The 72,089-nt window shown below is 36.9% G+C and overlaps 1 long non-coding RNA gene across 1 annotated transcript; it reads left to right on the top strand.

Moving 5' to 3' along the window:
* The first annotated feature begins 23,032 nt into the window (after positions 1-23,032).
* On the top strand, positions 23,033-69,662 carry LOC133092453 (uncharacterized). Its single transcript, XR_009701056.1, has 3 exons — positions 23,033-23,070; positions 68,606-68,659; positions 69,566-69,662. It is a non-coding gene; the product is annotated as an uncharacterized LOC133092453 (long non-coding RNA).
* The last annotated feature ends 2,427 nt before the right edge of the window (positions 69,663-72,089 follow it).

Raw genomic sequence — 72,089 nt, 5'->3', positions numbered from 1 at the left:
AAGTTTGCTTGTCCCTGGCTCTGTCTTCCCTCACAGAGTACAGCTTTAGTGGCTGGGGCATGAACAAGCGCACTGCCCCTCATCCCCAAACCCTTGTCCACACATGACAGGTATACGTTGCGTAAGTTGTATAAGGTGCTAACGTCCTAGCCTCTCTTCACCTCAAGGGACAGAAGCAGCACCTCGTGGCCAAATACATTCATATTTTGGCAGTGAAGCAAGTGAATGTTCACAAGTGTGGTAAAGAAACACCGGACACCGTCTCACATCAGTTCAGGTTAGTACCCCCAGCCAAATCAGTTCACGTCAGGCCAGAATTCGCAGCCCAATGAGTTGAAGAAGTTCTGGTTTTCAGATGGCTTAGATATCAGAACTGTAGATAAGAGAGTGTATAAATCTAAGGCAGGAAATACCCGAGGCTCCCTTGTCACACACAGCCCTAAATCCAGCAGAACTGCAAACCTTTCAAGGTGAAAACCATCAGATCAACTCTCAGTATCTGTTTCTACTTCTCAAGGCTGTGTTTGACGTTACATTTTCAAAGGTTAGTCATGGATTTCTTAAATATGTTTATGTTTAATTTGGAAAGGACCTTAAAGGTCACTCAGTAATTACTTTTATTTTCCTAATAATAAACTGAGGTTCAGAGAACTGAGGTCAAGATATGTGTATGGAGGATCAGGATAGGAACTTTGGAGTCAATCAGATCGACCTGTCTTCCAATCCTGCCTCTGCTTGTTTCTTTTTTTTTTCTTCATTTTATTGAAATATAGTTGATTTACAATGCTGTGTTAATTTCTGCTATACAGCAAAGTGATTCACTTATACATATATACTATTTTTCATATTCTTTTCCATGATGGTTTATCATGGGATATTGAATATAGTTCCCTGTGTTGTACGGTAGGACCTTGTTGTTTATCCATTCTTTATAGAATAGCTTGCATCTGCTTATCCCAAACTCCCAATCCATCCATCCCCCACCCCACTCCCCTCCTTGGCAACCACAAGTCTGTTCTTTATGTCTGTGAGTCTGTTTCTGTTTTGTAGATAAGTTCGTTTGTGTCATATTTTAGATTCCACCTGTAAGTGATATCATATAGTATTTGTCTTTGTCTGATTTACTTCACTCTGTATGATAAATCTCCAGGTCCATCCATGTTGCTGCAAATGGCATTATTTCATTCTTTTTATGGCTGAGTAATATTCCATTGTATATATACATCACATCTTTATCCATTCATCTGTTGATGGACACTTAGGTTGTTTCCATGTCTTGGTCATTGTGAATAGTGCTGCAGTGAACATTGGGGTGCATGTATCTTTGAATTATAGTTTTCTCTGGATATACGCCCAGGAGTGGAATTGCCGGATCATACGGCAATGCTATTTTTAGTTTTTTGAGGAACCTCCCTACTGTTTGCCATAGTCTGCCTCTGCTTCTTGCTGGTGATATAAAACTGGGCAAGTTACTCCATTTTCTCAACCCAGTGCTTTCATCTGTAGACTAGGATGATAATCTCTCCTTCACACAATTGCATGCTCATTACTGCGTGTTTATTCAGTACCTACCTCATGACAGGCACTGTTCTGGGCACTGAGGACACACCAAGATGGTTTTGGGGATTAAATATAACAGTGTATTTAAAGAACTTAACACAGTGGCTAGCACCTTATAGATATTTATTTAATACTGTTATCAGCTATCATTTTTCTAGTAGTAGAATCACACACACAAAAAAATCTCAGCCTTCTGGGTTCACAATCCACTTATTCTTTTTTTTTTTTTTAATCCACTTATTCTTAAAGAAAAATGGGAAGAGGTGAAATAGAAGCACAGGATGTGATTTGTTCAAGCTAATACACCCCCAAGGAGTAAAATTGGATTTGCAATATTACAAAGTTAGTATTTCAATATTAGTGATTCTCCGGTTCATATTAGGGAGTTGCCTAGCCTTATCCTGTCACTAAAATATCCCAATCTTGGGAAATGTCCTACCTAAAGAGGTGGATCTCAGAGACGGCCTAAGTCACAGGCTGCCCTGGTCATTGGCTTGTCAGGATCACTTGTCTGATGCACTTAGTCATTTATCTCTTAGCTACTTGAACTAAAATTTTATAGCTAAATGGGAGCATAGCTATTTCTAATGATAACCAGTGCCCCCCTCTTTTCATTACTGCCATGATGCAATAGCATTTTCTCAGAGAGAAACATAATGCAAATATTTTGAACTAATGGAAAAAGATTTAATTGTTAGAATACCATTGCCAACATCAATAAATTGTCAGCAACTTGCATGTTTCATTGGGTTAGGTACTGTATGAAATGAATCAGCAGGATATTATTTCTGTTCTACATGAAATTGAATGACTCTCCCTTTTTTGCCTTTTAGTAAATTTTTAAATTTTTATTTTCTGTGCAAGACAGTGTTATTTTAATTTTAAGTTTAAGAAAGAAAGTGTCAGTGACCAAGAGTATTTCCTACCCCTTAGAGTGGAGTCACTTTTCTTTTTCACTGGAACTTTCCTGTAATTGAATGTTAGCTGTGGAATTTTTGAAGCATGTGGGAGCAGACTGGCACTCATCTTAGCAGAAATGTTCTTGCTTTGACTCAGTCATAGAAACAAATAGATAAACTAGAAGCGTTTCATTCCAATATAGACTAAGGATACATTTAACATTCTGGATAGAGAGAATAAAATACCTGTGAGTCATAGGATCCTGGCTCCTTAAAATGAAACAACATTCAATTGATTGATTGATAGGAACATTTTTTCAGTGGAAAATGACATAAACTATTTAATTAATATTTTTAAAAATTACTCAAATTCATACTGAGAAAGTACATTATAATCTGACTAATATATAATCTCCATTCAGTTTTCAAGATCTTACTTTTAAGGAGGCTCCAATCTTAACATATTTTTAAAATTTTAACATTTTTGAGGCATTTTGTAGGATGGAAGAGCTGCAGATAGTCAAGGGGTGTGAATCGCTTTTATTTTCAAGTTCCTCTAACAAGTGACTTGTTTTGAGATGAGTTTTGTTTCAGGATTGAGCAAGTGACATATTTCTCAGGGAACGTTTCGGAGATTTCTGAAGATTGTAGAAACTATCACCCCAGGTTTTGCAAATTTTGACAGCACAGGGACTGCATGTTTTGAAAGATGGAAAGTTATAAAAATAGTTTGCAAAGGGGATCTCAATTCAGAAGGGCAAGCAGGAAAAAAAAAAGAAAGAAAGTGAAAGTAAAAATATTGTTCCCGGGGCTTGACTTTGGAAAACAACATTCTGTATCGACCATGACAAAACATTAGGGTCCAGAAGTCCTAGAGGCAAAAGAGATAGCAGCAGACTCTACAACACCCACCCCTCTGGCCTGCTATGTGACGATGCGTCCAGAATAAATTTTAATTACAGCTACCAGTTCCATGTGGCTTAACATAAAGGGAGCCTATACAGGAAATGGTAGCCTAAGTCAAACGTACCAAGTGGTAACCTCAGAAACCCAGTGAGATGATTATTTATCAAGAAACATGTATCATTTCTAAAAAATAAGTATTGATAAGTATTAATATCAGAGGAAGTCTGCAAGTCTCTCTCACTTGAAACTTCCCCATTTGAAAATGTGCCTCACCTTTTATGATATAAAAAATGTCATAAAGTATTTTAAGTGTAATAACATCCTTTTTTCTGATTTGGTTATGGTGGTGGTAAGAGAACGTAGCTGGGCGATATAAACCTAGCTTTTTCATACTATACATGTTATTAATGACAGATAAAATTACCCAAGTGAAATTTTTTGTTATTTATCTTCCAAATCTATAGGTTTTCTTCTTTATGACAAAGTGTACTTTGAGTATGAAAGTTGAACTCAGTATTGTTCACTACTTTAGGTATTATTATATTTAATACAGTTGCATAAAGCTGTATAAATAACTTTTTAGTTACTCTTGGAAATCGAGGTGGTTTGAACTAGGAATAGAGTCAACAATATTACACTTACCTATCACCACCTCTGAGAATACTGGTCATGGTTGCATGAACTTCTGCCTCAGTGTACAATTTCATCTGGTCAAACAGACCCACAAACTTTTACATTAATGTATATTTATTTCTCTTTTTCAGTACTGTAAACTCAAACCAGCCACTCTGAGAAAACTGCATAACAGGAGAAATTGCTTTCCTCTTTTTAAAGGAATAATTTGTGATGTTAACAGGATACAGTGAGAAAGCAGGGTGAACCACACCCATTAATAACACAGACATCCCCAGGCGTATAACTACCAGCAGTACCAGATAACAAATGACAAAAACAAAAATATTATTTTCTAAGATGTGAAAGGAAAGTAGGTCCGAGAGAAGGAGGACAAAGTCATCCTTCATGTCTACTTGGTGATAGTTAACAGGCCAGAGAAAATAAAACGATCTGTCTCGAAGGAACAGAACCCTCCACAAAGACCTAATTAGAATCTAGGTGACAGTGCTGAAGGCAAGTAACGGATTAAGAAACAGAAACATAACAGCCATTTTTACTGCAGTATTTTATTTTCCCTTGAGAAGTCACACCAATGGATTGAAAAGTACAATGCTCCACTTTCCATATAGTCTAATAGACTGGTCCTGAGGTTGGGAAGTTATTCTAAGCATCACTTGCAAATAAATTATTCATGCCACAGAAGATGCAGGTACAATCAAAAGTCCTGAAATTTTTTAAAATATCACTTTTACCTGAATATGGAATGTGTTAATACACTACACTTAAAAAGATAAAAATGACTTTCTAAGTGCTCAGTACAAATAAAAAGAAGGCAAACCTGAAGCACTGATCCAGAGGAGGCTTAGAAATCCACAGTAACTCCTTTCTGTGAACTCTGATATTGAGCCCTCCCATATGTTGGTCAACTGAGTTTATGACCCCATCATTCCCTGATGGGTTAAGAAGAGCTCCACTCTCTTAAATTGCCCAAGTTTGAGATGTAGTCAAATGTCTTCCTAAGGATGTTTCCCCCACATGAAGAGTAGAAATAAGTAAGGTCTGAAATGTCAACAGAAGACATAGTTGAATGTGGTAATTATTATAATAAAAGTGATAGGCATGTCACTACAGTAAAGGAAATTGTAGAATCAAGACTAATATGATCTGAAAGTATTGTTATTGTACCTTCATTCTTGAAAGATATATTTGTTAGAAGTAGAATTCTGAATTGACAGGTTTTTGTTTCAGTATTTTAAAGTTATTTTCCACTACCTTCTGGCTTTCATTATTTCTGATGCAGTCAATGGTATTTCAAATAATTGTTCCCCTGAGTGTAATATATGATTTTCTATGGTTATTATCACCATTGTCCCTTTATCTTTCATTTTCAATAATTTAAATGTGACGTGGTTTTCTTTATTACCATACTTGCAGTTTGCTGAATGTCTTGAATATAAATATTTATGTCCTTCATCAAATTAGGAAACTTTTCAGCCATCATTTTTTTAAAAATATTTTTTCTCACTTTCCTTTTTCTGGAATCCTAATTACACAAATGTTGAAGCTTATGGCTTGTCCCACCAGTTCCTTAGGCTCTTTTTTTTATCTCTTTAACTTCTTTTTCCTTTTTAAAAATTTTTCTATTCACCTATCTTCAATTTTACTAAGTCTTTCTTTTTGCATTTCCAAATTGTTGATAAACTCAGCCAGTGTGTCTGTGTGTGTCTGTGTGTGTATGTACACATATATTCAGATATTATACTTTCAGTTCTAAATGTTCATTTTGTTCTTTTTAGAAGAGCCTGTTTATTTGTTGAGCATTCATATCTTTTCATTTATTATGATCATATTTACTTTATGTCCTGGAGTATAGTTAGTTATAACAGTTACTTTATTATTCTTGTCTGCTACTTCCAACATCTCAGTCAATCTCCACTGATCACCTTTCCCCTTGATGTTGGATCAGATTTTTCAGTTTCTTCCTATGTTTAGTGATTTTTTGTTATTCTAGCTAAGACCTATGAATAATATGCTTTAGAGATTCTGGTTTCCTTTTTGTTCTTCTCAAGAGTATAGATTTTTGGTATTAGCAAGTAGTTAATTTAGTCATTTTCAAACCCCAGAGTATGAAATTTTAGTTCAATACTTTTTCTCCCAGACGAGCTTCTTATAAAATGCTCTGTACATGTAGAGTTTCAGGATCAATCACAGGTTTGGGTAGCTTTCAAGCACAGAATCTGGTGATCTCTCTTTTAGCTCTCTCATGAGATATTCCTCTTCGCTCTCCACCTGTGAAAGCTGCCTTTCCCACTTTTCTCTGGTTGTCTTATCTGGGTTCTAGTCACTCCCCATGGCACTGACAGCTGTCTAGTCTCAAGACAAAAACCCTAAAAAAGTCTAGAAAATTCACAACACGCTACTCCTTTATCCCAAGTTTTGGCCTCCCACCCTCCAGTATCTGCTTGCTGTTGGCTGCTCTCCAGTGCTTTATGCAATTATCCTTTTTATATATTTTCTCAGCTTAAAGATATTGTCTGGGGGAGAGTTGCTCCAATGGACATTACTTAGCGGTAACCATAAGCCAGAACCTCTATCTCTATATGTGCTCATTTTTAAATGTAGGTAAGTATGTGCCCGCTTTTCTGTACAAGCAACCACAAGCATATCGGTGGCATACAGCAATAGTCACTCATTCCTTATTCACAGGCTTCATGTTATTTGGGACAGCTCTGCTTTCAGATCCAAGTCAGGTTCAGGTCTGTTCCCTGTGTCTCATTCTGGGCGTAGGCTGGAGGAGTAGCAGCAGCCATCTAAGGCATGTTCTTCTCCCAAGGCAAGGGTTGGAAACATTCAAGTGAGTAAGCAGAAAAGTGCAACTCTTCTTAAGGCTTACACTTAAACTGGACCACAGTACCATCACTTCCTCTGCATCCCATTGATCAAGGCAAATCATCTGATCAACCCCAATTTCAGTGGGCAGGAAAGTATACCCTTTACATGGAGGAAGAAGAATTTATATTTGCCAAACTATAATCTATTCTACCAAATTAGTAGCAAGGAATTCAACTAAGCTATCAGAGGATTAAGAGAATTCTACTCCTGAGGTCAGTTAAATCTAGTGAGAAAGACACGTAAAAGCTTTGTGCAATGTGGTAATTTTCAGATAATATATTGCACAATCTTGGATTCTTTCTATTTCTAGAAATATTTCTTCTCTCCTTCTCTGTCTGATAAAAAAATAAAACCAATGTGATATTACAAGAAAATAAAACTGTGGGCCAATATCCTTCTTGAGCATACACACAAAATTCCTTTAAAACTTCTCACAAATAGATTCTAGTCATATATAAAAAGGGTAAAGTATAGTGACAATGCCAGGTTTACCCCAGATATGCTAGGTTGGTTTAACATATTCAGAAAAATCAATCCATGCCATTCAGTCTAACAACAAAATAAAGTGGGGGAACACATGATCATCTAAATAAATTTTTTAAAAATTGTTTTGCAGAAGTTATTACTCATGATAAAACCCAGAGCAAACTAGACAAAGAAGCACTTCCCTCAATGTGATTAATGATATCAACAGAAAAATTACAGCTAACATCGTACTTCATGATGGAAGACTGAACTCTTTCCCCCAAAGATTGGAAACAAGGCTAAGATGTCGTCACACGTGCCACTGATCATCATGATCATACAAAAGGTCCTGGCCAGTGCAATAAGACAGGCAAAAAGACATTAAAATAAAAACAAAAATTGGAAGGAAGGAGTAAAATGGTCTTTTTCATAAACGCATGATTTTATCATGTAGAAAATCTTAAGATACCCATGAAAGAAGTACTAAAATAATAAATATACATTTATCAAGGCCATAAGGTATAAGATCAATATACAGAAATTGCTATATGAGAGCAAAAAAAAATCTAAATAAAATTCAAAAATCCAATTCAATTAAAAATAACATCCAGGGCTTCCCTGGTGGTGCAGTGGTTGAGAATCTGCCTGCTAATGCAGGGGACACGGGTTCGAGCCCTGGTCTGGGAAGATCCCACATGCCGCAGAGCAACTAGGCCCGTGAGCCACAACTACTGAGCCTGCGCGTCTGGAGCCTGTGCTCCGCAACAAAGAGAGGCCACGATAGTGAGAGGCCCGCGCACCGCGATGAAGAGTGGCCCCCGCTTGCCACAACTAGAGAAAGCCCTGGCACAGAAACGAAGACCCAACACAGCCAAAAATAAATTAATTAATTAATTAAAGTTAATGGGTTATTAAAAATAAAAAAAAAAAACATCCAAAAACATGAAATGCTTAGGAGTATTTTAACAAAGTAAGTACAAATCTACAAAACTTTGCTGAAGTAAATAAAAGAGCATCTAAGTAAATGGAGAGATAAACCATAATCATGAGTAATAAACTCAGTATTGTTAAAATGTCAGTTTACCCTAAGTTGATCTATAAATGCAACACAAATGCAATGAACATTCAAGCAAATATTCCTGTAAATTTTGCAATTATAAAACTCACATGGAAATGCAAATGACCTAGAATAGCCAAAGCAATCTTGATAAGTAAAGACAAAGGTGGAAAAATTACATTATCTATTTCAAGACTTATAGTAATGCTATAATAATCAAGATTGTATAAATTTGACAAAGAGACACATAGATCTACAGAACTGAAAGTTCATTAATAAACATGTAAATATGACCAGTTGAATTCTGACAAGTGGGTCAAGGTAATTCAAAGGGAAAGGGAGATCGTTTCAAGAAATGAGGCTTCAACAACAAGATATCTCTACTGAAAATATAAACCTAATGTTCATTCATATCATGCCTGAAAATTTTCTTGAAATAAGCCATAGAACTAAGTGTAAAAGTTAAACTTATAAAATCTCTAGAAAAAAACAAACAAAAAAATTAAGCAATAGGTAACTAAAGATTTCTTAGATGGGATACAAGAAGTATGAACCAAAAAAGGAGAAAATAAATAAATAAACTGAACTTTATAAAAAAAAAACCTTCTAAAGACATGATTAATGAAATAAAAATGCAAACCACAAAATAGAATATATATATGTATATATATATATTTATATATGTACATATGAGAAAGCACTTGTATCTAGAATATAAAAAGAATTTTTACAATTCAATAATAATGAGTAATGCAATTTTAAAAATTAGTAAAATTTTAAGGACACATCTTAAGTTACATGACATGTCAATAATCATAGAAAATTTAACATCCTTAGTTGGAAAAGTAAGATAAACCTTCAATGAAATACAACTGTACACTTACACAGATGGCTACAATTAAAAATTGAGAGAATGAATGTTGACAATTATACAGAACACCTACATTGCTGGTGGGGAAATATGATACAGCCACTTTACAAAACAGTTGGGCAGTTTCTCATAGATGTAAACATACATTTGTGTATGACACAGAAATTTCACTCCTAGGTATTTACCCAAGAGAAAGGAAAACTTGTGGCCACACAAAGACTTATATAAAAATGTTCATAGCAACTTTATTTATAATAGCTAAAAACTGAAAGAAACTCAAATGTTGATCAACAGGGAAGTGGGTAAGCATAATATAAATGTGATGCAATGGAATACTACTCAGCTCTAAAAAGGGACAAACTAATGAAACACCAGCAACATTCTGCTGGCTGAAAAAAGTCAGAAATATGATGCTGAGTAAAAGGAGCTGGATACAAGAGAATATATACTTTCCATTTTCATATATATGAAATTCTAAACTTTCAAAATAATCTCTGCTAAGAGGCATAACTCATTGAATGGTCCACTGTAAATGGATATTGATTATTCCAAAGTTGACAAAAAAGACTAAAAATCTGCAGCTTCATTTGTTACAATTTCGTATCTTCGTATTAATATTTGGTAATAATCAACAAACTTGTGTGCCAGGCATGGTAAAAAACACTTCACAAGTATGAATATTTAATAAAGTTGATATAGAATTTTATTACTGAGTTGATACCAGGTGCTTTCCAAGGTATGCTTACAGGTTATTGTAATCCTCATTACATCACTGAAATATCGGCTAGGCAGTTTTTATCCCCATTTTAAAAGTAAAGAAACTGAAATGCAGTGAGGTTAAATAACTTATTAAGCAAAAAGTCACATAGCTTCTAAGGATTAGGTTTGGAAATCTAAATTGATCATTTTGTCTGCTAATCCTTCTAAATAATACACCTGGAAATTTGTTGAATTGGATAAATGTATATTTTTGAGTGCTTTTCAAATTTGGAAACTGATGTTATTCTAATTGTCCTGCGCTTTTAGAGAAAGAGGCTTCCATACTTGACTCATCACTACTTAACTTTGTTCTCATGCAAATGCAGCCGTTGTAAATGGCCAGTCCATTTGCAACCCACATATGGAGGAAACGCTACCTCCCATGGACGGTTTTTACCTTAGGTAGTTAATGATCCTAAACGCAACATCTACCAAGGTTATAGCTCAAGGAAACTTTCCAAAGCACCGGTTAATGAGAGATTTTTTTTCTCCCCTCTCAGGAGCCAGTTCCATGTGAATTCCTGCCTTATGAGTCATCTGCCAAGTCCAGCTCATCGAACTTTGCCCCAAAGGCAGTGGATGAAAGAGCCAACCCATCAAATTCCTGCCACAAATTTAGCTTCAACCATGAGATTATTTCTCCTGGGAAGGAGGTTTCACACCCCTCAAGCAATCCCTTGGGCATTTTAAATAGTTTTTCTTCTTGTTTGAGTGCTTTCTATTTAAGACCAAGTGAAATATATTTCTGAACTAGATTTTTTCTTTATCATTGTGCATCTGATGGCAATAATAAGTAGAGAAGATTTAGCTGTGTGTGCATGCATGTGTGAAGGAGAGAAGGGATTGGAAAAGAGAGGAAAAAAAGGGCTGGAAAGGGAGAGGGAAAGAGGGAAAGAAGACACTAAGAGACTATTAAAAATATGTATCTATGATCTAGACATTCTGTGGAGTGATTTCTGTGCCAGCTAAGAAGGTTTTTTCCTCCTGAGACATTCTGGGGAGTCTAAAAGTAACTGACTTCAGAAACTAACACATATCTTGGCTATTGAATACACAGTTTTATGGAGAGCTACGTTTCCAGTACAGAGAGTTTTTATGGAATGCAAAACTGTAAGAACATTTTCCTATAATGTGGTCACCAGGAAGTGTCTACCCCTTCAAGATGGCCATGTCCTAATCCCTAGACCCTAGGATTGTTACCTTCCATGGCAAAAAGGACTCTGCAGATGTGATTCAATGAAGGATCTGAAAATGGAAAGATAATTCTGGATTATCCACGTGGGCCCCATGAAGTCAGAGAAGCAGAAGGTCAGAGTCAGAGGGGAGTCCGAAGATGCTCTGTCCTACTGGCTTTTAAATGGAGAAGAACCCATGAGCCAAGAGTGCAGGCAGCTTCCAGAAGCTGAAGAGCGTGAGGTATCCATTCTCCCCTAACGCCTCCAGAAAGAACACAGTGCTGCCAACAACTGTGTTTTCACTTAGTGAAACCCATTTCAGACTTTGGCTCTCCAAAACTGTATGATAATACATTTTTTTTTTTTTAAGCCAGTAATTTTGAGGTAGCTTGTTACAGCAGCTTATGTCTGAAACCAGTACACATAAGAATAGATGCAGAAAGTACTTTGGCATTTTTATTTCACATCCTATTCTGATCCATTGGTGACTCTGTGTTTTAATCTTCATGGCTTGGAATTCTAATTTGTGGAGGATAGAGTTGACTGCACCAGTGTTTAAGATAACAAGACCGAGATATTTCGGGAGAACAGCAGCCCTACCAAAGGGACATTAGAGAAGAGTACCCCTCCTGAGATGTCTGAAATTTGGGACTATTTTCCAGGTGTGTCCTTCTGTAGGATCTGAACTCACAGGGTCAACCTGGGTTTCAAGTCTAGAGTATGCGCTTAGTAAATACTTGTTGAATGAATGGTTAGGGAAAAAGGTTGGCTATGAATACTTTGTATTAAAGAGCATGGATGATGAATAAAACCACCTTCTCTGCCAGCTGGTTGGTGTCTCAGTGTCACATCGTATTCCTGTTATGATAGAGCACACTTTGGTAGAAATGCAAGTGTAATAAGGACCAATTTACATGTTATGCCCCTACGTTGTAGAGGCAAAAAATATAACAACCAAGGGAGGTAAGGAAAAGGCACAGGGTGTTGTGACCAAGTGAAACAGGATGGAAGAGGGCAGGGCACAACCTTTAAAAGAATGACATAGTTTTTGAGGATAAGACATAAACTGGCTACAACCTCCTAGGTCCAAGATGGTGGAAGATTGAACTTCCAGTGGACCTTAAGCCTCACTATACGCTCACTGTGATACATTAGCTAAATGACACATCCACATGTGCCAGGACAGTTCCGACCATAAAAGGACAAAAAGAGGGCGGTGGCCCGATTCCTGGAAATCTCCGCCCCTTCTCCAAAATAGTTAGAATAATCCTCCCACTCACTAGCCTATGAAAATACCCAGCCCATAAAAACTAACCGCCCCATATTTCTGGGCCTCTCACTTTCTGAGATGGCCCACACTCTGTCTGTGGAGTGTTTCTCCCAGGGCTGCTCTTGCCTTTTGTGACAGACCACATTCTGTCTATGGAATGTGTGTCTCTCTAAATACACCCACTTCTTACCTCTAAATACACCCACTTCTTACCTATCACTTTGCCTCTTGCTGAATTCCTTCTGCGATGAGACATCAAGAACCTGAGCTTCATTTAGTCCTGAGACCGGGTGTGGGATCTCAATTAAAAAACAGTGGGCTTGAGTCCCAATCTGAGCTGTGCGGTTTCACAGGGGGGCAGGCTCTGGGACCACAGTGCATTGACTCTAAAGCTGAGTCTTTTCTTTATAAACTGTCTGGTTTCAGAGAAGTCAATTAGCATCTGTATCTCAGCCCCTCTGACATTAAATGAAGAAATGATTTAGTGCAAGCAACGTGAGTAAAAACACAGCAAACAAGAGGTGGACACAGAAGGAGACTCAGGGAGCTTCAGGGAGAGTCAGTCCCATGTGGTGAAACGCAGTGTTTCAGAAAACAGTGAAAGTGATGAGATTTCTATTAAGAAAAATAATAAGAAGTATTCATGGGATGCCAAAGATAAACTCCTTCATTAAAACTTTTGCCTAGAGCTAGTCTTGGGCATTACAGCAATCTAGTGTTAACACTTTACTAGTTTAGGGATATTTTTCTCTTTTACCATCTCTCCACACACATATCAGCTTTGATGAATTTTCACCTTTTTAAACTCATAGATTCACATTACTGACCTCATTAGCCAGAGGCGGAAAAAAAAGCAGCATGCTCACTGGATAATGAAAATTACTGCTCACCTCTAATGATCAATTAATTGAAATAATATCTGAAAAGTGTATAAAACAAAACAAGCACACAAAAAAAGAAATATTGGTTGTTGTTAAGTGGTTACTTGTGTGTTAGTTCAAGTTAAGGTAACGCTGCTGCAGTGATTCGTATGTAGGTTGCTATGGCCACTGAACATAGCTACAGTTTGCAGACAGTCCAACTCTGAGGGGCACATCCACATTATTTATGAAAGATAAAATTCCATGATCCCTTTGTACATCCTTCTAACTATTTTTAATAGTTATTGATGTACAGGTAGGTAAAATGAAATGTACAGACTTCAAGTGTCATTTTGATGGGTTTTGACAATTATGTGCGCAATGTAACCACCATCCAAAACAAGATATAACTCCCGCTCATTACGAGTCAGTAGAAACCTGACTATCACCACCTCAAGATCAGAGTTAACCACGTTCTGATTTCTATTACCCTAAAGTAATTCTGTTTGTTCTTGGGCTTCATACCCATGGAATCATAGAAATGTATTCTTTTGTGTCTGGCTTCTTTCATGCAAGATAATGGTTATGAGATTCATCCCAGTTGTGAGTAGTTTATTGTTCTTTATTGCCTGGTAGAATTGTATCGTGTGAATCTAATATGATTTGTCTATCCATTTCTTTTCATAGTAATTTGGTTTCCATTGTAGGGTCATTATGAATAAGGTTGCTATGCATATTCTTGTTAAAAGGGTTATGTTGACATATGGTTTCTTATTTCTTCAGTAAATACCTGATCCAGGTTGGACTGTAGGCCTAAATGCAAAAGCTAAAACTAAAAAATGTCAAAAAGATGTCATGAGAGAGTATATTTAAGCCATTAGGGGAAGCAAAGATTTCTTAGGTAGACACAAAAAACACCAAAGAACCAGAAAAGAGAACCCTCTTACACTGTTGGTGGGAATGTATTGAGTTGGCCAAAATGTCTGTTCAAGTTTTTCCATAAGATGTTATGGAAAAACCCGAACGAACTTTTTGGCCAATATGTAAATTGGTGCAGCCACTATGGAGAACAGTGTGGAGGGTCCTTAAAAAACTAAAAATAGAACTACCATTTGACCCAGCAATCCCACTACTGGGCATATATCTGGAGAAAATTATAATTCAAAAAGATACATGCACCCCAATGTTCATTGCGGCACTATTTACAATAGCCAGGACACGGAAGCAACCTAAATGCCCATCGACAGAGGAATGGATAAAGAAGATGTGGTACATATATACAATGGAATATTACTCAGCCATAAAAAGAACAAAATAATGCCATTTGCAGCAACATGGATGGACCTAGAGATTTTGATACTAAGTGAAGTAAGCCAGACAAAGACAAATATCATATGACATCGCTTATATGTGGAATCTAAAAAAAAAAAAAAATGATATAAATGAACTTATTTACAAAACAGAAACAAACTCACAGTGTTAGAGAATGAACTTATGGTTACCAGGGGCAAGGGGTGGGGGGAGGGATAGTTAGGGAGTTTGGGATTGACAGGTACACACTGCTGTATTTTAAATGGATAACCAAAAAGGACAGACAGTAAAAAATGTTTTAAAAAATAAAAAAAACAAAAGAACCAGAAAAGAACAAAATTGATAAACTGGACTTTCTCAAAGGTAAATATTCTCCTTCTCTGAAGGTGTCATTTAAAAAATGAATAGGCAGGTCAAGGGTAAGAATGAAATATTTGCAATGTGTGTAACAAAATATTGTTTTCCAGAATATGTATACAAATCAACAGTAAAAAGACAAAGGACCAGTCAAAACATTTGACCAGACAAATGACAAGATAAATATCTGTTAGAGGACTTGCATTACCTCATTTCAGTACTTATTTTACCCTATAGTCTTCTGATAGTGTGATATTGGCCAAAGGGTACAAAAATAAAAGTATGAAACAGCATAGATGGTCCAGGAATAACCTGAGACATAGATGTAACTAATTCTCCTTTTAACACATTCCCCTACTTCGTGTTGCCCCACTAGCTCTTCAGTGCCCCAGTCTCACCTGTATTCTTCTGCTTCCGCCATCTCCTCTCACAGTACGGTATCTTGGCTCCAAAAGCTCCACTTGCTTCTAATACTCTTCCTTCTCACTAGAGTACACGTTATCAGCCTTCTACTAAGAAATAATGTTTTCTCGACAAAATAAGCCATAACATGCCATCTTTGACTAGTAACTTATTTAATCCTATTTGGAGATCAACAACTTATTTATTAATCCAAGTACATTTCTCTCGGTTGGTTAAGGAAATGGTATTGGGGACTTCCCTGGTGGTCCAGTGGTTAAGACTTGGCCTTCCAATGCTGGGGATGTGACTTTGATCCCTGGTAGGGGAGCTAGGATGCCACATGCCTGGCGGTCAGAAAACCAAAACAGAAAACAGAAGTAGTATTGTAACAAATTCAATAAAGACTTAAAAAAAAAAAAGGAAATGGGATCAAGGAAATGTAAACAACACAAGAAAAGGGTCAGGCATAGTTTCTCATCCCTCCTTTGGTCACACTGGCTCCACCTGTATACAAAAAGTTTGCTCTTTCTAGACAATTCAAGCCTCAGACATCTCACCAGAAATGATAGCAGATAGGAGACACACTACTTTATCTCCCACCAGAACCCATACCGGCCAGTCTTTATCAGTGTTAGGTTTATCGAAATGGCCTCAGTTTCTGGTCTCCTCGGTAACTTGGTGTGGTCAGCTATTAATAGTATTTTTAATGACGTGATCTAAACTTAAGGATTAAGAATGGGAGTAAGCCACAGCGATCAGTAGTAATTCCAATAACTGGGAAAGAATGATAATCCAAGACTACAGGGTTTTCTAGTCGAATGCTTTGGAATCACTTCTCAGAATATTATGAATCTTGATTTGGAGAAATATTTTCAGTTCTGCAGATTGCTTCCAATAATATGAATCAAAGAGGAAGAAGATCCATATGGGGAGGTTTCAGATGATTTTTTTTTTTTAAACATCTTTATTGAAGTATAATTGCTTTACAATGGTGTGTTACTTTCTGCTTTATAACAAAGTGAATCAGTTATACATATACATATGTTCCCATATCTCTTCCCTCTTGCATCTCCCTCCCTCCCACCCTCCCTATCCCACCCCTCTAGATGGTCACAAAGCACCGAGCTGATCTCCCTGTGCTATGCGGCTGCTTCCCACTAGCTATCTATTTCACATTTGGTAGTGTATATATGTCCATGACACTCTCTCACCCTGTCACATCTCACCCCTCCCCCTCCCCATATCCTCAAGTCCATTCTCTAGTAGATCTGTGTCTTTATTCCCGTCTTGCCACTAGGTTCTTCATGACCTTTTTTTTTTTTTTTCCTTAGATTCCATATATATGTGTTAGCATACTGTATTTCTTTTTCTCTTTCTGACTTACTTCACTCTGTATGACAGACTCTAACTCCATCAACCTCATTACAAATACCTCCATTTCATTTCTTTTTATGGCTGAGTAATATTCCATTGTATATATGTGTCACATCTTCTTTATCCATTCATCCGATGATGGACACCTAGGTTGCTTCCATGTCCTGGCTATTGTAAACAGAGCTGCAATGAATATTTTGGTACATGACTCTTTCTGAATTATGGTTTTCTCAGGGTATATGCCCAGTAGTGGGATTGCTGGGTCGTATGGTAGTTCTATTTTTAGTTTTTTAAGGAACCTCCATACTGTTCTCCATAGTGGCTGTATCAATTTACATTCCCACCAACAGTGCAAGAGTGTTCCCTTTTCTCCACACCCTCTCCAGCATTTATTGTTTCTAGATTTTTTGATGATGGCCATTCTGACCGGTGTGAGATGATATCTCATTATAGTTTTGATTTGCATTTCTCTAATGATTAATGATGTTGAGCATTCTTTCATGTGTCTGTTGGCAATCTGTATCTCTTCTTTGGAGAAATGTCTATTTAGGTCTTCTGCCCATTTTTGGATTGGGTTGTTTGTTTTTTTGTTATTGAGCTGCATGAGCTGCTTGTAAATCTTGGAGATTAATCCTTTGTCAGTTGCTTCATTTGCAAATATTTACTCCCATTCTGAGGGTTGTCTTTTGGTCTTGTTTATGGTTTCCTTTGCTGTGCAAAAGCTTTTAAGTTTCATTAGGTCCCATTTGTTTATTTGTGTTTTTATTTCCATTTCTCTAGGAGCTGGGTCAAAAAGGATCTTGCTGTGATTTATGTCATAGAGTGTTCTGCCTATGTTTTCCTCTAAGAGTTTGATAGTGTCTGGCCTTACACTTAGGTCTTTAATCCATTTTGAGTTTATTTTTGTGTATGGTGTCAGGGAGTGTTCTAATTTCATACTTTTACATGTACCTGTCCAGTTTTCCCAGCACCACTTATTGAAGAGGCTGTCTTTTCTCCACTGTATATGCTTGCCTCCTTTATCAAAGATAAGGTGACCATATGTGCGTGGGCTTATCTCTGGGCTTTCTATCCTGTTCCATTGATCTATATTTCTGTTTTGGTGCCAGTACCAAACTGTCTTGATTACTGTAGCTTTGTAATATAGTCTGAAGTCAGGGAGCCTGATTCCTCCAGCTCCATTTTTCGTTCTCAAGATTGCTTTGGCTATTCGGGGTCTTTTGTGTTTCCATACAAATTGTGAAATTTTTTGTTCTAGTTCTGTGAAAAATGCCAGTGGTAGTTTGATAGGGATTGCATGGAATCTGTAGATTGCTTTGGGTAGCAGAGTCATCTTCACAATGTTGATTCTTCCAATCCAAGAACATGGTATATCTCTCCATCTATTTGTATCATCTTTAATTTCTTTCATCAGTGTCCTATAATTTTCTGCATACAGGTCTTTTGTCTCCTTAGGTAGGTTTATTCCTAGATATGTTATTCTTTTTGTTGCAATGGTAAACGGGAGTGTTTTCTTAATTTCACTTTCAGATTTTTCATCATTAGTATATAGGAGTGCAAGAGATTTCTGTGCATTAATTTTGTCTCTTGCTACTTTACCAAATTCATTGATTAGCTCTAGTAGTTTTCTAGTAGCATCTTTAGGATTCTCTATGTATAGTATCATGTCATCTGCAAACAGTGACAGCTTTACTTCTTCTTTTCCGATTTGGATTCCTTTTATTTCTTTTTCTTCGCTGATTGCTGTGGCTAACATTTCCAAAACTATGTTGAATAATAGTGGTGAGAGTGGGCAACCTTGTCTTGTTCCTGATCTTAGTGGAAATGGTTTCAGTTTTTCACCATTGAGGACAATGTTGGCTGTGGGTTTGTCATATATGGCCTTTGTTATGTTGAGGAAAGTTCCCTCTATGCCTACTTTCTGCAGGGCTTTTATCATAAATGGGTGTTGAATTTTGTCAAAAGCTTCCTCTGCATCTATTGAGATGATCATATGGTTTTTCTCCTTCAATTTGTTAATATGATGTATCACGTTGATTGATTTGCGTATATTGAAGAATCCTTGCATTCCTGGAATAAACCCCACTTGATCATGGTGTATAATCTTTTTAATGTGCTGTTGGATTCTGTTTGCTAGTATTTTGTTGAGGATTTTTGCATCTATATTCATCAGTGATATTGGCCTGTAGTTTTCTTTCCTTGTGACATCTTTGTCTGGTTTTGGTATCAGGGTGATGGTGGCCTCGTAGAATGAGTTGGGGAGTGTTCCTCCCTCTGCAATATTTTGGAAGAGTTTGAGAAGGATAGGTGTTAGCTCTTCTCTAAATGTTTGATAGAATTCGCCTGTGAAGCCATCTGGTCCTGGGCTTTTGTGTGTTGGAAGATTTTTAATCACAGTTTCAATTTCAGTGCTTGTGATTGGTCTGTTCATATTTTCTATGTCTTCCTGGTTCAGTCTCGGCAGGTTGTGCAGTTCTAAGAATCTGTCCATTTCTTCCAGGTTGTCCATTTTATTGGCATAGAGTTGCTTGTAGTAATCTCTCATGATCGTTTGTATTTCTGCAGTGTCAGTGGTTACTTCTTCTTTTTCATTTCTAATTCTATTGATTTGTGTCTTCTCCCTTTTTCTCTTGATGAGTCTGGCTAATGGTTTATCAATTTTGTTTATCTTCTCAAAGAACCAGCTTTTAGTTTCATTGATTTTTGCTATTGTTTCCTTCATTTCTTTTTCATTTATTTCTGATCTGATCTTTATGATTTCTTTCCTTCTGCTAGCTTTGGGGTTTTTTTGTTCTTCTTTCTCTAATTGCTTTAGGTGCAAGGTTAGGTTGTTTATTCGAGATGTTTCCTGTTTCTTGATGTAGGCTTGTATTGCTATAAACTTCCCTCTTAGAACTACTTTTGCTGCATCCCATAGGTTTTGGGTCGTCGTGTCTCCATTGTCATTTGTTTCTAGGTATTTTTTGATTTCCCCTTTGATTTCTTCAGTGATCACTTCGTTATTAAGTAGTGTATTGTGTAGCCTCCATGTGTTTGTATTTTTTACAGATCTTTTCCTGTAATTGATATCTAGTCTCATAGCGTTGTGGTCGGAAAAGATACTTGATACGATTTCAATTTTCTTAAGTTTACCAAGGCTTGATTTGTGACCCAAGATATGATCTATCCTGGAGAATGTTCCATGAGCACTTGAGAAAAATGTGTATTCTGTTGTTTTTGGGTGGAATGTCCTATAAATATCAATTAAGTCCATCTTGTTTAATGAATCATTTAAAGCTTGTGTTTCCTTATTTATTTTCATTTTGGATGATCTGTCCATTGGTGAAAGTGGGGTGTTAAAGTCCCCTACTATGATTGTGTTACTGTCGATTTCCCCTTTTATGGCTGCTAGTATTTGCCTTATGTATTGAGGTGCTCCTATGTTGGGTGCATAAATATTTACAATTGTTATAACTTCCTCTTGGATTGATCCCTTGATCATTATATAGTGTCCTTCTTTGTCTCTTGTAATAGTCTTTATTTTAAAGTCTATTTTGTCTGATATGAGAATTGCTACTCCAGCTTTCTTTTGATTTCCATTTGCATGGAATATCTTTTTCCATCCCCTCACTTTCAGTCTGTATGTGTCCCTAGGTCTGAAGTGGGTCTCTTGTAGACAGCATATATATGGGTCTTGTTTTTGTATCCATTCAGCCAGTCTGTGTCTTTTGGTGGGAGCATTTAATCCATTTACATTTAAGGGAATTATCGATATGTATTTTCCCATTCCCATTTTCTTAAATGTTTTGGGTTTGTTATTGTAGGTGTTTTCCTTCTCTTGTGTTTCTTGCCTAGAGAAGTTCCTCTAGCATTTGTTGTAAAGCTGGTTTGGTGGTGCTGAACTCTCTCAGCTTTTGCTTGTCTGTAAAGGTTTTAATTTCTCCATCAAATCTGAATGAGATCCTTGCTGGGTAGAGTAACCTTGGTTGTAGGTTTTTCTCCTTCATCACTTTAAGTATATCCTGCCACTCCCTTCTGGCTTCCAGAGTTTCTGCTGAAAGATCAGCTGTTAACCTTATGGGGATGCCCTTGTGTGTTATTTGTTGTTTTTCCCTTGCTGCTTTTAATATGTTTTCTTTATATTTAATTTTTGATAGTTTGATTAATATGTGTCTTGGCGTGTTTCTCCTTGGATTTATCCTGTATGGGACTCTCTGTGCTTCCAGGACTTGATTAACTATTTCCTTTCCCATATTAGGGAAGTTTTCAACTATAATCTCTTCAAATATTTTCTCAGTCCCTTTCTTTTTCTCTTCTTCTTCTGGGACCCCTATAATTCGAATGTTGGTGTGTTTAATGTTGTCCCAGAGGTCTCTGAGACTGTCCTCAGTTCTTTTCATTCTTTTTTCTTTATTCTGCTCTGCAGTAGTTATTTCCGCCATTTTATCTTCCAGGTCACTTATCCGTTCTTCTGCCTCAGTTATTCTGCTATTGATCCCATCTAGAGTATTTTTAATTTCATTTATTGTGCTTTTCATCGTTGCTTGGTTCCTCTTTAGTTCTTCTACGTCCTTGTTAAATGTTTCTTGCATTTTGTCTATTCTATTTCCAAGATTTTGGATCATCCTTACTATCATTATTCTGAATTCTTTTTCAGGTAGACTACCTATTTCCTCTTCATTTGTTAGGTCTGGTGTGTTTTGACCCTGCTCCTTCATCTGCTGTGTGTTTTTCTGTCTTCTCATTTTGCTTATCTTACTGTGTTTGGGGTCTCCTTTTCACAGGCTGCAGGTTCGTAGTTCCCGTTGTTTTTGGTATGTGTCCCCACTGGCTAAGGTTGGTTTAGTGGGTTGCGTAGGTTTCCTGGTGGAGGGAACTAGTCCCTGTGTTCTGGTGGATGAGGCTGGATCTTGTCTTTCTGGTAGGCACGTCTACATCTGGTGGTGTGTTTTGGGGTGTCTGTGGCCTTATTATGATTTTAGGCAGCCTCTCTGTTAATGGATGGGGCTGTGTTCCTGTCTTATTAGTTGTTTGGCATAGGGTGCCCAGCACTGTAGCTTGCTGGTCGTTGAGTGAAGCTGGGTCTTGATGTTGAGATGGAGATCTCTGAGAGATTTTCGCTGTTTGGTATTACGTGGAGCTGGGAGGTGTCTTGTGGACCAGTGTCCTGAAGTTGGCTCTCCCACCTCAGAGGCACAGCCCTGATGCCTGGCTGGAGCACCAAGAGCCTTTCATCCACATGGCTCAGAATAAAAGGGAGAAAAAAATAGAAAGAAAGAGGATAAAATAAAATAAAATAAAGCTATTATAATAAAAAATAAGAAAAAAATTATTAAGAATAAATTTATTAAGAAAAAATTTTTTTTTAATTTTTAAAAATAGATTTATTAATTTTTTATAATAAAAAATAAGAAAAAAATTATTAAGAAAAAAATTTATTAAGAAAAAAATTTTAATTTTTTAAAATAAAAAATATGAAAAAACTTATTAAAAATATTTTTTAAATTTTTTAAAAATAGAAAATCAGGAAAAAATTATTAAGAAAACATTTATTAGGGAAAAAAATTTTTTTAAGTAAAAAAAAAAATGGACGGACCTAACCCTAGGACTAACGGTGAGAGCAAAGCTATACAGACAAAATCTCACCCAGAAGCATACACATATACACTCACACAAAAAGGAAAAGGGGAAAAATTAATATATCCTGCTCCCAAAGTCCACCTCCTGAATTTGGGATGATTCGTTGTCTGTTCAGGTATTCAACAGATGCAGGCACATCAAGTTGTTTGTGGAGCTTTAATCCGCTGCTTCTGAGGCTGCTGGGAGAGATTTCCCTTTCTCTTCTTTGTTCGCACAGCTCCCGGGGTTCAGCTTTGGATGTGGCCCCGCCTCTGCGTGTAGGTCGCCTGAGGGCGTCTGTTCTTCGCTCACACAAGACAGGGTTAAAGGAGCAGCTGCTCTGGGGGCTCTGGCTCACTCAGGCGGGGGGAGGGAGCGGTACGGAGGAGGCGGGGCGAGCCTGCGGCGTCAGAGGCGTCGTGACGTTGCACCAGCCCGAGGCGCGCCGTGCGTTCTCCTGGGGAAGTTGTCCCCGGATCACGGGAGCCTGGCCGTGGCGGGCGGCACAGGCTCCCGGGAGGGGCGGTGTGGAGAGTGACCTGTGCTCGCACACAGGCTTCTTGGTGGCGGCAGCAGCAGCCTTAGCGTCTCATGCCCATCTCTGGGGTCCGCGCTGATCGCCGCGGCTCGCGCCCGTCTCTGGAGCTCATTTAGGCCGCGCTCTGAATCCCCTGTCCTCGCGCACCAGGAAACAAAGAGGTAAGAAAAAGTCTCTTGCGTCTTCGGCAACTCCAGACCTTTTCCCGGACTCCCTCCCGGCTGGCTGTGGCGCACTAGCCCCTTCAGGCTGTGTTCACGCCGCCAACCCCAGTCCTCTCCCTGCGATCCGACCGAAGCCCGAGCCTCAGCTCCCAGCCCCGCCCGCCCTGGCGGGGGAGCAGACAAGCCTCTCTGGGGCTGGTGAGTGCTGCTCGGCGCCGATCCTCCGTGCGGGAATCTCTCCGCTTTGCCCTCCGCACCCCTGTGGCTGCGCTCTCCTCCGTGGCTCCGAAGCTTCCCCCCTCCGCCACCCGCAGTCTCCGCCCGCGAAGGGGCTCCTAGTGTGGGGACACCTTTCCTCCTTCACCGCTCCCTCCCCCTGGTGCAGGTCTCGTCCCTATTCTTTTGTCTCTGTTATTTCTTTTTTCTTTTGCCCTACCCAAGTACGTGGGGATTTTCTTGCCTTTTGGGAGGTCTGAGGTCTTCTGCCAGCGTTCAGTGGGTGTTCTGTAGGAGCAGTTCCATGTGTAGATGTATTTCTACTGTATCTGTGGGAAGGAAGGTGATCTCCGCGTCTTACTCTTCCGCCATCTTGCCCCTCCCCCTCCAGATGATTTTATTTGTTAAACTAAAGTGACCTTCAAGGGAAGGCTTTTTGTACATTCATGAAAATGATAAAATGATAGTACTTTAAGGAGTCTACTTTTATACTTGAAATTCATTATCATCTAAAAGCCTGAAACTGAAAAATTAAAAGAAAATTGTGCACCAAGAAAAAAATAAAAGAAAGAAAAAGGAGAGAAGGAAGGAAGGAAGGAAAGAAGGAAGAAAAGGAGGAGGGAGGATGGGGGGAGGGGACAAAAAGAAAGAAGGAAAGACCCAAACTTGGCCTTTTGGAGACAGGTAAGTCCATCCAATAACATTAAAAAGCAGCCACACCAGGCAGGACGAGTTCTTTTTTTAAATATTACATTTAGAAATCAGCCAATGGGAAAAGAAGGAAACATTCACGGTAACAGAGGCCAATCACAACGTTGGCAATGATGCCATGAAGGTTTCTAGACTAGGAGGAAACAATTCCCACTGCATGTGCTGGCCCGACAATCACATCCACTGTGGTGTGTGTCGGGGGCAGAAGTGGCGGGGTCTGCCCCACAGAAGCCTCTCCCATTCAAGCTGCAAAATGGGGAAAATAGCAAGACAAGGTACCCCTGGTTCAGGCATGAAATTTTCTAACACAGGAAATTGAGCAAGGACCGATGACCAGGGGTACAGTATGTCCTGATCAGGATGATGGGTGCTTTGACATGTTATATTATTGATACTTTCAAACAACATGACAACCCTTTTCAGCGGGTATTATCATGGACTGGTTTTGTGATTATCATTTATTTACTGATTTATTTTTTACTTATTTATTATGGATGAAGATTTTAAATTGAGAGAGGTTGAGGAATATTCTCCAAGTCCCAAATCGGAATGGGACAAACTCAAAATTCCCACTGTTCCCACTGTCAAGGCAGTACCGCCCTGTGGTTAAGGACACAAACTTGGTGGCAGTATTTCTGGGTGAAAATCCCCGCCCTGCCACTCATTCATTGTTTAAACTTGAGCAACTCATTTGACCTTCCAAAAAATTACTTTCCCCAAAAATAACATGGGAATAATAAGGAAGGTATTCTCGTAAGATAGCTGTGAGGATTAAGTGTGTTTATACATGTAAAGCCCTGGTAAGAGTTCCCTGAGTATAATATGAGCTCAATAAATGTCCCTTGTTATTATTATGAGATCCTGTATGAATTCTATTATGTATGTATACAAGTACTTATTCACTCAGCGTGTCATAATAGTTTCTGACTATCTTTTCAGGGAATTAAAATGTAATCTGTGCATCCCCTGGGGAGAGAAACTTTGTTTACTTATTTTTTTATTTACTTATTTACATTACACACTAAAATTTTTTGGGGAGACGAGAAATAAGTATGCTTATGGGATAGTGGAAAATGTGATCCTAATTATGTTCCGACTGGATAAGCAATAGAACTGAATCATGCTCAGTTACCCAATTAGCCTCGATCATCAAAACTAGAGTTGCTATCTTGGCATAATTGCTCTTTTTTTTTTGGTTAGAACATATGGAGGGACCGGAGAGAGCACTGCCTGACAATTAAAGTCTGGATGATCATGTGCTACCTGGTGTCTACTCACTAATTAGAAAAGTGATTGAAGAGGTATAATTTGGAAGTTTGTCAGTATTAGGAATTAACTAGGACTCCACTCTTACACATTAAAGCTTACAGCGACCAATATTCTCTTAAAAAATATTAACGTTTCATCACCTGTTTCAGAGGAATGAACTTTAGAACATAAATCCTAAACCAATATTTCTTCACTTCATGAAGAACTTATCCCCAAAGAATGGCTTCAAATTTTTCACTCAGAGCAGTGTAAGCTCTTAGGGAAACTTACTTCCCACCACTTCAGGATGACATCACTCACATTATTCTCTCTTTTCCTTTTCCATTTCCACAAACCCTTCTTCCCTAACTATTCCAGAACATTAAAATGGCAGGAATATCTTAAATTTCTTAGATTTTCTTTTATCCCTTGCAGTTCTTTACGAGGCTCTGAGTATATAGCAGCTAGGAGTGTATACTTGATATTCTCTCTTCCTACCTCCAGCTCAATTCTCCTTGAGTTTCTCAGTTCTTTCTTCTACCAGGCCAAAATACAAATCTAGGATTCTTAATACTGTCCTCAACAAGCTCTTGAAAGTGAAATAATACATTAGGCATATTCATTCATTCATTCATTCATTCGTTCTTAATGAGTGAATGTCAACTCTTTGCCAGGCTCTACTCCAGATTCTGAAAATACTTCAGTAAACAAAACTGAAAAGGGTCCTGTCCTCAAGCTGTGAGGAAGACATGAAAAAAACACCCACAAACCAGCCAGCTAAACAAGGGAGGTTTTAAAAATATTAATTAAAAAAATAAATAAACAAGGAAGGTAATGGGGATCACAGGATGGGAGAAGAAAGAGTGGTGAGGCTGACGTCTTTGAAAGGCTGGTGTTAGATCAGAGTCCTAAGGATGGGAAAAGCTGACTCTGAGAGCATCCGTATTTGAGGCAGAAGGAACATAAAATGAAGAGCCTGAGGTGGGGACAAAATGGTGGTTTTTGAAATGACAGAAAGAAAACCAAAATATCTGGAATGAGGTCAGCAAGTGTGAGAGAAGGTGCAAGTTCAGAGTTCTTTGCTGCAGACATGAGAATCCATCCCAAATAACATTTAATAAGTGACTGAAGGGTATCAGGAAGCTCAGAGGCTCTCTAAGGAGGCTGAGAGTCAAGCCCAGCTGCAGACCAGCAAACCACCCACAGGGTGAGGGTTGCTTCAGGGAGACCATCGTCACCTCCACTGCTGCTGAGCACAAGTATTGCAGCTCACGCCTTTGAGACTAATACAGCGTTCCCCAAACTCTACTACAATCCCCACCAAAGGATAGATTCTACACAGTAGGTACCTACCTACCCCTACTACTTACTTCTAAATTGAAAGTCTCACAGCACTTTTGATGGACAGAGCCCAGGTCACACAGACCACAGGAAGGCTGGGAGAGAGTTTTCTACCTTCTGACTTGGGGACGCAGGACTCATGGTGTCCCATTGGAAGGGTGTTCAAAAGGCGCCAGCTCAACAAACATGTGATAAATGCCCACCAGATCACAGAGGAAAGCTGGGATTTTTAAATGTGAGTATGATTTGTGCTATATATGATTCTCATACTCTTCCCCAAATTCTGCATCAAAGAAATTGAAAACTACAAAATGTGTTTGAGCTCCCCAGCATCGCAGATGCAGTGTGAAAGAAGGAGAGCTGCAATGATCAGTGGTCCCAGAATATGGTTTAATTCACGGGGTGCCTCTGAAGGACATTTGACCAGCAGGTCCACTTCTGCCAGCAGGAGCAAGGCCACTGGCCACTGGGTCGACTCTCATCAGTATCATCAACAGAAAGTGACACCCATCCCTCAAGAATAAACCCATCACTTCCCTAGGACTCTGAGGTGGAGATCACTACCGCTGAAAATAGCACGGGTTATTAAGAGTTTGGCAGAAAATGAATGACTCTCTCAAATGTCTTTTAAATCTTACACTCCTATAGTTACAACTGCCGCACTGCTAACAAAGCCAAAATCATTTTGAAAAAAGGACTTGAAAGTGGAGACATTTAAAATTCAACACATATACTAAAGAAAAAGTTTTCTCTTCACAAATTTAAAATGCATTTTGTTTTCAGGTTAACATGTTCAAAACCCATTTTTCTTATTTATTTTTTTATTATTATAATTCTTTTTTAGTTACAAAGGTGTTCCTTGCAGCACTGTTGTTGGTTTTTTTTTTAATTTTTATTTTGTATTGGAGTAGAGTTGATTTACAATATTGTGTTAGTTTCAGGTATAGAGCAAAATGATTCAGTTATACATATACATATATGTATTCTTCTTCAGGTTCTTTTCCCATATTGGTTATTACAGAGTATTGAGTAGAGTTCCCTGTGTTATACAGTAGGTCCTTGTTGATTATTTTTTATATAGTAGTGTGTATGTATTAATCGCAGCCTCCATTTTTTCTTTCTGTGATTAGACAAGGACTTACCAGATACTTGTTACCAGAAAATGTAATGAAGCAAAACTCTGAACCTTTTGGGACTTCATCCAATGCCTTAGATTAGCAATGAAACTTTTTTCAAAACTCCATTTTGCATATGATTAGCAAGTAGTTAAGCTCCATTCATCCCACAGAAATGTCTACATATTATAAGCAAAACACATTTCTGTTTCAAGGCAGTGGGAAGGGTGTCTGGCTGTGTATCCAAATCACCTGGGGAAATGTGATAAAATAAAGACTCAGGGTTTCCGTGCAAGATTGTGATTCCTTATCATCTCTCATAGGGTCAGGGACCCAATACATCTAACACGTTCATCAGTAATTGAATATGATTGCAATCTGTCCTCCAGGCAGATCTTTTGGTAAAATCACAGGATTTTCATCTCATCAGAGATACATGGGGGGGAGGGGGGTGTGTTTACAGAATTATACCCAAACATTCCGTAAAAGCCATTTAAATAGTTACTTAACAAAGGACATGATGAAAACTTATCTTTCTGAGAGAATCCATGGAAAATCCTCCCATTCCTCTGCTAAAGTCTACACTCTTCTAAACATCTAAATACTTTGGCAATGTTTCAAACAATCTTTGAATGGGTTATATGATAATAATGACAACAATAATAATAACAAACAGGACAAAAGAGAAATAAAAGATTATGAACTAAGTCAAAAACTAATGAGGTGGTATTCAAAAAATAATATAATGTGTAAATAAAAGCTAGAACTAATTTTTGAAAACCGGAAACACAGACCACTCTCTAGGATACACAATAAAAATATAAACAAAATTGGAAATGAGAATGGGACTACAATGATACAGAGGACTTTTATAATAAGTTAATAATGTTCATAATTATAGTTAATAGATATAACATTCTAAATTATTTTTGGAAATGAATCAGTGACCCAAACCACAGCTGTGGGAAACAAGTCTAATAATTACAAAAGAAATAGGGCAAGTTATCAATGACTTGCCTCCTTGAAAGAATTGTGGGTTATGTGGTTTTACACCTAATATAACAAAGCTTCCTCCCGTATAGAATCTATGCCTGAGAATAGAGATCATCAAGGATCCATTATGTAACAAAGATCAATAGAAGAGATCAATACAGTTTATTTAAAAGACAAATATAAAACCAAAACTGGTTAAGGAAAAAAAGACAAAGTGATAAATAACATAAGGTATGCACAATGGCATTCAACTGTAGAGTAGAGAATTTAAATATCATGAGATTATTCTGAATAATCTCAATACAATGAATTGGAGACTTTAAAAATTAATATAGGTTGTACAGAAAAATGCAAAATACCAAGGCCAGCTCAAGAAACTATAGACTATATAGAAATCTAGAACATTAAAGATAATCATAAATGTTAATGACCCCAACAAAATATGATTTAGGTTGAGTACAAATTTATTCAAAGAAGGAAGCAGAAAGTGCAAATAGAACGTTGATATTTAATAGAAGTTAATAATATAGAAAATATGGCAGTCCATAGAGAACATTGATAAATTTTGAGAAATATCAAATTCAAATTTGTTATCTTACAACTGGGAAATAATTTTAATAGTTTGCCCATTTGAAGTCAGTAAGTCCCCTGCGTGCGAACATTCAAGTTGTGAAATTTCAAAGATGCGAACGTGAGTTCACATGTCCAATCAAGTAAGGTGTGAGTGAAATTGCAGCTTGCCCTCCATCTCCTATTGCTGATGATGCTTCAGCTCTACCATCTCCCACCTCCTCTCCCTCCTCCAGTCAGTAACTCTTCTTGCCTGTTCACTCCATGCCAGCCTCTGTATGCCAGCTGTTGCACTGTACTGCTGTACTTTTCAAGGTACTGTACTGTAAGATTAAAAATGTGTTATTTTTGTGTTTGTTATGTATTTTTTGCTTGAAAAATATTATAAACCTATTACAGTACAGTACTATATAGCTGATTGTGTTAGTTGGGTACCTAGGCTAACTTTGTTGGACTTCAAACAAATTGGACTTATGAACACGCTCTTGGAATAGAACTTGTTCGTATGTAGGGGACTTACTGTATATCCATCTGCTGGGCTGACATAATGAGATAGTAACACGAGTGGTGAAAAGAGAGTAACATACACGGTTCATGGCAATTCATGGAGAGTTTTATATAAAGTAAGAGGAAACACAGAGGAATGGCTTCCCATTTTCTAACCATCTGCACATCTCTTAGTGACCTAGATTCTACCAGCAAATAAACAGTGAAAAATAGCTGTAGCACATTTCTGGGGTTTACAGTAATGTTGGGTAAAGAGAACATCAGTTTCCCAGGAGAATCACTCAGCAGGCCTGGTCTTCAGGCTTGTCTGGTCCATAACTGCATTTGAGTTCCTTAACTTTTAACATCTCCCTTCTGTTTTTATTCTGTATCATTTTAGCAGGTAAAATATGTTATTTAGTCTCTCAGGCATACAATAGCTCTTTCAGATACCCAATGAAGGGAAGATGTTTCATCAATTAAAACAAGGGTAGTATATCACCTTTCCTAATTTTTCCTATTTTTACTACCTTTGTTATAGAATGCTATATAAATCTATTGATATACAAACCAATGTGTTGAATTCATATCATTTCCATGAAATTTAAGATCCCTCATTTTCTTTTTCACTTTTATTTCTCTCCTGGTCAGCATTTTAGAAATGTCTCCAAAGTATTCCTTCAGTATAATTTTGTTAGTATTATTTAACTACTAACTGGTTGCATAGAAAAGAAATTCTAAACTGCCTAGAATGGTCAGGATCTTGTTAAATAGAATAGAATCCATTCTGGTTATTTTTAAAAGTAGTAAAATGTTATAGATTCTTTAGAAGGGCTAAAGATATCATAGACACTAAAATGAGTTATCAAGAGTAATTTGCAATGTCAAATTTTGCTGCCAAGAAAGCAGCCACCTGTGACAGCTATTGAATTAAGAAACTATTGGCTTCAGAACCACTGGATCAGGAAGCTGCTTGCTAAATTTGGAAGCTGGCTTTATACTTGTCTACTCCAGAGCAGTAACACTTCTACTGTTTCCCAGCAGCAAAAGAGTTCCTCACACCCTGCGTCTCTCCACACATGACTCAGTTCCAAATCCAAGTGTACCTTGGATTCCAGTAGCAGAATCTAAGTCTCAGTGGGAATTCTAGCTACAAGAGGGCCTAAGAAACACAGTTTTAAGCTTTCCAGTCTCTGCAGGAAAAGACTTTTGGACTTAGGTTGAAGGGGTTTGGAGTGCATATTGAAAAACCCAACCAACAACAATGGCCTCACAAGCAGAGGACAGGCAGAACCTCATATGGAGTCACAAATGATTATGCAATAAAAATGAAAGTAGAAATGCCGACAAGTGTATTTGTTTATAAAGATGCCATCATTTTTAATCTTTTAAAAGCAGTTTAGTGTTAAACAACCCTCTCTTAAAAGCTTTTACCCAAAACAAATGTTTATTATTTTAATAAAGTTATTAAAAGTCAATGTTGTCAAAAACTATATCAAATAGACTAAATGTAAAGGTTTTATATATACATATAAATATATATGTATAAATATAGATAAATTATATATACATATATCATGTATATGTATATATATTTGTATGATATTTACATTTTCTCTTAGATGTCTTTAAAAACAATTGAGACTATTGACTATTCTAACAAAAATAAAAATAATAATTGTGGAGTTTTAGCATATACAGTAGTAAAATATATGCCAACATTAACATGGGGCTGTTAGCTGGGAAAGTAAATGGATTTGTATAAAGTTTTTAGATTGTGCTCTAGAGCAATCACTAGAAACTAATACAAAGAGGCATAGCAAAAACACCAACACTAGAGATGAAATATAATATTTTCAATTTAAAAAATTTACTGGAATAAGGCATAAATGAAAGAACATAAAAAAATGGAATAATTATAAAACAAATACCATGATGGGGAAGTTGAAATTGATCATATCAAAACTTACATTAAAGACAAATGGACTAACCATTCCATTTAAAAACAGAAGGTTATCAAACTGGATCTCCGAAAAGCATGATTCCATTATATGCTATTTGCAAGGATTATTACTTAACTAAAAAGACATAGACATGCTGAAAGTAAAAGTACGGAAAAAGACATACAATGTACATTCTTAGTTTAAGAAAACACATGTATTAATATAAAGCAAAATAAACTTGAAGACAAATAAAGGAAGGCATTTCATAATAATAAAAAGATCAATTCATCAAAAATACATAACAATACTAAATATGCGCATACCAAACAAAGTTTCATTTACATGAAGCAAATGTTGAGAAAACTTCAGGGAGAAATTTAAAAGAATCCATGCTGAAAATAAAATATCTTCATATATCTCCCTCAGAAGGTGATAGCATACCCAGACAAAATGTACTAAAGATAAAGAAATATTGACCTCACCACTCTTTCTTCTCCCATCCTGTGATCCCCATTACCTTCCTTGTTTATTTATTTTTTTAATTTATATTTTTAAAAGTTGACCTAATTTATAGTTGTAGAATATAACAACCAAAATATGGAGAATAAATATTTCTTTCCAATTTATATAAAATATTTACCAATATTGGACCATAAAACACATTGCAGTAAAATTATTTAAATTAAAATTCATAGAACCAAAATCAGAGATACCTACAAAGCAGACTGGCCCACAGCCTGTTGGGAAGCGTGTGGCTCTAGAGCTTGAGCTCACACCTCTCCATTCTTTAATCTGAGAATAAAGCTTTCCCTTGTTTCTGATCCAAACTTGGTCTCATTGGCACAAACCACATCAGCCAGAAGGACCCATGTTGGAAGCCGTTTAGCTGACAGGGTCAGCTGACAGGGTCTTGGTTCTCTGGCGGGGTTTCAGGCCTGAGCCTCTGCGGGTTGGAGAGCCGAGTTCAGGACATTGGACCACCAATGACCTCCTGGGCCCTCATAATATCAATCGGTGAGAGCTCTCCCAGAGATCTCCATCTCAATGCTAAGACCCAGCTCCACTCAATGACCAGCAAGCTCCAGTGCTGGACACCCCATGCCAAACAACTAGAAAGACAGGAACACAACCCCACCCATTAGCAGAGAGGCTGTCTAAAATCATACTAAGTTCACAGACACCACAAAACACACCACTGCATGCGGCTCTGCCCACCAGAAAGACAAGATCCAGCCTCATCCACCAGAACACGGGCACCAGTCCCCTTCACCAGGAAGCCTACAAAACCCACTGAACCAAACTTACCCACTGGGGGCAGACACCAAAAAAAACAGGGAACTATGAACCTGCAGCCTGTGAAAAGGGGGCCCCAAACACAGTAATTTAAGCAAAGTAAGAAGACAGTAATTTAAGCAAAGTAAGAAGACAGAGAAATACACAGTAGATGAAGGAGCAAAGTAAAAACCCACCAGACCAAACAAATGAAGAGGAAATAGGCAGTCTACCTGAAAAAGAATTCAGAGTAATGATAGTAAAGATGACCCAAAATCTTGGAAATAGAATGGAGAGAATACAAGAAACGTTTAACATGGACCTAGAGAACTTAAGAGCAAATAAACAATGATGAACAACACAACAAATTAAATTAAAAATTCTATAGAAGGAATCAATAGCAGAACAACTGAGGCAGAAGAACGCATTAGTGACCTGGAAGATAAAATAGTGGAAATAACTACCACAGAGCAGACTAAAGAAAAAAGAATGAAAAGAATTGAGGACAGTCTCAGAGATCTTTGGGACAACATTAAACACACCAACATTCGAATTATAGGGGTCCCAGAAGAAGAAGGGAAAAAGAAAGGGACTGAGAAAATATTTGAAGAGATTATAGTTGAGAACTTCCCTAACATGGAAAAGGAAATAGTCAATCAAGTCCAGGAAGTGCAGAGAGTCCCATACACGATAAATCCAAGGAGAAACACGCCAAGACACATATTAATCAAACTATTCAAAAATTAAATGCAAAGAAAAAACACTAACAGCAGCAAGGGAAAAGCAACAAATAACACACAAGAGAATCCCTATGACGTTAAAAGCTGATCTTTCAGCAGAAACTCCACAATCCAGAAGGGAGTGGCAGGACACATTTAAAGTGATGAAAGGGAAAAACCTACAACCATGATTACTCTACCCAGCAAGGATTTCATTCAGATTTGGCAGAGAAATTAAACCCTTAACAGACAAGCAAAAGTTAAGAGAATTCAACACCACCAGACCAGCTTTACAACAGATGCTAAAGGAGTTTTTCTAGGGAGGACACACAAGAGAAGGAAAAGACCTACAATAACAAACCCAAAACAATTAAGAAAATGGTAATAGGAACATACATATCGATAATTACCTTAAATGTAAATGGATAAAATGCTCCAACTAAAAGACATAGACTGGCTGAATGGATACAAAAACAAGACCTGTATATATGCTGTCAACAAGAGACCCACTTCAGACCTAGGGACACATACAAACTAAAGTGAGGGATGGAAAAAGATATTCCATGCAAATGGAAATCAAAAGAAAGCTGGAGTAGCAATTCTCATATCAGACAAAATAGACTTTAAAATAAAGACTATTACAATAATATAATGATGAAGGGATCAATCCAAGAAGAAGATAAAACAATTGTAAAATATTTATGCACCCAACATAAGAGCACCTCAATACATAAGGCATATGCTAACAGCCATAAAAGGGGAAGTCGACACTAACACAATAATATAGGGGACTTTAACACCCTACTTTCACCAATGGATAGATCAACCAAAATGAAAATAAATAAGGAACCACAAGCTTTAAATGATATGTTAAACAAGACGGACTTAATTGATATTTATAAGACATTCCATCCAAAAACAATAGAATACACTTTCTTCTCAAGTGCTCATGGAACATTCTCCAGAATAGATCATATCTTGGGTCACAAATCAAGCCTCAGTAAATTTAAGAAAATTGAAATCATATCAAGTATTTTTTTTGACTACAACACTATGAGACTGGATATCAATTACTGGAAAAAGAACTGTAAAAAAAACAAACACATGAAGGCTAAACAATACACTACTAAATAACCAAGAGATCACTGAAGAAATCCAAGAGGAAATCAAAAGATACCTAGAAAGAAATGACAATGAAAACACGATGGTCCAAAACCTATGAGATGCAGCAAAAGCAGTTCTAAGAGAGAAGTTTATAGCAATACAATCCTACCTCAAGAAACAAGAAAAATCTCAGATTAACAATCTAACTTAGCACCTAAAGCAGTTAGAGAAGGAAGAACCAAAAAACCCCAAAGTTAACAGACGGAAAGAAATCATACAGATTAGATCAGAAATAAATGAAAAAGAAATGAAGGAAACAATAGCAAAGATCAATAAAACTAAAAGCTGGTTCTCTGGGAAGATAAACAAAATTGATAAACCGTTAGCCAGACTCATAAAGAAAAAAAGGGAGAACACTCAAATCAACAGAATTATAAATGAAAAAGGAGAAGTAACAACTGACACTGCAGAAATATAAAGGATCATGAGAGATTACTACAAGCAATTATATGCCAATAAAATGGACAACCTGCAAGAAATGGACAAATTCTTAGAAAGGCAAAACCTTCTGATATGGAAACAGGAAGAAATAGAAAACATAAACAGACCAATCACAAGCCCTGAAATTGGAACTGTGATTAAAAATCTTCCAACAAACAAAAGCCCAGGACCAGATGGATTCACAGGCGAATTCTATCAAACATTTAGAGAAGAGCTAACACCTATTCTTGTCAAAGTCTTCCAAAATATAAAAGAGAGAGGAACACTCCCAAACTCTTTCTACGAGGCCACCATCACCCTGATACCAAAATCAGACAAAGATGTTACAAAAAAAGAAAACTACAGTCCAATATGCCTGATGAACATAGATGCAAAAATCTTGAACAAAATACTAACAAACAGAATCCAGCAGCACATTAAGTGGATCATACACCATGATCAAGTGAGGTTTATCCCAGGAATGCAAGGATTCTTCAATATATGCAAATCAATCAATGTGATAAACCATATTAACAAACTGAAGGATAAAAACCATATGATAATCTCAATAGATGCAGAAAAAGCTTTCGACAAAATTCAACACCCATTTATGAAAAAACTCTCCAGAAAGTAGGCATAGAGGGCACTTACCTCAATGTAATAAAGGCCATATATAAAAAACCCACAGCCAAAATCATTCTCAATGGTGGAAAACTGAAACCATTTCCACTAAGATCAGGAAAAAGAAAAGGTTGCCCACTCTCACCACTATTATTCAACATAGTTTTGGAAGTCTTAGCCACAGCAATCAGAAAGGAAAAAGAAATACAAGGAATCCAAATCAGAAAAGAAGAGGTAAAACTGTCACTGTTTGCAGATGACATGATACTATACATAGAGAATCTTAAAGATGTTACCAGAAAACTACTAGAGCTAATCAATGAATTTGGTAAAGTAGCAAGATACAAAAATAATGCACAGAAATCTCTTGCATTCCTATACACTAATGATGAAAAATCTGAAAGAGAAATTAAGGAAACACTCCCATTTACCATTGCAACAAAGAGAATAAAATACCTAAGAATAAACCTACCTAAGGAGACAAAAGACCTGTATGCAGAAAACTATAAGACACTGATGAAAGAAATTAAAGACGATACAAACAGATGGCGAGATATACCACATTCTTGGATCTGAAGAATCAATATTGTGAAAATGACTATACTACCCAAAGCAATCTACAGATTCAATGCAGTCCCCATCAAGTTACCAATGGCATTTTTCACACAACTAGAACAAAAAATTTCACAATTTTATGGAAACACAAAAGACCCTGAATAGCCAAAGCAATCTTGAGAAAGAAAAACGGAGCTGGAGGAATCAGGTTCCCTGACTTCAGACTATACTACAAAGATACAGTAATCAAGACAGTATGGTCCTGGCACAAAAACAGAAATATAGATCTGTGGAACAGGATAGAAACCCCAGAGATACACCCACACACATATGGTCACCTTATCTTTGCTAAAGGAGGCAGGAATATACAATGGAGAAAAGACAGCCTCTTCAATAAGTGGTGCTGGGAAAACTGGACAGCTACATGTAAAAGAATGAAATTAGAACACTCCCTAACACCATACACAAAAACAAACTCAAAATAGATTAAGGACCTAAATGTAAGGCCAGACACTATTAAACTCTTAGAGGAAAACATAGGCAGGGCATTCTATGACATAAATCACAACAAGATCCTTTTTAACCCACCTCCTAGAGAAATGGAAATAAAAACAAAAATAAACAAATGGGACCTAACGAAACTTAAAAGCTTTTGCACAGCAAAGGAAACCATAAATGAGATGAAAAGAATGGGAGAAAATATTTGCAAATGAATCAACTAACAAATGATTAATCTCCAAAATATACAAGCAGCTCATGTAGCTCAATACCAAAAAAACAAACAAACCAATCCAAAAATGGGCAGAAGACCTAAACAGACATTTCTCCAAAGGAGATATACAGATTGCCAACAAACACATGTAAGGATGCTCAACATCACTAATCATTAGAGAAATGCAAATCAAAACTACTATGAGGTATCACCTCACATTGGTCAGAATGGCCATCATCAAAAAATCTACAAACAGTAAATGCTGGAGAGGGTGTGGAGAAAAGGGAACCCTCTTGCACTGTTGGTGGAAATGTAATCTGATACAGCCACTATGGAGAACAGTATGGAAGTTCCTTAAAAAACTGAAAATAGAACTACCATATGACCCAGAAATCCCACTACTAGGCATATAACCTGAGAAAACCGTAATTCAAAAGAGTCATGTATCACAATGTTCATTGCAGCTTTATTTACAATAGCCAGGACATGGAAGCAACCTAAGTGTTCATCGACAGATGAATTGATAAAGAAAATGTGGCACATATATACAATGGAACGTTACTCAGCCATAAAAAGAAACGAAATTAAGTTATTTGTAGTGAGGTGGATAGACCTAGAGTCTGTCATACAGAGTGAAGTAAGTCAGAAAGAGTAAAACAAATACTGTATGCCAACACATATATATGGGATCTAAAAAAAACAATGGTTCTGAAGAACCTAAGGGCAGGACAGGAATAAAGACACAGATGTTGAGAATGGACTTGAGGACACGGGGAGGGGGAAGGGTAAGCTAGGACGAAGTGAGAGTGTAGCACTGACATATATACACTACTAAATGTAAAATAGATAGCTAGTGGGAAGCAGCCACATAGCACAGGTAGATCAGTTTGGTGCTTTGTGTCGACCTAGAGGGGTGGGATAGGGAGGGTGGGAGGGAGACGAAAGGGGGAGGGGATATTGGGATATATATATATACGTATAGCTGATTCACTTGGTTATAAAGCAGAAACTAACACACCACTGTAAAGCAGTTATACTCCAATAAAGATGTTAACAAAAAAAAGACCAAAATCACACAGTTATGTTCTCTGACCATTAACAGTATGAATTTAAAATAATTTACAAATATTTTCTTCCATTTAGTAGGTTGTCTTTTTCTTTTGTCAATGGTTTCCTTTGCTGTGCATAAGCTTTTAAGTTTAATTATGTCCCATTTGTTTATTTTTGCTTTTATTCATTTTGACTTCAGAGATGGATATGTTATAAACAAAAGGATAATATTCACTAATACAAAAAAAAATGATAAACACAACTTGCTGAGTGAGAAAAGCTAGAGACAAAAGAGTGCTCACTACATGATTTTATTTATATGAAATTTATATGAAATTTTAAAAGTGACAAAATTATTCTTTACTAAAAATATTCTTTAATAAAATTGTATTTTATTACTTAGAAATAAATAAAAAATTCTTTAATAGCAAACTCATTGAAGGGGAACTGGAGAATAGAATTAACTGGGAAGGGGCATCAGGAGACTTCCTGAAGGGGTAGAAATGTTCTTAGTCTTGTAATGGGGGTGTTTACGGGATATACACCATTGTCAAATCTCCTAGTACTAACCAGTTGAGATGTGTGCATTGTTTTAAGTTAAATGTATATCAAAAATAATCAGAGAATTTTAAACATTTCATATGAAGTTTAAATGGGGCAATCTATATCACTCACAATATGTTCAAAATTTTGCATGAGTGACATGAAGACCAATTCATAAAACAAACCTGCACTTTTGGTTTACAGCACATTTTAGTTGTAGTTTTATATATTACATTTAGAATGTTCCCCAAATATATGCAAGTGAATTCTATTGAAAAGACATGAAAGCTATGAATGTGACTTAGGTTGCCCAAAAAAGAGAAAGTTGTATATTATGATAGCAAAAATACCTGATGATGCCTTTTAGAAATAAAAAACAAAAGTCTCCTATGAGAAATACTCAGTATAAAAGTCATTGTCTTTCTTAAACATAAGCTTACCTTGAGGTATTTAAAACAACCATAGTAAAGGGTTATTTATATTTCTGTATAAGAATAGCCAGGCAACTTCCTTTTGGTGTGAGAATTTGCATTGTAAGGCATATCACTGAGTATCATTTTTTGGTTGATTTATTACACACATTTGAGACTAAATGTTTATAATGAAAATGCTGACACAGTCAGTTCTGGCAGTCAGATTGCTTGCATTATAATTATATAAGAATATAATGATATTAACTGAAGCTGAGCAGAAAAGGACCACAGATAAATTAGACAAATAGGGAGACTTCATTTCTATTGTAAAAACTACAACCTTTTTAGTAATATGTCTAGTCGTTCAAAATCCAACTGGGGAAAAGAATTTGAAAGTGACAAACTTTCAAAATTCTAGAGATAACCACTGCTTTGCAACAGGATACAGATTTAAAATGGGTGTGCTTTTGTATCAGTGTTCACATAGCCACACTGGGACTGCACTGAAGGACATGAAGCTTGTTAAATGACAGACCAATGAGTCACTCTCCAGTGGGATAAAAATAGAATGAAATTGACAAACATAATTGGCAAGAAAATTAGTTCAGCAGTAGGTAGCCATAAAAAAAAGTATTAATTGTCAAATATGCAGAAAAGTAATAGAAACTGAAGTGTGAGTAGTTTTATGGATTCAAAAGAGCTAGGTTCACTAACTTGATGAGAGTGTATATCAAATGAAGTTGGAATTATGAGGTTCATACTTTTCTTTACCTTTTAATCAAAATAAAAGTCTTTAGAAAATATGACTGATTCATCATGAATCAATTCTAAAATGTAGGTAATTCTTCTTAGCACTAATTAAAGGGAAATTGCTCCTTATTTAAAAAAAAAGTGTGCAGAGCCTCCTAAGAATGATACTGTTAGGCAATAATATTTCACACATTTTAAGAAAAATATGAAAAATATTATTATGCCAAGTAGCTACAGGGAAAGGAATTAAATTAATCATAAGTGATTCTTTTGATTGTTTTGACTTTAAGTCTCTTAATAGTCCCCTACAGCATTAGTATTTCATTAACCTTGGAAGTGGGAGAAGGCTTGTTCTGGTTTTATAGTTTACTTGCAGGAAAGACTTTCTTTTCATCAACTTTATTTTTCAAACACAAAGGCATTTGAAGAGTAGTTTGATTGTGTTGAAATGGATGATCTCCTTTGTGGTGTCACGGACATCTTGATTATCTTCCTCTAAATGACTTTTGAGATTTCACAGAGGGTAAGAGGTAGGTGAAAGTCAGATGTGTGCATTTATATAGTGCTTCTTCTGTTTCATCCAGTCACACAAATATGCTCAATCTTCATCTAATTTCAAACTACTCAAGTAGTAGCTAAAATATACTAATATAAAATCCATGTGTGTAGTGAATATTTTCCATAAAAATAAATGTTCTGCAATGATACATAATTCTCTTGATCTATGCCTTTGGAAAATCCCAACTTATTGCTCCAATCCAGTAGAAAGCTGACAATATTGTTGTCTACAAAACGGAACTTCAACAAAAAAAAAAAAAAAAGAAAGAAAGAAACCACATTGATTTTTCTATGAAAATTATGTTGTCAATATACCAATTGTGTGTTTTTATGAGAACCTTGTTTATTGCAAATATTTTTTGTGTTTCACATTTAGGTATGTAACGAATATTTAACTAACTAGTGTATACCCCAAATTGTTGAAGGAATAAAGCCTTTGCCACACAATGAGCTCACAGTTTAGTCATGGAGACAGGAGGACAGATGTCAACCAAACACTTGAGCAGCATGAAAAAGGATGAGGGGTTCCGCATGCTGGAGGGGCCAGTAAATGCAAATGCTCTTTTCTTTGCTCTTTTTCCTTTCTTTTTTTTTTTTTAGAAGAGAAAGGAATGTCCTGAGGGCATTGAAAGGGAGAGGAAGGTGGGGAAAAGGGATAGTTCAAGCAGAGTGAACAGGATGTGTATAAGCAAATAGACACGGAGAGCCTGACACAGGCACCTAGGGGTGACCGATGACTCGGGAAGGGCTGCACCATGGGTACCAGTGCAGTGGTGAGTGGTGAGTTCACCCTGGTGGAGAGGGGCCAATAGGGTCCCGTGCACTATAGTTGAGGCACTGAATTTTATCTTGAGACACATGGGAAGGACTCTTGGTCAGAGATGAGTCAGAGGATAATGGTGAAGCAGGATCTGTACAAAGGGAGTGTTCTTTTTATTTTATTTTATTATTATAATTATTTTTTGGCCACGGGTACAGCTTGCGGGATCTTAGTTCCCTGACCAGGGATTGAACCGAAGGCCTCGGCAGTGAAAGCGCCAAGTCCTAACCACTGGACCACCAGGGAATTCCCAGAACTCATTATTATTTTAAATGAATGTATAAATTAGTGGGATACAAATTCTTTGGAAGATGTTGGGGAGTGAATGACCTGGAAGCAACAGAGGACGACAATGGGAAGGATGAGAAGGTGATGGAGATGGTTATCTTTAATAAAAAGACCAGAGAATTCTACAGAGGCCTTGAAAATCAACACTAGAACTGACTATCTTAACTCTATGAAAATTATCTTAGCAGATGCCAGCCTTAGAAACAGGAGAAGTAGCAATCAGGCAAATAGGTAAAATAACTTTTTTCGAAGAAGGTGAGTACTGGAATATTTACTGGAAATGCAGAATAATGAGGGAGAATCGACAACAGTGAATAAGGGGGCTGGTGCTGGAAGTATGGTGGGTAAGAAAGTTTAGAAATGTGAAGGCAAGTCCTGCACACGTGTGGAGAAGCTTGCATTTTGGTTGTAGCTTAAGGATGACAAGAATCATTCATTCAATATAAAAGAAACACTTATTGAGCACCTAGGAACAACAGATTCAGTTAAAAGTAAAAATTGATATATTTTCAACAGTTATGGCCTTGTCAATCCAGCAGGATGGGGAAGTTATTCCAGTATCAAATTAGTAAATATATGAGTACAAACTGAGATAGGCACCACACCAAATAAGGGGGAAAACACAAAAGTACAGAAAAATATTGTTCTATGGAAGCATAATGCAGAAGATATTTTGACCCCAGAGCTGAAGGGCAGGTAGGAGTTACCTATCACAGGAAAGGAGGCAACAGTCAGAGAAAACATCGTGCTCAGAAATACTGTTGGCATTGTAGACAAAAGTTGGCGCTTTCACATTCAACGATGGACAGTAGAAATGATGCCAAGAGAATGAGTAAGTAGAACCCTGTGAGCTAAGACCTCAAAAGCAAGCAACGGCCAGGCCAAACAGAGATGTTTTGTTTCATTTTTAACTACATATAAAATTGTTGGGGTTTTTTTACCCTGCAGTGAAGAGTGATTCAAGGGTTTTACAATCAAAGGTGGCAAAGGTGCGTATTTTGAAAGTGTGCCCTTGGCGGAAATGTGCAAAAGAATTGGGAGGTGGGCAGGAGGGATGCAAGGGCACCTGCAGTAGTAGTTGTTCAGGAGATAGAGAATGGAGATTGGACTTGGCTACATTGTGTAGAAACATAGAAAGTGGCAGGTTCAAAAAAAATATTTAGAAGAGAAGAAAGCACAGGATTGGTGATAGATTTGCACAGGAGAGGCATGAGGGGGTGGGACAAAGTTATGCACCAAAAATAATTCCTATTTATGGCATGCCTCACCGGATGGCTTGTATTGTGATTATCTGAGGTAGAAAACCACAGTCAAGCACCAGACGTGGGAGGGAAGATTATGGTTTTGGTCATGGACATGCCAGGTTTGTCATACCTCTAAAGCACCCATGTGGAGATCCTGCAAACTTCGCCGAAGTTTTAGGTGGGAAGGGTACACAGGAAGAAGAGAATAGAGAGTTTAGAACACAGCCTTGAGAAATTCCAATATTTGATTACTAGCTTGGATTACCATCAAATTACCAGACATACCACTATTTGATTACTATCAAAGGAGACAAAGCAGCCCCTTGGATGGAAGGAAAATCAGAGAATGTAGTGTTAGAAATAAAGAAAGAGATTTTCAATAGCAATGAGCAGTCAAGATGTCCCATGCCACTGAGAGGTCAGATAAAATAAGTTCTGGGAAATTTTCATTGCTTCCAGCCTCTTAAAAGTACATCATAAGGAAGTGGGTCAAGGAAGTGGTAGGATATGGGGACATCATAAGGAAGTGGGTCGAGGAGGTGGCAGGGTATGGGGAATTAGAAACTGCACACCCTGAGTGATTGGGGGAATTTGGGGGTATGAGGAGGAAATACAATATAGCTGGAGTGAAAGAACTGTTCAAGATGTGAGAAATCTGAACATGTTTACACATCTGAAAAAAATCCAAATGAGACCTGGAAAGGGAAAACCTGGGCAAGGGGTAGAGAATTATTATTGAGAGGGTGTGAGAGGGGAGAAGGTGGGGGGATTTGCTATGTGTGGAAGGGATATTTTCCTCATACAGATAAGAGTTTTTAGGGCTCATGTAAGGTTTGCTAGCAGGAAGCTAAGGAAGGTTATGTCAAATAAAAAGCCCAGGTCAGCTGCCAAGAATGATCAAGGAGGTGTATGCAGCCCTGGGAACCTCACTGCAGCCTGGTGTCCTGTAAGCTGCTCCTTCTGAAACATGGAGAAGGTCCTCCCCATACCACACAGCACAACAGTATGGTGGTTCCTTAAAACTAAAAATAGAGTTACCATATGATCCTGCAATCCCACTTCTGGATATATGTCAGGAAAAGACGAAAACTCTAACTTGAAAAAATACATGCACCCCAATGTTCATAGCAGCACTATTCACAATAGCCAAGACATGGAAGCAACCTAAACGTCCATTGACAGATGAATGGATAAAGAAGATGTGGTAGATATATACAATGGATTATTACTCAGCCATAAAAAAGAATGAAATAATGCCATTTGCAGCAACAAGGATGGACCTAGAGATTATCATATTAAGTGAAGTAAGTCAGACAGAGAAAGACAAATATCATATGATATCACTTATATGTGGAATCTAAAATATGACACAAATGAACTTATCTACGAAACAGAAACAGACTCACAGACATAGAGAACAGACTTGTTGCCAAGGGGGAAAGTGGGGGCGGGGGGGAGGGATAAATTAAGATTTGGGGATTAAAAGATACACAGTATTATATATAAAATAGATAACCAACAGGACCTACTGTAGAGTACAGGGAACTATACTCAATATCTTGTAATTACCTATAACAGAAAAGAATCTGAAAAAGAATCTGAATCACTTTGCTGTATACCTGAAATATTGTAAACCAATTATAGTTCAATTTTTAAAAATATGATTGACTACTGTGCCTGGTTTGGCTAGGTTATCCCCAGAGTAAAACAAATAAGTTTTTAGAAATGTAATAAAATGTTCCAAAAGATTTTAAAAGCAATGTTGAGATAGAAAACTAAAGGACAAATTTCACTGATTTGGGAATAAAGTATAACTAACAGAAGGAAATATCAAAACTTGCATCTGCTTTGGTTCTTTTAAGCAAGTGTTAAACATTTTTCAAATCACAAAGGTGGGATAAACAGCATATGGAGGGATGTGTAGTCCAGGACAGACAACGGGATAGTTGATGAGCACCTGGCTAGTCCAAGGGAATTAAAACCTAATCCCAGATGGAAAACACCTGGAGGTAGAAGGGGAAAACATTTTGTTGTTATTCTTTTCATCCTTTGATAGCTCTCTGAGAAAAGTGAATTCGGGACAGTCACCCTCTTTCCATGTCCCATTGCCAGCCCCCAGCTGTCCCTTGTTGCCCTGTTCCCAGAAAGAACCATGGACTCTCAGGGCTGGCAAAGGTCGTGCAGAGCATTTTCATGAATTCTCCTCTTTTACAGATAATGCCACTGACATCCTGAGAGATCAGGCATTTGCTCAAGAACACTAGCTGTTGTGAGTCAGTCACTGAGGAACCCAGATGTCCCAACATTAAACAAAGTACACGTTTAACTGCATTTTGGTATTTATTTATGAAACCTGTTCTGATCATGAGAAAGCAAGGTACTCCATGCCCATTCCTCAATTTCTATAACAACTTAAGATAATATAAGTGAGATTACTTCCCCATAAACTGAAGACTGGCAGATGTTGCCCATAGCTAATGTTGATCACAGGTAAACATTTAGATTAGTTTAGTAAACATATAACAGAAAAACAAAATCAAATTTTGATGTGGTTAAGGGAAAGTTTTGCTTCAAGGAATCACTATCATCATTTTGTTTATACAAAATCAGCCAAAATTGACTTCAAAATTATTAAGGATATTAACTACTGCATTAATTTTCTATTTTTGCTACACAAATTGCACAGATTAAGTAGCTTTAAACACCACACATTGATTTTCTCACAATCTGTAGGTCAGGGTCTGGGTTGGCTCAGTGGGATCCCCTGCTTTGGGTTCACCGGTCTAGAATCAGAATGTTTTCCAGCTGGGTTCTTATGGAGACGCTCCACAGGAGAATCCCTTCCCTGAATCCTTCAGGTTGTTGGCAAAATCCAATTCTTGTGGTTGTGGGACTGAGGTCCTAGTTTATTTCTGACTTTCAGTTCAAGGCCCGCCTCAGCTCCTGGAAGACACTTCTCCCCCATCCTCTCCCACAAGTGAGCCAACAATGTGTCAAATACATAGGCAGGACACTCTTTAACATAAATCGCATCAAGATATTTTTTGATCCACCTCCTACAGTAATAAAAATAAAAACAAAAATAAACAAATGGGATGTAATTAAACTTAAAAGCTTTTGCATAGCAATGGAAACCATAAACAAAACAAAAAGACAACCCTCAGAATGGGAGAAAATATTTGCAAATGAAGCAATCGACAAGGGATTAATCTCCAAAATATACAAACAACTCATGCAGCTCAATATCAAAAAAACAAGAACGCAATAAAAAATGGGCAGAAGCTCTAAATAGACATTTTTTCCAAAGAAGACATACAGATGGCCAGAAAGCATGTGAAAAGATGCTCAACATCACTAATTATTAGAGAAATGCTAATCAAAACTACAATGAGGTATCACCTCAGACCAGTCAGAATGGCCATCATCAAAAAATCTACAAACAAAAAATTCTGAAGAGGGTGTGGAGAAAAGGGAACCCTCTTACACTGTTGGTGGGAATGTAAGTTGGTGCAGCCACTATGGAGAACAGTATGGAGGTTCCTTAAAAAACTAAAAATAGAACTACCATATAATCCAGTAACCCCACTCCTGGGCCTATATCCAGAGAAAACCGTAATTCGAAAATATACATGCACCCCAATGTTCATAGCAGTACTATTTACAAGAGCTAGGACATGGAAGCAACCTAAATGTCCATCAACAGAGGAATGGATAAAGAAGATGTGGTACATATATACAATGGAATATTAGTCAGCCATAAAAAAGAACAAAATAATGCCATTTGCAGCAACATGGATGGACCTAGAGATTGTCATACTGAGTGAAGTCAAACACAGAAAGACAAATATCATATGATATTGGTCATATGTGGAATCTAAAGAAAAGGGTACAAATTAACATATTTATGAAACAGAAGTAGAGTCACAGATGTAGAAAACAAACTTATGGTTATCAGGGGATATGGGGGGAGAGGGATAAATTAGGAGATTGGAATTAACATATACACACTATTATATATAAAATAGATAACTAATAACAACCTGTTGTATAGCACAGGGAACTCTACTCAGTACTCTGTAATGGCCTATATGGGAAAAGAATCAAAAAAAGAAAAGAGTTTATATATGTATATGTATAACTGATTTACTTTGCTATACACCTGAAACTAAAGCAACATTGTAAGCCAACTGTACTCCAATAAATGTTTTTTTAAAAAATGGGACTTCCCTGGTGGTCCAGTGGGTAAGACTCTGCACTCCCAATGTAGCAGGCCTGGGTTTGATCCCTGGTCAGAGAACTAGATCCCACATGCCACAACTAGGAGTTCACATGCCACAACTAAAGGATCCTGCCTGCCACAACTAAGACCCGGCACAGCCTAAATAAATAAATAAATAAATAAATAAATAAATAAATAATCCCTTTTATGCTTAGAACCCCTCTCTGCTGTATCTCTCCTCTGCCTTCTTCTGCCAGCTGAAGAGTGTCCTCTGCTTTTAAAGGCTTGTGTCATTAGATTGAGCCCATGCCAATAATCCAGGTTAATTTCCCTGCTTTAAGGTACACAACCTTAATTACATCTTCAAATTCCCTTTTGCTGTGTAAGTTAACATATTCCCAGGTACCAGAAACTAGTGCACAGACATCTTTGGAGACCACTATTCTGCCAGCTATGATTACCTGATTACAGAAAGGAATGTAAGAGCCCTTCCAAAACTCTACTGTTGTGTAAGATCATACATACTGGAGTCTGAAGCCTGGTTCCCAGCCTCTCCAAAACCCAGCTCTATTCTCTGCCTCTTCAGTTCTTACTTGTGGACTTTTGCCAATTCTAGAGATTAGTTAGTCACAAGAAGACTGTGGAAACACACCGTGACTCTACTAACACCTAAGTTTGGGTAAAATAGCGAACCATCACATTGCTGTAAGGTGAAACTAAAACTCAGTAAGGATTGGCTACTGACACCTGGTCAGCGTGTGGAGAAGTCTAGTAAAGCATCACAGAGCTTGGACTGCTCCTGGGCAGGTGTGGTGAAGAAGTAGGTGTTCAAGACACACCCCTCACATATGCACACAGCCCAAAACTGGGCACCAAAGTGGTAGGGAGAATAATCCAGTTCAAGCTCATCTCAATAGGCTTGACCACTGAACAGAAACCAAATTAAATTCCTCGAGAATGAATATGTATACAGAATGCCACTCTAATAACACAAGATGGGGTAGATACGACATGATAACAAAACTTGTGAAAATCTTCAGAGAATTCTAGTTAGCTCCACATTTTAACCTTAAAAAGCCTTCAAAAATGGTCTCCCATAAAAATCTGTAATGGCTCCTCAGTAATATATTTCTCTTTAAATGAAACTGGAAGAGAGGGAGAGAGAGAGAAACATGTTACATTATAGGTCCAGAGGGGGATAGGGTTAATGGACTCAGAGAATTTGCTTTTCTAAGAGGTTTATTACATGCCTAATAGTAATTGGAGAGAATTGAATGGAGGGCTGTCCCTCACACCCTCTCTAATTACCACTACTTGAAGCAAATTAGAATGAATCCAACTGTTTCTTACCTTGTCAAAGGCAATACTGAAGACAAGAATAATTAATTTTCAAGTGGAATAAATTTCTACAGCTTTCATGTGGTTGAATGAAAATTATATCCAAAAATATGTGCTGCAATTTTTCTATCAAAAATGCCATTTTTCATGACATTTCAGAGGTCAAATATATACATATATAATTTTATATTATTTTCTTTGCTTCTGTATACTACAAATATGAATGAAAAATCAATATGTAAACACACTCAAAAATCTATAGTTAAAAAGCTTCCTTTGAGGTAACATTTTCCATGGCAGGTACGACCTGCTTAAAAAAAAATACATGCTCACTATAGAAAAATCCATATTTATAAAAATGCATTAAATGGTGATTATTTAGGTTATAAGACTTTTTTTCTTTTGCTTTACGAAGTGATGCTCAAGCAAATATTGCTACATAATCAGCTTCTCCAATGATTGCAAAGTATGATTTGGCTTACTTAAATTTATTCCATTTTATGGCAAGAATCTACTTTTTAAGATGTATATCTCTTTGGGCTCACTGTTCAAGGACTGTATTTTCAAATAATGGAAAATATGGGACTAATTGCACTTAGAAATGTGTATTCATATTTAACTCCAGAAGTACTTGAAAAATCCTTCGAAATTTGGATTGTTTTCCTAGAAATGTGCCTCAGAATACTGACAAACTATGCCTTTACTTATATTTGGTCAAGTCTCTTGCTTATTTCTCCCTGATCGATATGCAAAAGTTTTGCTGTTTTCCTTAAATCCCCAACCTCCCTGACCCTACCCTGTAGAGTTTTCCTCATTCCTATGCATTCTTCTTTCTCTTGAGTTTCTGAAGAAGTGTCCCTCTTCCCAAATATTCATTAACTTCCCTCATTCTCTTAATTCTAAACATTGTTCAGCAGTGAAAGAGCAGGGAAAGGAAAAGGGAGGCAAATCCACATCTAACTCCTATCCGTGCTATTTATTAGTTGCTTGAACATGGGTAATTTATTTAAGGATTTTAAATATCCAGCTTCTCATTAGTTAATGGGAATAATAACACCTTGCAGAGTTTCTGTAAAGGAAAATAGTAACATCTATATTTGCTGCCACATGGTAGCCCCTGAATAAATACAGTTATGCCTCAGTTAGTCTTCAACTACCCCCAGACTTTTGTATAAATTGTTCATTCTTTCTCCTGTACAGTGAATCTCTCTCCCCTGCTCTCTCTCTCTCTCTCCAAACCCAAATCCCCTTAATGTGCAAACATCCCCCTCCCAGTCTTAAATAATAATAGCCGGCTGTCCCTGGATCTTGAAGTATCACTTCGTCCACCGTCAATTTTCTCTCTTTGCCTTCACACCCAGGTCTACACATTTGGACAACATTGATTCATCTCCTGACAAATATTTGAATTCTACAGGATTCTGAATTCAGTCCTCACTCAGTACACATTCACGAGTTCCAATACCATGTCTAAAAATGGTTTCCACACCTGTATTATTTTATTAGAAACCCCTATTGATTATATAAAAATATAAATTCTCAGTTCCTGACCCAGATCCACAGAATTACAATATCTGGTGAAAGGATACTGAGATCTTTATATTTTTAAAAACTACTCAGATGATTCTGGTAATGGCACAAGTTTTGGACCAACTGATCTAGGTATATCAATAATTCCCAAAGCCTTCTTTTCATTACTTCCCTGTCCTGAACTCCAAATCTATCTCTTCAATGGCCCTCTAGATCAGTATTTGTAGCTCATAGAGTTGATAGTAAAACTTCCTTAAGACTTTAAAACAAGAGAAAGAGGACTGCCCTCCAAGAGCTAAATTAGCTGCATTGATTTACACTGGGACAAGACTTGCTATTTCCTGGAACAGAAAAATAGGTACTTGAATGATCACTACCACCTAATTTAATGATATTTAAAAGAAAGATGAAGAAGGGAACATTGAGGGACTTCCCTGGTGGCGCAGTGGTTAAGAATCCACCTGCCAATGCAGGGAACACGGGTTCAAGCCCTGGTCCAGGAAGATCCCACATGCCGCGGAGCAACTAAGCCTGTGCACCACAACTACTGAACCTGCGCTCTAGAGCCCGCGAGCCACAACTACTGAAGCCTGCAAGCCTAGAGTCTGTGTGCCGCAACAAGAGAAGCCACTGCAATGAGAAGCCCGTGCACCGCAACAAAGAGTAGCCCCTGCTCACCGCAACTAGAGAAAGCCCACGCACAGCAACAAAGACCCAACGCAGCCAAAAATAAACAAATAAATTAATTAATTAAAAAAAAAAGAAGGGAACATTGAGAATACATGGGAATATTGAGAATACATGGGAACACAGTTCAGATAAACACAATTGCCATTTTTGGTCATGACCAGTGAAAAGAGAGGCAGCATCTTGGTATATAAGAGTACTAATTACCTGAGTTATCTTTTCTCTTATACGGTGGAGTGCTTGCATGTACATCACTACGATCTGTATGAAATGATACTGCAGACTTTGGACCTCATTTGTTCTAATTCCATGTTCATTAAAAAAATCTAATTACCATAATGGTTTTCCAGATACCTACAAATTTGGCTCTGAGAAAGATAATATATATGAGCATTCCAGGTGTAAGAAAGGATAGCTCCCTCTGTACTGATGTCCCATAGTTGGCTTATCATCTTTGGTTATATTGATAAAGACCAGTTTCTATACCTAGAAGGCCAAAGCCATAAATTTTGAAAATTTGTCAAAATCATACTACTGAATTATTGATCACAAGAACCAGCCAGAATTTTCCTGGAAATAACTTCAGGTTGGTGATCTTCAATCCAAAAGGCCAAAAATCTTCATTTGAACCCATCTCACCTCACTAAACTCATATTCATATTCACTAAACTCATTTTCTTCCTAAAGTCCCCCCACTGTACTGGCCTCTGTGGTTTCCAGTCCTTGGGGAATTTGATTACTCCAATCATTAATCTACCTCCGAGACTCCTAGACTTCTTCCCCACTGTTATCTCTTCCTCACAAAGCATCACCTCCATCACTTTTTTGTCTTGACTTTAACCTTATTATCTTCAGGTTTTAATGAGTTGTTAACTGCACTACGCCTATCCTTACATCCTTCTCTTGCTTCTTTCTTTCCACCAAAGACAAATTATCCAACTCTGTTATTAAGGTCCCCTCTATACACGTATATGACCATGATCCACCTGTTGTCTCCCCTGTTGTGTACTTTAAACTTTCCCTCCTTCCCCTTCCTTCTGACGTCTTCCTAAGAATTAACATGCCATGTTCTTCTGATCTCAAAAAAAAAAAAAGTAAATAAAATCAACAATGATAACAACTTGCCTACCTCCCTGGTGACAGTGCTGGGGCTCCACCCTTCATGGCTAGCTTTTCCCAGGTGATCCTTCTTCACTTCTCAATCAACCATAGTAAGGAAGATGTTACCACCAGCCCAAAAAAACCCACCTTCTCTGAAGACACTTACACCTCACAATCATTAAATCTGAAGTCTATTAGTAAGTCCTTAACTTCATGGAAAATGTCAGAAAGGGCTAATAGTGAAAAGATTAAACCCTTTCAAGTCAGAGAACTTAGGTGAAAATTCTGGTCTGCCACTCATTAGGTATACAGCTTTGAGAAAATGACTTACATTTCTGAGCTTGCTTTCCTCACAGGTGGTTGTGGCGGTATGACACTCGAATAGTGGCACCCGACACTGAATGCTATTGCCGAACTCCTTTCTATATATGCACTAATAAATGCATCATACCATGTGCCAAACCCTGCTACATGCATTGGGACATAAAGATGGATTGTCTTTCTTTTGCCTTCTCTTGACTTTTCTCTAGTCTCTACTTCAATATTGAAATACCCTTGTGTTATGGCTCTGTGTGTCTTTTCTTCTCACTTGTTATACAGGACTTCATTATTTCACTCAGAAATTACTTATTCCACGTTCATCATGTACCAGGAATTATTCTGCCTGCTGGAAATAGTGGTAAACAAGAGAGACAAGGTCCTTTATCTCACAGCTATTACCTGTTAGTGTGAGGAGAGAGTAAATAAATAAGTAAATAAATAAATATGATGACTTCATAGTATAAGTGCTCCGAAGTAAATAAAGTGACACACAATTATGTTACAGTAACTAGAGCTGACTAGTTACTCTATCAGCAAAGGCCACACTGAGCTGATACTCTGATGGTAAGTAGTTGCTGACCAAGGAAATAATGGGAGGCAAAGCATTCCAGGTGAGGGGATGAGCAAGTACAAAGGCCTTAAGGGATCAGTGAACTTGACATGTTGAGAAACAGAGAAAGCTAAGGAAGCCGCAGCTGGTAGATAAAGGAAGGAGAGGGTCGGTGAACTATGTAAAGATGGGAGCTCATTCTGACTATGTAATGGGAAACTGAAGGAAGTTGAAATTTTAGTCCATGTAAAGGTCCATGGTTAGATTTGTTTTGACAGTAATACACTGCCTGCTTCCTGAAGAATAGAATGTACACAGGCAAGAATAAGAGCTAGACGTCCAGGTAGGAGGATATGATGATAGTTCATTAAGAACTGATGTTTCGGGCTTCCCTGGTGGTGCAGTGGTTAAGAATCTGCCTGCCAATGCAGGGGACATGGGTTCGAGCCCTGGTCCGGGAAGATCCCACATGCCACGGAGCAACTAAGCCCGTGCGCCACAACTACCGAGCCTGTGCTCTAGAGCCTGTGAGCCACAAATACTGAAGCCCGCACGCCTAGAGCCCGTGCTCTGCAGCAAGAGAAGCCACCGCAATGAGAAGCCCGCGCACCGCAACCAAGACCCAACGCAGCCAAAACCAAATAAAATAAATAAATAAATTTATAAAAAAAAAAAAAAAAAAAAAAGAACTGATGTTTCTCGCTAATTATTAGAGAAATGCAAAATTACAGTGAGGTACCACCTCACACTGGTCAGAATGGCTATCGTCAAAAAGTCTACAAATAACAAATGCTGGAGAGGGTGTGGAGAAAAGGGTACCCTCCTACACTGTAGGTGGGAATGTAAATTTGTACAGCCACTATGGAGAACAGTATGGAGGTTCCTTAAAAAACTAAAACTAGAGTTACCATATGATCCAATAATTCCACTCCTGGACATATATCTGGAGAAAACTCTAATTCAAAATGATACATGCATCTCAATGTTCATTGCAGCACTATTTACAATAGCCTAGACATGGAAGCAACCTAAATGTCCATCGACAGAGGAATGGATAAAGAAGATGTGATACATATGTACAGTGGAATATTACTCAGCCATACAGAAGAATGAAATAATGCCATTTGCAGCAACATGAGTGGACCTAGAGATTATCATGCTAAGTGAAGTAAGTCAGACAAAGACAAATATCCTGTGATATCACTTATATGTGGAATCTAAAACATGATACAAATGAACTTATCTACAAATCAGAAATAGACTAACAGACACAGAGACCAAACTTATGGCTTCTAAAGGGGAAAGGGGGGGAGATAAACTAGGAGTTTAGGATTAGCAGACGCACACTACTGTATATAAAATAGATAAACAACAAGGACCCACTGTATAGCACAGGGAAACTATATTCAATGTCTTGTGATAAACCATAATGGAAAAGAATATGAAAAAGAATATATATATACAAGTATAACTGAATTGCTTTGCTGTACAGTGGAAATCAACACAACATTGTAAATCAACTAAACTTCAATAAAATAAATTTTTAGAAAAAGAAAAAAGATCTGATGTTTCTAGGAATTGGGATGTATCAGTGAGAATGCAGAAAAATGAACAGGTACTGAAGCTATTTTTGAACAGAGCTGAAATGTCTTGCTAATAACCTGGATACAGGGGGTTAAGAAATGGAAGGAATCAAGGATGAGCCCCAGGTTTTGAGTCTGAGCACCTGGGGAAATGCTGTTTCCTGGAGGGATATGGTGAGTGTTAGTCATCAAGAATTTTATTTTCCATATTAACTGGGAAGTGCATATTATACATCCTAGAATGTCAAGTAGGCAGGAAGCATGTGAGTTTGAAGATCATTGGAGTTATCAGGATGGAGGTAACCTGTGAAGCCATGAGGTAGCTAAGATCACAGATTGGAAAGTGCGGGGAGAAGAGTGAGAATGAGCCTGGGGTGCTCCAACCCTTCTCAGAGCCAGCCAAGACCGAGGTGTACTCGTCAATGTTGCAAGAGGTCAGCTCTTTCAACGTTCAGATCCATCCCAACCTCAACTAGGCAAAATTAAACACATCTTCCTCTGAAGCAAACCTGGTCACCCTGAATAATGTCCCCCATGACAAATCACATTCAGTATCTTCTCTACTCTGATCAATTTTGCCTCTCACATAACAACTGAATATATGCTGTTCCTCGCTCTCTCTCCACGTGTGTGTGCAGAGGGGGCTATGTTTCTGTCTCTCCATCTCTCTTTCTCTACCTCTGCTTTGGTCCCCACCCTCCTAAGGCATCACATGGGTCAATCTTCTAAGTGGTGACTGTCTCTGGTCTTCCCCTTCACTCCCTGTCACATCTGCTGTCATAATGGTGTTCGAAATGTAAATTAGCCTTTAAAAAGGCTTTAAAAAGCCTTCCTTTCTCAAAAGACTTTGATGAGCCCACTGCCTTTAGAATTTGAAAGTTCAAACTCTCTTGCTTAGCTTTATGATCTTCTATAACTTGAAGAATGACCCTCTTTTCCCAAAGCATCTTATTGCATACATTTAGGTCAATAAAGCTCAAACTTATTTGTCCTTTTCCATGCTTTTTTCCTCTTCTAGAGCTTCACCGTTAGCGTGGTAGTTACTAGCCTCACGTTGCTATATAAATTACATTAATTAGAGTTAAAATTTTAGTTTTTCAGTCACACTAGCCACAATTAGAATGCTTATTAGCCTCATGTGTAAATGTAGAACATTTTCATCATCACAGACACTGTTCTATGGGATAGTAACGATCTAGTGAAAATTTTGGCCATTTTCCACTAAATAATTTTCTACAAAATGAAGGTATTGATAAAGTGTCACTGGAAACAATACTTTAAAGATTTCCCCCTCTCAGTCTCAGAAAGACTAAATCAGATGCCTCTCCTCAGTGTTACTATAACACAGGCATATATCTATTTTACAGCATTTAAATTACCAGCTGAAATAACTTACTAAATAACTAACTTAAGTAAATTAACTTACTAACTTACAAATTATAACTGTTTTAATTTATTTTCTGTGTTTACTTCATAAAAATAAACTATGATATATGTGTAGACACTGAGGTGATTTCATTAATCACATTAAACACAAGGCCCATATCTCTTTCCATCATTAGAAAAATGGAAAGGTATTGCTATGATTGACATAGACTAATCATAATCTGTCCTCTGGGATGAGCCATATTACTCTGCAAACAAAATCAGAGTTCTGAAGCAAGGAAGAACAGAGAATGATTTTATGCAGATAACCAAGATGCTTGCCATAATCATAAAAATCCAGAAGAAAGCCATGGTAGTTACTAAAACTGGTATGCAATTATAGATATAGGTACTTTAAGAAATGATTGTGGTTATTGAAATGAAAAAAGAAACAAAATATTCTATTTTTTCTCTTGTATCATTGAAGTACTTCTTAGCATTTCTTCAATGTACTTTATGACTTCATAATAAAATTTTACCACTATAAAATGTCACTCTTTGTATTTGGTAATAGTTATTTTCTTGCACTCGATTTTATCTGATATTACTAAAGGTACTCCAGTTGTTTTATTACTAGGGTACATGTTATATATATTTTCCATCCTTTTATTTTTAATCAGAGTGTCTTTATATGTAATGTTTTCCAGCTTTATTGTGGTATGATTGACAAAGGAAAATTGTATATATTTAACATGTACAAGGTGATGTTTTGGTATACATATTAAATGTGAGATGATTATCACAATTAATTTAATTAGCATATTCATCACCTCACATAGTTACCTTTGTTTGTGTTTCTGGTGAAAACATATTACGTCTATTCTCTTATTAAACTTCAAGTATACAATAAATTGCTGTTGACTATAGCCATCATCTGTACACTAAATCAACAGAACAATTTGTCTTATAACTGAAAGTTTGTATTCTTTGGCCAATATCTCTCCATTTCTCGCATGGTTCAGCTCCTGATAACACCATTCTACTCTTCTCACTATTACAAGTTCAATTCTTTTAGATTCCAAATACAACTAAAATCATGCAGTACTTCTGTTTCTGGCTTATTTCACCTAGCACAATTTCTTCCAGGTTCGTCTCTGTTGTGGTAAGTGGCAAATTCCCTTCTTTTGTATGGCTGAATAGTATTCCATTCTACACATACACCACATTTTCTTTATTCATTCATGATAACTATTTAGGTTGTTTCCATAGATTGGATATTGTAAATAATGCTGCAATATACATGGGAGTGCAGATATCTCTTTGAGATTCAGATTTCATTTCTTTCATTTCATTTCAGACGTGAGATTGCTGGACCACATAGTTGTTTCATTTTTAACTATTTGAGAAACCTCCATACTGTTTTCCATAATGGCTGCACCAACTTACCAATTAACACCAACTGTGTAAGAGTTCCATTTTTTCCATATCCTTGTTACAGTTTGACTTTAGGCTAAAAGCCATCATAACAGGTATGAGGTGATATCTCATTATGGTTTTGATTTGCATTTCCCTGATGATTAGTGATGCTGAGCACCTTTTCATGTACCTGCTGGTCATTTGCATGTCTTCTTTGGAAAAATGTGCACTTGCGTTCTTTGCCCATGTTTTAATGAAGTTATTATGCATCGTGCTATTGAGTTGTATGAGTTTATGTATTTTGGATAGTAGTCCCTAACCAGATATATAATTTGCAAATTGCCTCACATTCTGTAGGTTGTCTTTGCATTTGGTTGATGGTTTCTTTTGCAGAAACCTTTTGCTTTGATGTAGTCCCACTTGTTTATTTTTGTTTTTGTTGCTTTTGCTTGTGTTGTCAAATCAAAAAAAAAAAAAAAAGAAATCACCCAGACCAATGTCAAGGAGTTTTTTTCCTATGTTTTCTTCTAGGAGTTTTATGGTTTCAGGTTTTATATTCAAGTCCTTAATCCATTTTGAGTTGATTTTTGTGTATGGTGTAAGATAGTAGTACAGTTTTACTCTTTTGCATGTGGCTGTCCAGTTTTCCCAACACTATTTACTGAAGAGTATGTCCTTTCCCCATTATATATTCTTGACTCCTTCATTGTAAATTAACTGACCATATATATGTATGTGTCCTTTTCTGGGCTGTCTATTCTGTTCCATTGACCTATGTGTCTGTTTTTATGCCAGTACCATACTGTTTTGATTACTATTGCTTTGTAATATAAATTGAAATCAGAGAGCATATTGCCTCCAGCTTTCTGCTTTTTGCTCAGAATTACTTTAGCTTTTTAGATCTTTTGTGGTTCTATATGAATTTTAGGATTGTTTGTTTTATTTCTGTGAAAACTGTCACTGGAATTTTCATAGGGATTGCATTGAATTTGTAGATTACTTTCAGTAGTATAAATGTTTTAATAATACAAGTTTTTCCAATTCATAAACATGGTCTATCCTTCCATTTATTTTTGTCTTCAATCTCTTTCATCAGTATTTTATAGCTGTCCATGTAGAGATCTTTCACCTCCTTGGTTAAATGTATTCCTAGATATTTTATTATTTTTGAAGCAATTCCCTTTACTTTTGATTTCTAACAATTTGACTTTGATGTACATGAGTGCTCTTTTTTCTTCAATCCTGTTCAGGAGATATTGAGCATATTTTTCATTAAGTTTGGAGACATTTTGGAAATCATATCTTCACATAATTTTTGTTTCTCAACTTCCCTCTCATCTCCTTCTGAGACTCCAGTTACTTAATGGTGGACCACTACTTGACATTGTTCCACAAGTTACTGAAGTTTTTCTTTTTTTTTCACTCAGTGTTGCAATTTCAATAGCATCTATTGATCAGTCTTCAAGTTACCTGATCTTTTCTTCTTCAATGTCTGAACTTCTGTTAAGACTACCTAGTAATTTTTGAACTCATACATTGCTTGTAGTTTTAGATTTTGCATTTCATTCTTTGTTATTGTGTCTGTATCTCTAATGGCATCCCCCAATTCTTTGTCCATTATGTACATCTTTTCCTTTAAATTATTGAAATTGTTATAATAGCTATTTCAACATCTTTGTCATCTCTGTATTTGTTCTATCAACTGTATTTTTCTTTTAGTTATAGATCACATTTTCTTGCTTCTTTGTATGTCTGTTATTTTTCATCATATGATTGACTTGTGGGTGCTACTTTTTTGAGAGTCTGTTTTTTCCTATTAGAGAATGTTGAGTTTTATTCTAGCAGTTAATGTATTTACTGATGACTTTTTAGTGGTTTATATGAAAACTGAAAAAATTGAACATGTATTATTTAATCATATAGAGAAATCAGGATTGAAGGATAATTCTCTTGAAGAGCTCAACAAAAGGTGTAATTGATTTTCATTTTTACTAAAATGGTTATCTATGATGTGATATAAATTGCCTTTTATCTATTGAAAATAAGGCGCTTATTTTGTTTTTTAGTGAAATCATACAGGAAAGGACTATCTACATTAGTTAATTAACTGTAACGTGATTTAACTAGTGAGAAATATATGCAAACTATTTATAACTTTTTTGTCAAAATAAAATTGTCTTATAGATAATTTTAAAACAAACAGGCTTTTGTTTTAAGCTTTGTAAGGACAAGTCTAAAGTAACTCCTACCTTAAGACTGAAGTAGCCCTACTCACAAAATACGGTCTTTCTGGAGTCTCATTTGAATATTTGAAATGTTCCCCAAGATCTCTCCATTCTGGGTTCCCAGCACGGTTTGTCTTATGAACTCTTTATTCAGCTCAGAGCCCTCTGAAGAGTTCTTGTGGGTTTTTTATTTTTGTTTTCTTCCTTCCAGGCCTCATGGAGTCTCACTCTCCGTATATACAGCTTAGTATTTGGCCAACGACTCAAGGACACACCTTTGCAGACTCCCAGGCTTTTTCTTGCAGAGCTAGCTCAACTTTAGTACCTTGTCCCCTAAACCCAGGCACCTCAGCAACCCTGACATCTGATCTCTGCTTCCTCTTCCCAGAAAGTCTGCTGTTCTCTGTTCCAACTCCACTTCCCTGTGTCAACGTTTGAAAAGTGCTCCAGGCAAAAAGCTGGGGTGACTGTGGAGCACATACCTCTTATATTTTCCTTCTCTGAAGGATCATATCCTTGTACCGTCAGTTTCTAATGCTTAAAAGGAGGTGCTTCATAAATGTTATCAAGTTTTACACGTGCTGACTGTGGAAGGGTAACTATAATACTTTCCTTGGTGATAGCCAGCCCAACACACTTCTCCAAAGCACTTATAAATCATACAATTCCTTTGTCTCACATTTAGCAGTTTGTCCCAGACCTGTCACCTGACTTGAGAGAAAAAGATTCTGCTTTCCACTGTAATCTTCTTTCAGCTCTAATCCCCATGGCCCCTCCCTCCCCAAAGTGCCCTCTTTTGCCTCATTTACACTCTGCTACGTCTCCTGGTCCACAGAGTAAGGGTTCTGTTCAGCACTCTGCCTTGGCATGCCCAGCAAACAGTGGGCATGATGATGAACCCTAACTTATAATTATTCCAAAGGAAAACGGTTTGCTACTGAGATAATGGGGGGATAATGCCTTTCTGGAACTTACATAATGTATTACTCCTTGATCTGACCTGCAATTCTACTTAGCCTGCCTTTGGTTACATATTTATTTGTGACTGTAATGTAGTTGCCCTGCAGGATTGATGGGGAGAAGGAAAGGGAAAAATTGGAAGAGGAAAAGGAGCCGTTATAAAAGAGTCCTAAGACCAGTTATTCTGTTGCCTTCATATTTCTTTTTTAAAACACCCAATGGTGCAACCTATATTTCTTCTGCTTTTGTACCTATAATTCATATTCCAGTGGGTGACTGGACGGGTGAAAGTGGCTTCAATTTATTTCTTCCCTGCTCGCTGTATCACTATATATTTATTTAGCTACTTGTTGAAGTTTTCAGTTACAGTTTCAAAACGTGCAACAGAAATTCTGACTGGATGGAAATAGCTGGAAGGATATTAGAAAATATGATCGAAGTAAATTCTTTTAAGTAAAGGATTGCTTTCAGTTGTAGGGGCTAGGAATTTAAACCATGAAGATCTGAGATCTAACACATTAAGTTACTAGTAGTCTCATATTTCAAAGTGTCAATTAAATTAATAATGCATAACCATTGTAGTCAACAAGTATATCTGTGTTTGTTATTTATTACATATTCATCATATGATATATAAGAAATCCTCAGTTACTGCATTTTCTTTTACTCTATTTTCTTTACATTGTAAACATCTTAGCTCTTTATTTCGTTCTATCCCTCATTCTTTGTGCCAACCAATCACACTCACCTGTTTAATTCTTGGAATACACATCACACTATGCATCTTGCTTTTCTCTCTGCTTAGAAATCTTTTCCCATGTTTCCCATAGTAATTTCCTAGTCATCTTCCAAGTGTCAATTTGTAGAATTATTTCCTGATTTCCCAACCAAGAATAAGGTCTATTTTTAGTTGCTATATACTCTCATAGGACCCTATCCTGAGTTTCCTATACTTCTTCACTGTTCATCCTTTTAAATATATTGAAAACTCTTTAAAGTCAAAAACTGTATTTATCTCATTTGCTTCCATAGAACCCAGGACCTAACACATTGTCTTGCATGTAGCAGGCTGTCAATAAATTGGTGAATAAATGAATGGGTTTTAGGATTCCTTTGAAATAGTAATTCCATAATTTCTTGAAAGAGTCACTCTTTTATGAGCGACTGTATGCACACACACAAAGGAAGCCCTTTTCTATGGGCTGTAAGATGCCCTGTGTGGAACCAGAAGGTATAGACCTGCTCACCTGTGATTGGCCCACGATAATATTTAGGACGTGGAAAGGGCATCGGAATGTAACCAAGCAACTCACTAAAATGTGAGAAATTTATTTAATCACCCATATCCTTGTTCATTAAATGCTAGAAAAAAATTAGGCTTTTTCCCTATGCATTTGTTTAATCTATTATTTGGATTGATCAGAAAATTCAGCAAGAGTTGTTAAGCCCAGTGCAAGAATGTATTTAATTAGAACCAAACCAGAGATAGTGGCCTCCAAGGTGATAGATTTTCAATTTAATATAATGAACATTTATTCTCTGATGCTAATTCGGGTCTTTACTTATATAAGTAAAACTCTGACATAACTACAGGCATTACGCCCTGCCCATGTTTCCCCATATATATTCATATCACACTGGGAATTCTCCAGGAACCAAACCTTGGTTAATATTTCCATGCTAACACATGTAAGGCAATTATAGGGGCTAACAGAAGTTTAAAAAAATTTAAATAGATCTTGATTCATAATTTTGATTATTATGCTGTGCATCTTGGGAGACTTCACTGTGATTTTCACCATGGTGTATTTCCACTTTTCACTTTAAGTCTGACTTAAACTCCTTGACCTTTATTCATTTTCCTTCTCCAAGACTGTGCCCTGAGTCTAAGACAAAAAGCAGTGTGGTCCACCCAGATTCCCAGGAATGCCCCCAGTAAGATTCAGATAGTTATGCTTTTCAAGAATGTCAGTCCTTTTTTCTCCATGACATTTCATTAAAAAATAGTGATACTTTTTATTTGTTGATTATTCACTGAAAGTGAGATGATGTGGATTAAATATTTCCTGAATATACCTGAGAAATATTTACTGATATTTAGGAGAAAACGGTCCAGTCAAACATTACAGTTTTCACATGTTAGAAGAAAACAAAATACATACTTTTTTTTTGTATAGAACACATTAAATAATAGTTGTATGCTTGAAATGAATTCCCCAACACAATTTTTTCTCTTATACTAAAAAATTAATTAGAGATGTCTTTTTAATTGAAATAAAATAAATCCAAATGCTACTCAAGCAATTATATTTAATGATTCTAACACATTTACAAGATGCTGCAAGTAATTGGCATCTTGAACCTTTTTATTATATTGAGTCCTGTAACATAGCTTAAAATTTCTTCTAATGTTTAAGTAGATCATACAAGGTAAGACTGTCTAAATTACATAGTTTAGTGAATGTCATCCAAACATATCAACCTGTTTCTCACTAAAAACATAATCTGCCTTCTTATCATGATTAAGAAGAAGAAATGTTTCCGATGAAATATTTTGCCAAGTAGCTTAGTTCAAAATATTATAACTATTCATGTGGAAAATTAGAAACTACAGTCCTGGTGATTCTTTTTACATTAACTTTTAAACAGCCAATGTATACCCAGCCCTTAGTAAAATCAAGGTGTAATTGTTTACCTTGGTCCAATTAAAATAATGTTTATCCAAAGATATGCTGGCAACAATATGTGCTTTAACTACAAATGCCGAGCATCACAAAACAGCATGATCTTTCATTCAAAAGCACAGCTCTTTGACCAGTTAAAGAATTAAGCATCAGAGAAATGTTATATGGTCCAGGGACTTATGTGATGTAGTAGAAGCTCCAGTGCTTTTTTAAATCATATCTTACATGTAGAATAAGCTTGGACAAGTCACCTAATACTAGTTAATTTCTCAAGCTTCATTATTGGAACATAGCTGTAAAATGGGAAAGCTTTTTAAACTATACATTGTGCAGAAGAAACAGGTGTTAAGTCTGGTCACGACTGTTGGAAATGAATGCTAAGACTACGCAAAATAAAACAACCATATGATTTTCATCAATAACAGAAATATCACTTTTTTTAACAAAAGCATCCAAAGTTATGAAAATTATGCCTAATAATAAGAGACGGACAGGAAAAATGGGAGAAATTGAGGCCATGTCGACTATTCAGCACACATAACATAGAAATAAACGGGTCCCATTTCATTTAATGAGTATATATTGTACACTTATAAATACCCTTGTTTAAGTACTGTGAGGAATATAAAAATACATAATATAAAACCCCTCTCCTCAAAGAGCATGAGAGCACCCAGCAAAAACTACAGGTATCCAGCTACAGCCTTGCAATCAGGAAAAGGTTAAGGACATTTTTTCCTCTTCTTTCGGAAATATCGCTATTTTATAACCGAAAGAACAATGCAACTTCTCCAATGAGATAATTGTAGCTCTAAGTTGCTTTCTTTGGTACTGTTCTTATTCTGGTTATTATTTTTTTTTAATTAATTTTTATTGGAGTATAGTTGTTTTACAATGTTGTGTGTTTCTGCTGCACAGCAAAGTGAATCAGCTATATGTATACATATATCCCCTTCTTTTTAGATTTCCTTCCCATTTAGGTCACCACTGAAAAGATGCTCAACATCACTAATTATTAGAGAAACGTGAATCAAAACTACAATGAGGTATCACTTCACACCAGTTAGAATGGCCATCATCAAAAAAATCTATAAACAATAAATGCTGGAGAGGGTGTAGAGAGAAGGAAACCCTCCTACACGGTTGGTGGGAATGTAAATTGATACAGCCACTATGGAGAACAGTATGGAGGTTCCTTAAAAAAATCTACGTTACTTTTTATTCATCTATATTGGCCTAATTCTTGTACTGACTCAAAACATTTAAAAATATTTAAAAATATAATTACAGTATGTCATGGGTCAGAGGAAAAGCATACCTAAGAGTGTGATGTCATGGAGAAAGTTCAGTACTTGGAGAGGTAAGATCTTCTTTCAAATCCAGTTCTATTACTGGTTTGATGACTGGGCAGCTCATACAAGATCTTGTTTTCCTGTCTTTACAGGTATGATATATCAGAACAATGCACCTAACGTACATCTTATGGCTAAGAGAATTCAGTGAGAAAATATCTATAAATAGCAAACCACTCTTTAAACTTATGTTGCCACTATTATCACCTCATATCATTCCTAAAGGTAACATGGTCCAGCTATGCCTAAACTAAGGATTCATTCTCACTCTAGGGACTGCTTTTATTACTGCCAACATATGGAAAGTGGGCATCAGTGATTGTCTCCTCCAGGGGGACAAATATGGTTCAAGAAATGGATATGTGAAGATGGTAACAGGAAAGGGATAGAAAAGTTATTAATATTTTTCATCTGAAATTATCATAGCATAAAAAATTACCAATCCTTATTTGTTGGTGACTCTAGAAGTTGGTGGGTTTGTGCGTGACTCTTTCCGGAGAGGTGTCACTTCATCTTGGTCCACGTAGAGTCGTTAGAATTATACTCTAGTGTGGCTCCCAAGACAGTCAGAGTAGCCTCCAGGTTTTTGGAACACTTTCTATACTAGACAACTCTGGTTACCAGAACCAATTTCCTACAGACATAGGAATGACACCGGAAGAAAGAGTGTTTGTTTTTTTAGTTAAATGGATTCTTGATGAGAGAGTTATTATCTGGCGAATAAATCTCTTTAGATTGGCAGACGAAACTACTATGACAGAATAAACACTATTTCAGTTTCAGTCCCACTTCATTTCTTTTCGAAAGATAAATTCATAAGCAGTGTAAAAGAACATACTTCAGTAACCCAGTACCTGTTTCCACTCCCCAGAACAACGCAGAGGTACGGCCAATACACACGCAGCCAGCCATTAAATTGAAACTCAGTCTACTAATATTTCTCTATGTTGAGGTCATGCAGATTTGTGGCTCTTGTTATTGCTACAAATCTATAATTTGCCTTATAGATTTTTTTCAAAAATTCTCTCTTTCTTAATATTTGTGCCAAATACCCGTATTCTAGAAACCTTCTCTGCACTTTTTTAAGCTGCTTATGTGTTCACATCTTCTAATCGTGGACGCTTTCATAGCTGAATTATAGAGAGTATATGCTAGCACATTGTATCCACTAGAAGATTTAAAATCCATGAAAATAAGGAGCTGTCTTTGCAGCCTCTACAATATGGCAGACAGTCAGAAAATATTTTCTAAAAGAATAAGTGGGTGAATAGATAAAACCAGGCATTTAGTAATTATTTCTAGACATAAGGGTTTCAGAGAGATTTTAGGTCAAGGACTGATTGCCATAAAATTTGTTTGCATAAAAAATGTTACTTGTGAAGTCAACGTTAATTAAACAACATTTTCAGGCAGATTTAAAAATCAATCCATAGAAATAGTTCGTTGTTTCTATTAATAACAGTGTCTTTTTATAAAACAAAATGTTCTTTACAGTAACAAAAATGGGGCAGATTTTTCATTCCAAGTCTAATATGCATTAGATTATTTTAGGTATTGCTACTTATTCCATACATGATAGAAGGATAAGGCACAAACCATCAATATAGCTGCAGAATTCAACTATCTACATTCAAGAAACAGAGAGAGGGGAAAGGAGGGAGGGCGGAAAGGGTGAAAGAAATCAAAGAAAAGAAAAGAAAAAAGAAAGAAAGAAAGGAAAGGAAAGGGAGAGAGGAAGAAAAAAGGAAGGAAGGAAAGAAGAAAGGAAAGAGAGAAAAAAGAAATTTTCAGGGGTAGTAGCAACACACCCTAATTTTAACTCCCCATTTGGGAAAAAGAAACTTTCCCACAAACTTAACTCATCTGCATGTTAATGGAAAAATGTTTCCTTTTGCCGCATCTATTACAGACTGTGTTTGACCCAACTCCCTGCTATTTCAGAAATAGTCATTAGAATTTAATATTGCAGTCTGTTGCATTCACAGTCTGAATATTTTAATACAGAGGAGGAAATGATTCTGCAAGAGAAAATGCTGGAAAATGCTGTATTTAATTAATGCCCTAGGGAAGCCATGAAAAAGAAAACAATGGGAGTTGTCACATACTAATTTTAAACACTGTTTACCAGATTTCCTTACATGTACTGCTTTAGCCTCCCACTCAGCAGCATGATTACAGCAGAACTGTTCCACGCTTGGCTTCTGGAATTCAGTGTGAGTAATAGGACACAAAGGATAGATGAAGAAGCTGCACTTTAATGCAGCTAAATGCTAAGGCTTGGGGCAGACCCTCGCACAAACACCTGCTCATATACAAGCAGATGTAAAGAACACTCTCTGCTTAATCTAGCAGAACAGCTATTTAGAGCCTTACAAGGCAGGGAGCTACTTGGTTGGTATAACACATTCGATTCAGGCTTGATCAAGCCAGTTGAGTCCCAATTAATCTTAAAAGAGTAGTTTATACATTTTTTCTTTTCTAAATAAAGAGCTGTTTTTATGAAGAAAGAGAGCATGAAAGAGTATAAGGTAGATTCCTTCTCTCCCAGTCTTCCCACGTGATTAGAAAAGGCAGGTCTAGGTTCTGAGCTGGACTGAATTCATGTAAAAGTCTACTTAGCAAGAGGCAGAGACTCTGACATTGGACCCCACCAGGGCATCAATACGGTCATATAAAAAGAAGGCAAAAAGAACTACCATGGGGATTGCAGGACTGGATGCCTTGCCTGAATATTATCTATTTCATACTCACAATCATTAAATGAGGTAAATCTTATCCTTATGTATCCATGAAAATTCTTAGACAAGCAACTTGCCAACTAGAACCCTAAACTGAGTCTCTACTTCAAGCCCGTTGCTGCTTCCACTTATCACGTGTCTTGTGACGTAGAATCGAGCTTATTGGAGGTAACTGTATTTGTTTCTGTTCATCTTCCAGGTCTGCCAGGCAGTCCACAGTTACACAATCACACTGTGGTTATATATGTTTGCAGCGTCCCTCTCTCTGCACATCACTCTCTGATGCAGGCCTGAGCCCTGGTCTTCGATTTGTACTCTGCCAATATCTCCAGGTCTTCGCAAAATTTTACCATGGGAGTAAGATGTGGGGATGGGGAAAAGAAAATCAGATATCCTGAGCTGTATAGTTCCCCCGCACAAAATTCTTTACCCTCCCAGAACGTCAGAATGCGACCTCATTTGGAAATAGGGCTGTTTGCAGATGTAACTAATTAAGATGAAGGCAGACTGGATTAGGGTGGCCCTAACCCAATGCGACCGGTGTCCTTATAAGAAAAGAAGAAGCACAGACAAGTCCATATGAACACAGAGGCAGGGATTGGAATGATGTCTCCTCAAGCCAAGGAAAGGCCAAGCATCACCATCATCATCAGAGGCTAAGAGGAGGCCGGGAAAGGTCCTCCCATAGAAGCTTCATAGCGGGCGTGGTCCTGCTACTGCCTTGATTTCAGAATTTTAGCTTCCAGCACTGTGAGACAGTAGATTTGTATCGTTTTAAGCCTTGAAGTCTGTGGTAACCTGTTACTGCGGCCCTAAACGAATACACCAGGTAACTGGTTTTACTGACTGAAGACTTATTTCACATGTTCTCCTATAATCTGTCTATGCATACCCAAGAACTCTGACTTTCCTTCCAGGTCACAAAGTCTTTCTCTGTCCAAATGCTTTCTTTTCCATGCTAAAATGTCAAGCACCTTTGATCTTATCTGTTCTTTACCTCGTCTTCCTGCAAACCTCTTGAAAACCTTGACATACAGATAAATCTCAAATAATTTTCCAAAAACAGAGTTGGAAGAGAGGTGAGAAACGGGAAGATTCCTTGAAAGTGAGAAGCTCAGGATTCCAGAAGAAGAAGGAATGTGGTCTCAACTCTCCTTGGCATATTTCTTAAATGGGCAGTGAAATGAGAGATTTGGATTTCAACCAGGAGATCACAAAAGACTCATGGTTCTGATTTTTCATTCTTCTCTTGGGATAGGCAGCAAATCACAGAGAGAGGGCCATCCTTTATGCTATTTTACACTGCAATCGCTGAAATGATTTGCAATAGCAGACATAAGAGTAGGTGTTAAAATTGAACCAAATACAGTAGTGTGGATCTGTTAATCACACACTACTATATATAATGTAAAATAGATAAACAACAAGGACCTACTGTATAACACAGGGAACTATATTCAATATCTTGTAATAATCTTTTAATGTAATAACCACTATACGGAAAAAAATCTGAAAAGAATACACACAAACACACACACACATATATATATATCTGAATCACTTTGCTGTACACCTGAAACTAACACAACGTTGTAAATCAACTATACTTCAACTATACTTAATATAATTTAAAAATACTGAACCATATAACTGAGATTGGGCTTTCAATTACTTAAGTCGTTGATGACCTGCCTTTTTGCCCTTTTCATAGAAACTAACAAAAAGGTGAGCAGAGTCTCCTGCTGTCCCTGAAGCTTCTTGTCAGGTAGGTGGGCGTCATGGGACTATGCCAGCGAGTTTTGTGGCAGCACAGTGACCCTGCTGAGATGTCATCTGCTCTTGAGCCCTGGAATCTTGACTGCAATGACCTGTCAAAGTCAGGGATAGTTCAAGTCTTGCATTTATACCGACAATATCTTTTACCCCCAAATCAGGACACAGTGCCTGACAGGTACAGATATACCTATGGGAACAATGAGACAGGATATTTAAATTCAAGACTGTCCTAGAAAATCTGAGACATATCTCAGTCTGAAGGTACCTGATCTGCTGGATGCCTTTGGCATTGTGAAAGAAAAGTTAAATATGGACTCAGTTTGTCTTAAAATGAAAAAGCATGAGTCATCAAGATAAACTTAAATTACATCAAGTATTTTAACTTTGATCTCAGACTGCTGAAAAATTCTTTTATTATATTACCATATAATGTATATTATATAATTATATGTTATATAAATCTTTATATTTTTAAAATAATATTAAGACATGAAACAAAACTTTCTGTTGAGAAGCTGTATATATGCTAATACTAGTACCTTTTCCACTCTCTGTTAGTATTCGGGTCAGACTGAAGATAATGATAAAAATAACAGCTGCTATTAGCAATGCAGTGCATTCTACGCACTTGGCATGGCGTGTGTATTAAGGCTTCTGCATGCACTGTTGCATCTAATTCCTGCAATAACCCATGATGCAAGCATTTTAACTTCATTTAATGAATGAGGAAATTTAAGCCCAAAATCACACAGCTAAAAACCCACAGAGTAGGATTTTAATCCAGTCTATCTAAATACAAAGAATCTGGCCATGGCGACAATGATACATGAGAAATTAGAGTTCTCTAGAATATCATTTAAATGAAACTGTCTTCCATTTGTTTTCTACCTGACAGATGATGTAACTACGGCAACCACCCCCAATCTCAATTCCCAGAAGGTTAGCCACAGCTTCACCCTTTCCACTCCCACATTAAGAACCATCAGAAAGCAAGTGAGGGAGAAGAAGAAGAAGAAGAAGAGGGAGGGGGAGGGAGAGGGAAGAAAGAAAGAAAAAAAGAAAGAAAGGAAAGAAGGAAGAAAAAGAAAAAGAAAGAAAAAGAAAAAGAAAGAAAGAAAGAAAAAGAAAGAAAGAAAGAATGAAAGAAAGAAAGAAAGAAAGAAAGAAAGAAAGAAAGAAAGAAAGAAAGAAAGAAAGAAAAAGAAAAAAAAGGAAAGTAAGTACATGGGAATGAAGGGAATAACCAGTGGATCTGCTTTATTTGATGGGAAAGTAATATTTACTTCCCTTACTGGATTAAGAAATTATCTGAAACAAAATAGGATAAAAGAAATCAGTATGAGACTTAAGGCATATTTAACATGGTTGGACATTATTGTTTACGAAAGAGAAGTAAAGGATGAAACAGATTTGGATCATGGACATTTTTGTTTTCAGTGATGAGGATTTTATTTTATTTAAATGTGGTCAAAATGTAAGAAATAGAAGCATTTTATATCCAATATACAGATATGCTATGGATTGGCTCATGTATATATGGTACAGATTTTTATTTCATGAACAAGCAACTGTAACTCTTGAAAAAGGTTAATCAATTTTGTTTTTTATTTTTCAGAGAATCTAGTTTACTTTGTTCATTAACCATACCCCCAAAATATACGTAATTATTTTAGTAACAATATGTGCTTGCTTTTTGACAAAGGACAATTTTACTGATTAAAAACCAGGCTGCCATACTTAAATATGTAGCAGTTACCATGGAAACAATTTTACTTTGACTCAGAGCATATCTTGTTTTAGGGAGACTAACCCGTTGTTATGGCAATGAGAACTTGAGCATTTTTCCCACAAGAAGACTAGCAGAGGATAAATAATAGGGTTGCCAGTCATGAAGCATATAGGAACGCGAGTGTGCTTACCTTAGGTATTATGGAGTCACAGCTGGTAAAGACACCAGATGCCATTCTAGTCTTGTTAGGAAATCTCTTGTCCCATGTGGCTCCCTTGTTTTATTTTTAACTGTAATAAATAATAATAATGCTTGAAATTTTCCTCATTGAAGGCAACAAATTCAAATCGTTGTTTCTATGACAACCGTATATGATGTTTCATTAAAACTTTAATAGAAACTATAGTTGAGATACTAGAAAAATCATGATTTATCACCTATTTCAAGACATTATGGCAACGATGATGACAGCTATGAGAATCAAAGTGTACAAAATGTCTGCCATATGTCTGGCATGGTTCCAAGACTTTTTGCTATACTAACACATTAAAATTCTCATAATACCTCTCCTTGAGTGGGGCATTATTAGTATCTCCATTTTACAGAAAAGAAAACTGAAGCACAAAGTTGTCAATTAATTTATCCAAGGTGACAGAGTAAAGAAGTGTCAGATATATTAGTTTTAATTTTCTTATGATAATATTAAATCTCAATTTAAATTTAAAATACTTTAAATTACTTTAGTTATGTAAATAATTTTAATAAATTAAAAACCAAATTATATTTGTATAATATAAAGTTTTTCTAAGAGGGAGGATAAATTTCAGACAGGAATTAACAATATAAACTTGAATTTAACTGAATTTAGTGTTTTGTCAAGAATAATCGTATGATGTTGCTATATTTAATCTTAGAGTTAATTAATATTTAAGTAATTTGGGGTCGTAAATATGAAAGCCTTATTCAGACTATAAGATTCCTTGAGGGATTATTCTGAATATATTCATAAGCCTGAAATATATATGCAAATATGAAAATGGCAACTAAAAGATTTACTGTGATAGAACTCTAATTAAAATTGCAAAATATTTTATTTCAGGGGCTTATGCCTTTTCTCATCAAAAATGTTCAGCCTTTTTAAACCAAAGGCCTTTTTCTTACTAGTTTATGTGTTGCAGATGAATCATGAATTCATCTCATTTTAGTCTCTTAGGCAATGATTACATAAGTGTTTCAATAAGAAAAATAGTCATTCCATTTTCTGTTATTGAAAAACTTGTGTTATTGAAAAAAATTGCTTTATCTGCTACATTTTTCCAGTGTCGGTAGGTGAATTTTTGATAAATAAGTAGTTTTTTACAAAGATAATGGTTGACCTGATAAAGGTAATAGACACATAAAAAATCACTGCAATAAATATTTTCTAAATGCTGATATTAAAAGTACTCCCTTTTGAATAAGAAGTAGGGCAAGAACGCTACAATTACCACCCCAATCGCCATTGCACTGAGACCCAGCCAGCCAACTGACACAAGCAAGAGTGGTTCACAGAGGGTTACCAGGTGTTCCTTTTATACTAACACTCAAAACACTTAATGCTTGATATTAAGATGTTCTTAAATAAAGAGCACTGCAAACAGTAATTTGCTTAAATAGCAACTTGGGTTAGTAAAAGCCAGGCTTCAGCTAA

This window comes from Eubalaena glacialis, chromosome 5 (assembly GCF_028564815.1).
Source record: "Eubalaena glacialis isolate mEubGla1 chromosome 5, mEubGla1.1.hap2.+ XY, whole genome shotgun sequence".
In the NCBI taxonomy this organism is placed as follows: domain Eukaryota; kingdom Metazoa; phylum Chordata; class Mammalia; order Artiodactyla; family Balaenidae; genus Eubalaena; species Eubalaena glacialis.
Note: the sequence above shows the minus strand (reverse complement) of the source record. Positions and strands in the feature narration are given on the sequence as shown.